Source organism: Myzus persicae, unplaced genomic scaffold (assembly GCF_001856785.1).
Source record: "Myzus persicae strain clone G006 unplaced genomic scaffold, MPER_G0061.0, whole genome shotgun sequence".
Taxonomy (NCBI): Eukaryota; Metazoa; Arthropoda; class Insecta; order Hemiptera; family Aphididae; genus Myzus; species Myzus persicae.
In genome coordinates this window covers 253,934-313,641 of record NW_019103026.1, presented here as the reverse complement: position 1 = coordinate 313,641, position 59,708 = coordinate 253,934, and the positions used below count along the sequence as shown (strand labels likewise).

Sequence of the window (59,708 nt, the reverse complement as noted above, 5' to 3'; positions counted from 1 at the left end):
TCCGCCCATTTATTTTCCGGATTAATACGGCCTCCCCTGATGGACATACATATTAATTATTATTTAAATATAAACCAATATAGGTTATATTTATACACTATAAGAGTTAGGTGCCTATTTAGACTGTCAATATTGTGTACTCTCGGTTAATACTATTTAACTACATTTAATTTCTAACTTCCTATTAATTCATATAACGATATGCTTACTTTTTATATTACTATACTATGAAAACCTATACATACATGCATAAGCATAAGTTATAACCCAGTAATTCCTTGCCATTATCTATGTACAAATTACAATAACTAATAATTTAAATATCAAATATAATATATGCGATATTATAATTTGTAAGACTTTAAATAAAAGGTAGATTCACATAATAAAAAGTCAACTTCTGTAATATTAACCAATATAATGTGCATAACATTACCTTTAAATTTTAATACTTACTGTTACTATTGTTGTTGATAATAGTTTGTACTATAAAAATTTCAATAATAAAACAGCTCCCACTGTGCAATCTGAGTTACAAAATGTAGCTGCTATGTTAAGTTTCGATCACAATAAAATGTTACTAAGTAACAATAATGCAATGTCGTATAATTGTTCCATACAATTAATATCTAATATATTATCAAGTAACATTATTGAAATGTTAAAAGTTGTACATGTATACAATGTTACAAATTAATATTCATTCAATGTTAAATTATTGTTGTATTGAAATAATCTTGTTTACTCGTTAACACGCAGCTGCAGTCGGCCAATTATAATATTATCACTTTATTTATAATCTTACAAATATCCCTAAATAGTTTATCCCATTGTTACAAACACTATCATTGGTTTTTTCCAATTCGGTTTTCGGTGAAGCCGAACCCGCAGAAAGCGTTGCGCACTTGCGCGCTATATAGCTGGGTAGTGGGCACTGTCACTTATTGACTATTGTCATTCGTCAGTCTTTGCGGCAGATTCCAGAGTATATAATATTTAAAATAATACCTAGTTATTACTTATTACAATTACTTAAGTTATCATAACCCATGTGACTATTTCACTTACTATTTTCGAAATTGTTCATATTTTGTTGGTTTTCTCTCATATTTATTCACGTTATTTAATATTTTCGTTACTTACTAAAGACAAGCTCTACGGAAAGAAATGGATTATCAAAGTAGTGGATTCTCGACTCCTGCAGCTGTAAGACAGGTAATTATGTCTATTATTCTTTTTAGTTAATATTTTTGTCATATATTTATGTAATATAACACTTTTTTGTCGTTTAAAAATTAAATAATAAGTCTGAGATTATTTATTTCTAGTTAAAACTGTTGTAACTTTTTTTAGTAGGTAGTAGGTACGAGGTACCTGTTCGCATTGACTTTTATTATTAATTTATTTTTATTCATTTTGCATACATTGTTGTAGAAACTTATCAAAAAACGTTGGGTGATTGCTACATTTCCGGACTCTAATGATTATAGTGTCATACCAACAAACTGGATTTTAAAAACTGTCGATAATGATGGCAATAGAATAGAAAAATGTGTATGGCCTCCTAGGACATTTCATGTTACTAGTGATTACTTAAAAGAGGCTGTGGAACCATCAGATGATTGGAATACGTACAGAGTAAAACTTTATGAAAATGGCAAAGAGTATAGTATGTATCTATTAAATATATCTATAGTATTAATGAAAATGAACCTAGACTAGCTCATAAAGCTACATTTATAATATTTATATAAACAATTTGTAGGTGATTTTAGTAAAGCATGGTATAGACATGTTGAATTGTCTGAAGAATCAGCATCTGAAGTGGAACAGCAACTTTTAAGTATGAAAAATAAAAACAAAAGATTATATGTCCAGTCATCAATGATACATGAAGATTCTGACACTTCAACTGATGAAGGTAATCAATTATTTTTTTTTTTTTTATAATTGCCTAATTATTTTATTTTTAATTATAGGTATCAATATTTTTAAACAGAAAAAGATTATTAAAGGTGCAATAACTGCTATGGCAGAACAAACTACTGAAGATACCATTTCTGAGCATCAGTATACTGAATTAAGTAACGTACATTTAATTCCGTCCACAAGTTCAGAAAATGTACCGTTGAATACTACAAAATCTCGTGGTTTTAACATACCTCAGGTAAATAAAGTACACATAATTTTTAGGATATTAAATAAAGAGCTGATAAAAGATTACAAATTTAAAATTAAAAAAAAAAATAAAACGTTTACATAATACTATTTCCTTACAATTTTGGATACAACTCAACCAGGTCCAATAATATATAACACTTATAAAATTAAAAAAAAAAAAAAATATTGCAAACTTAAAACAATTTATTTTGTATCTTTTATATTTACCATTATAGAAGTCATTCCGATAGATAAACAGAATACAATTGTAGAATTATTAAATTCTATTTATATGGAACAAATCCAAAGTAGGATTAAGTATGATCATTTATTATCAAAACTTGATCATATAGAAAAAGCGGTAAACAAACTAGGAGTAATCAACAATATTTCATCTCCATTACTTAATTTTGATAGTAATTTTATGTCGAATTGGCCCATGACTAACGAGCAAATGTTTCAAAATATTTCAAATTGTTTATTGGATGATTCATTTGTTTCATTAGTGGCAAGTATATTTTTATAATAATATACATCTAATTAATTTACTTCATATCAAAAATAATTCAAACTACATTTAAAAACTTTAGGAGCAGTTTTTTATATCTATTGGTGGAAATGCTGTAAAAGACATTATAAAGAGAGTTCTTGCAAAGACTTTTAGTAATGAGTTTGCCAAACGTTGTTCGTGGACTGGCAGAGGAAAAGATATTTCTACAAAATTATGTGACTCTAAAATTGTGGTTGTATTAAAAAGTAAATACATTTAAATAGGAAGTTATTTCTCACATAAACTTAAAATCTTTTTTAATTGATAATTTATTACAGAGTGTATAAAGAATAGTCAAAAGGATTACAGTGATGCTCTATTCGAAACTATTTTAGCTGATTGGTTTCGTTATGCCACAACAAGACATAAAAGATCATTAGAATAATATTTTTTACTTTCACATTTTTATTTTAATAATAATTTTTTTATAACAATTTATGTACATTGTAAGAAGGTTTTACATGAAAATAAAATGTTTTTATAAAAGTAATGGACTTTATAGTTTATATTAATCATCCAACGTAAAAAGTTTGTGTTAGTATTTATGAATTCCAAAAGTTTGATTGGAATAGTATAATTTTTTTTACTTTTATTTAGAACCCATTTTGTTAAGTAAATTTTTACTATTTCTAGAAAAAGAATAGAAAAGAGCTTTGTCAAATAACAGGTCGTCACTTGAGGAGAATAATACAAGCTGAGCAAGATAGATGCATCGCCAATTTAGGATCTTCTCTGCAACAAGATACAACTTCTATGATGAATACAATGTCTGAAGCTACAACTTCTCCTATACAAAAAGAAATTTCAAGTAACACATTGATAATAACTGATATCCCAAATGTATTAACTTATACTAATACCATAAATGATTGTGAAGAGTCTTTGTACTTGAATGATAGTTTAAGAACTGAAACTGTGAATGATATTGAAAGTACTATTGTAAATGACAATATGGGTATATGTGATAAATTAAGAACTTGGAATGTAGAATTTAATGTATCCCATAATTGTTTAAATAAATTATTAACTATTTTAAAAAGTGAGGGTTTGGATGTCCCTAAAGATGGTAGGACTTTGATGAATACGCCTAAAAAGCATAACATTTTATCTATGAAACCTGGCGCTTATGTACACTTTGATATTAAACAAATTATTAGTTCTCTATTACATAAGTATGAATTTGATTTAATTGATACAACTGACTTGAAATTAGGCGTAAATGTGGATGGTTTACCAATATCAAAGAGTTCTAAAAGCCAATTCTGGCCAATTTTAATTAGTATTTATAATGTACCAGTATTATCGAGATATGTTTTACCAGTAGGTATTTATCACGGTTTAAAAAAACCTGACTCTTCTGCTGATTTTTTAAGTTATTTTTTAAATGATATTTTAAATATCATACAGCTAGGAATTCAAATAAATGGTAGGTTATTTAATATTACAATTGGACATATTGTGTGTGATGCACCAGCTAAATCGTATATACTTAATGTTAAAGGCTTTAATGTATACTTTGGATGTAATACATGCACTGATGAAGGTACATATATTGATGGTAGAATGGCTTTTTTGTCCATGGATTCCTCTCTCAGAACAAATGAAAGTTTTAGGAATAAAACAAACGAATATTACCATAAAGGGCCTAGTGTACTTGAAATATTGCCAATTAATATAACAGATGACGTGCCACTTGATAATATGCACTGTACTTATATTGGGGTGATGAAAAAACTTTTAGAATTTTGGGTGAAAGGAAAAAAAGATGTACGGTTATTAGATGAAGCAAAAAATGATATAAATGAAAATATTATAAATGTAAAACCGTATGTACCATCTGAATTTTCTAGACTTCCTAGAATACTTGACGATTTTTATTTTTGGAAGGCAACAGAATTGAGATGTTTTTTGTTGTACTATGGTCATATTGTTTTAAAGGGAAAGTTGAAAAAAAACTTTTATGTACATTTTTTACATTTGGTAGCTGCAATAAGAATCCTTGTAACACATGAAACATGTATTTCTTTAAATGCAAAAGCCCAAATTTTACTGGACACTTTTGTAAGAGATTATGCTGCTCTGTATGGTCAAAAGTTTATCACCTATAATGTTCATAGTTTAATACATCTACCATTTTTTGTTCTAAAACATGGTCCACTTGATTCTTTTAGTTGTTTTAAGTATGAAAACTACTTACAAGAAATAAAAAAATTTATGAAATGTGCAAGGTTTCCTCTGCAAGAGGTTTCCAACAGAATTTATGAAAAACTAAACCTAATTAAAAATATTCCAGAATTAAAATATCCTAAGTTATTTAAAGAATTACTTAAAACTCAACATTTATCAAATGACAAAGCTTATGAAAAAGTAGTTTTAGAAAAATTTTCAACAATAAACATAAATTCTATTAATAACAAATTCATCATGTTAAAAAATAATGATTTTGTATTTGTTGAAAAAATTATTTTGACTTCAAACGATGAAATCAAATTTCTTGTAAAAAAAATGTAGTAGTTTTTCATCTTTTATTAATTTACCCAATTGTTCTTCCAAAGATATTGGCTCATACAGTATTGATCTTCAATCTATAAGTACACCCTATCTTATTCCAGTATACGATTTTAAATGCAAGTGTTTTTATATACAAATATCAGTGAATAAAGCTGTAGTTATCAAGCTATGTCATGATCTAGATATACCACAGTAGTTTTCTCAAATCATAATATTATATTGTATGTTTGATAAATTCATGATTTATATTTATTAAAATTGTTAACTTATTTTGTGTCGATTTGAATTTAGTTTGTACATATGTAATCTATTTACAGTAAATATATTTTATGTATTGTGTATAAATTGTAATATGTAAACATGTCTTTTATATTTGTATGATTTTAATATTAAATATTAAGTTTACTGTAATTATATAATGTGATATCTAAGTATATAGTAAGTTATTACTATGAATCATATATTTGTAATGTTAAAATATCTTATAAGTTAAATTTTGTGCATATTTATGTTAATTAATTAATATTTTTAAGCATAACACGTATTTATGTAATTATATGTTTTGAAGTATAATAAAACACTTAGTTTATTATTAATTTGTTTTTGAATTAAATAAATGTGTTGATCCTTTTCTATAGTAAAATAAAAAAAATATATGAATACCATTAAGGAATTGGGAAGGTGCATATTATGTTATTTAGTAACATTAATTTAATGTTACTTGTAACGTGCATGGAGTATTTACTTGTCACGTGTATAGAGTATTACTTGTAACGTGCATGGAGTATTACTTGTAAGGTTCATGGAATGTTACTTGTAACATTCATGGAGTGTTGCGGGTAACATGTATAGAATGTTAATACAAAGCATTGTATTAATATTACAATTTAAGTTACTTTCTCAGGACATAAGCAGTTCCATACACATTACAATAACGTAAATACCACTTTAAATGTAACATTACAAGTTACAAATTAATATTGTAAAAACATTGCCGAAATATTCCATTGCACAGTGGGAGCCAACTAATTTCCACATAGACTTTCTATACAGACAAATACTTGCGTTAGTGTTATATTATATATTAATTGCATAGTTAAATTCTTGATCAATTCTTATTTAATAGACATAATTATTGAAATTAATAGGTATATCATATTAATGTTTTGTATTAATTAGGTACAGAATGCAAGCTTTAATTGTGTATAGAATTCACCACTCAGTTACCGCTCGGATAGACCACAAAAAATATATTATATGACATTTATTTATAAAAGTTTTAAAATGAATAAATTATTTTCTTTATTATATGTTATATAGGTAACACAAAGTGACAGTAGATACATGTAATCAAATGTAAGATATAATAATAACACAAAACAATTTTACTAAAAAAAAACACATGTTCATAAAAATGAAATATGGTGTATCATAACACAAAAGTTAAAGTTTAAGTTAAAACAAAATAATAAGGAATTAAAAAGTTCGTGAAGAAAATTGAAAAAAAAACGCAAAAAATTCAAGTAGCCATGTAATCAACGGGCAAAGCCTTGTTAAGCGCGGGCACTTTAGCTGACGCCGGTCTCGAACCCTAGTCTATCAACTACCTACGTTGGGGAACATACGCCTAACCGACCGACCTACGGAGCACATTGAAGGATATTACTAAAACTACAGCACTTAAGCTATTTATCCCCTATGAAGAATATCGCATTACATATTCAATAACATATTAAATTCGTATGAATTGTGTGTAATCAAACATTAAATTGCATATACAATTGTTATGTGTATACCATTTTTCCTATCAATAATTTTATTAATATTGTACCCTATTAGGTATTTATACACTAATTAAATGTAATTTATTCAAAAAAAAAAATGAATAATGATGTCGCAATCTGAAGATTGATATTAAATGTAATAGAGTATGGTAGTGTGACGTCATGATAATGTTATCACACCGTGATAAGATTTATTGGTTCCAAACAAACACATTCCATATTGGTTTTTCAAAGTGAAATACAGTTTTTAATTTACTACTTAGTATTTACACTTAATTGTAAGACAATAATACTAGTGTTACTAACTAAGTGTTAATACTGATCATGGCAGCGTCTAGTTGGATTAAATTACATTGTGTTTATGCATTTTTTATAGAAGAAGTAAAGTTAGTCAAAAGGGGTGAAAATGCATATGAAAGTGGGCATGTGAAGGAATGTATTTTTGTAAACAATAATTTAAAAGGTGTAGTTAAGGCTAGTATGAAGGATCAAACATACTCTGTACAAGTAAACCAATGAATAATCATTTCTCTAATAGTTGTGTTTAGTATTTTAGGTAGCTATAGATATAGGATAATTTCTAGGTATTAACAATAATGTAGTTAGCATTAATGGTAATGACGTATACTATTACTTATTAATACTTATCTAAAAGCCATGATGTTAACAATTCTTTTTATTTTGCTTAGATATATTTCTCTGATAATGGTGACATTACACGTGCTGAATGTGATTGCCCAAGGGGACTTGTGCGATGCCATCATATGGCAACATTATTAATTTTTGCAATTAAAAATATTTCAGTAACTAGTGCAAGTAATAATTATAAAATAATTTATTACTAAGCAACACGAAAGAATGTAATATTGAAATCATTTTAAATATAGGTTGTAGTTGGTCAAAAAAAGTTCCTCCACCTCTTATGACAACAAAACCAATTGATGCACTTTACCCTGTTCCTGAAAATAAAAAAAATGACTGTGCTATAGCTACTTTTGATAGCAATGTAAAGTCTGATGTATTTTCTAAACTTAGTCAACAGAGTCATAGTATTGGTTTAACATGGTTACTTTCTCCTGAACCATTAATAACATCATCTATTGAAATAGAAGATATTATTAGATCTTCAGAATTTGAGAATGCTACAGATAGAGAACAGTATTTACTAAGTAAAGTTAGGATGTCAGAAGAAGAAATAAAAAGTTTAGCTTCACAAACCATTGGGCAGCATTTAAATTCAATTTGGTTAATTAAAAGAAGATACAGAATTACAGCTAGTAATTTTGGACTAATATTAAATGCAATTGAACGTAATAGATATCCACTGTCTCTTTTCAAAAAGCTTGTTGGAACTTATAAGTTAGATGGCATAAAAGCTATACAATGGGGTAGAGAAAACGAAAAACACGGAATAGAAGAATTTGAACAAGTAACTGGAAAAGCAGTAGTTGTTACTGGATTATGGCTTCATTCATCAGGTGTTATAGGTGCTTCGCCTGATGGCTTAGTTGGTCAAGATACTATTATCGAAGTCAAGTGCCCATATTCCTATCGTAATAGTCTTTTAATTGATGTATTAAAAAATAATAAATCATACATAATATATTATGATGAAGGTGGTTTGGTAAGAATTAATAAGAATCATGAATACTATTCCCAAATGCAAGGGCAACTTTGTATTCTAAAAAGACAAATTTGTTATTTAGTTATATGGACAATTAAGGATTTGGTTATAGTTGAAATTCCCAAAGATGAACAATGGGTTGAAAATATTGATAAAATTAAACACTTTTATTTTAAGGAGTTTATCCCTTATTTGTTAAAATAATACTTTTTGGTTTTCATTTATTGTTGAAATGTGTATTTTGTTAACTTCTTTTAATCTAAGAATTGTCTACTGTTATCTAGAGAAACTAATCCAATAAAAAAACTAGGTAGTTGAATTTTTAATTAAATCATAATTTATTATATTAAGTGTTACATACAAGTTTATTACAAATATATAGCAGTTGAAAATTACATTTTAATATTCTATAAAAATATAAGTATAACTTTTAATTTTCTATTGGTTGTAAATAAAACATTTCTACTTCTTTAATGAGAGGATATTGGAAATTTGATAAAGCTCCACATACTTGAAATATTATTGAAGAATATGGTAATAATTTTGGAGGGATAAATTCTAAGATAGAATATCCCTTTATACGATTTATAGCACGTTCAACATGAACTCTAGCTCTAGCTATAGTCAATGTTTTCATCACTTGATTTGGTGTAAATTGAGGTGCACCCAAAAATGGAGGTATATTTAATGATACTCCTTCAGGCAATAAGTCACTTATAAGAAATCCTTTATCAGCTAATATAAGATCACCACTTTTAAACACATCTATAACTCCAGAATGTTTAACTATTTCTTTATCAGATGTCGATCCGGGGTATAGCAAACTACAAAAAGTCAAAACCCCGTTTGGTGCAATTCCTACTAGACCTTTTAATGTATTTCGGTGTTTATAATTACTATAGGTTAGTTTTTGTAGTTCCATTTTACTTGGTATTGCTGTATAAATTTCTGTACAGTCCAAAATCATACGACAGTTCATAAAATTATTGAAAACACTGGGTAAACATGCTTTATTCTTTTGTTGACTCGGAATAGAATTCATGAAAGTCTTAAATATTATAGTATGAAATGCGTGAATCCAAGTCAATACTATATTTGTAACAGTTGTACGACTACACCCAAATCTAACTCCTAAATCTGTGAAATCAAAGTTATGGCGTAATTTCATAAGTGTCATAAAAATTTGATCTGTTCTACTGATTCTTTCCACGTTCCACCCTAAGAAATAATTTATCGAAACATTTTTAAAAATATCAAATAATAAACAAATCACAGTCTTATTAGGCATTCTAGTATAGTAAGTTATCGCTTCATCATTGTCCTCTATAAATTCAAACGAGAATGGTTGTTTTTTTAGACTGTTTATTGTAGAATTTAGCCTCTCAATTTCAATCTTTAAAAGGGCATTTTCTGATTCATTAATAATGGATCCAACCGACTTAACATTTAAATTTAAAACTGAATTCTCTTCATTGTGCTTGGTAGATTCATATAAGTTTATCTGTGACTCAATATCAATATCTGATTGAGATACTACTTCTGAAGAATTTTCTTCAATTTCATCAGGTAATTCTTCTTCATTGGCAACTACTGTTTTCTACAAAAAAAAATAAAAAAAATAAGTAATAAATTATTATTTAAAATATTTTCTCAATAATATAATAAATATAGTTTTATTTAATAATTATATTATTTATATTAATTATATTATTCTATGTTTGTGGGTGTTGTTTGTATGCTGATGTTTATGTAAATCTACATATATATTATGTTCAATAGGTATTTTAAAAAACCAAAGTATAGAAAATGATTATAAAACTAAAGAGAAAAACTAGATAATAATTAAATTAAAAAACGATTGGTTTCTGTTTAAGTATTAATTTAAATTCAAATAAAACTTAAAGGTTTAAACTCAAATTCAAAGAAAACCACACTTTTGAAAATGTTTTTTAATAAAAAATAGTGAATATAATATATGTTGCATATTATTTAACTAGGTACTAAACATCAACACTTAATTTTATTCTAACCCAAAGCTTGCTATGGAAATGTAAATATTAAATGTTAAATACAAATTTAACATACTGAGGTAGGTTTTGGTTTCCTTTTATTTTTTTTCTCTGGGGAAACAAACAAAAATTTTTTTTCTTTGTTCCAACTGAATATTGTTGGATTATTTTCTTTTAATCCATCAATAAAATGACAGCTACATATTCGGGAGTTCACACTTGGACATCTGTCAGACCTCCTTAAAAATATCAACATAACATACATTCAATTAAATTCTAATTATGAAATATAGGTAACACATACAACCTAGGTATACAATTTAGATATAGTATATTTAACAATAAAAATAAATGAATATAACTAATAGCTACCTTATATTTTGTGTCCATTTTAATTTCAACAATTTATTTGCAGGAAATCTATAAAATTTACATACTTTTGTTTCGCTGTAATGGTTGCAATTTGGTACAAAACAATTGACCATAATGAACTACCTATACAATAAATTTAAAAAAGTAATAACATTGTACCTATTAAGCAAAATACCTTTAAAAATATGGATTTGTAATAAAAATATATATTTATATACACAACTATTGTTTAAACCCACCTGCAGTCAAACGTTAAGTAGTTACGTAATTTAACAATGGTCAAAATAAATCAATATTCAAGATTTTTATAAAAAAAAAAAGTTAAATAATAGTAAAGAACACAAATACTGTACACCGTAACTTGTTTAGGGTAACTTAACTTTATTAATGCTATTTATCTGGGAAAACTTTAAAACTATGCATAATTCTCATACAGAAATCGCTTTGTTTGGAACCAGCCATTCTTATCACCAACTGATTATATTATCATGACGTCATTACTATCTTACTCTATTGATAAAGTTAGAGGAGGGGATAAAGATTTGTGATAATGCGTTTTCGAGGTGCCGTTTCGAAGGCGGGAACGTTTGAAAGTCTCGAAATATGTGATTGAACGTTTCCAGTCTTGTGCTTTTACGAAAGTCTAAACCAAAGAGTACAACTTATGAGCAGCGGCGGATTGGCCCACCGGGATACCGGGAAAGTTCCCGGTGGGCCGGTTGTCGTATTATAACTCTGGGCCGATATATATTTTGGATTAAAAATTATTTAATAAAAATAATTATTTTAAATAGTCATATTGGATTAAATTATAAGATAAGATTGTTACAAAAACCTAGAGTAAACGTGATGTAAACAATTCTACAATCATTAATTATTCTATGAAGTATGAATAATAGCTGCTGCATGGTTAGTAAACGAAGGTAAAATGATAAAAATGTTTTTATATTATTTATCTATTCTGTGGTAACATGTTCGTGGTAAATCATACAGCTGTTTTGTTGATTAGTATGAATTGTGATTAGTGATTACAAATTTATTAATAACTTATTTTATTGTTGTTGTTCATTTTTATATTATATTTAATTATCATATTAACTGTGATTTGTGAAGTGAAAACTGCAGAACTCGTGTAGAACGCTTTTCTAAATTTTTAATGCCTTTTTAATTACTTGTCCAAAAATTTATAAACTTTTTGAATAAAATGTTGAATAATAAAAGAAAAGGTGGAGCCCAAAAGTCCAGGGAAAAACAAAAAAAATTACTTCAAGATTCGGCTAAGTCATGCCAAAATATTCGCTCCTTATTGTCTAGTCAAAACTTAAAAAATAAAACAATGGAGGTAAGCAATTTAAAATATTAAGGATTTAACCTATTAGTTATTCTTATCTAGTCATGCTTACTTTTATACTTTATTTAATAATTTATATTTTTAATGTTAATTTTACTTAAATCAATTTTATACAATGATTTATATTTTTTACCTTAAATTCTAGGAAGAATCTGTTATTGAAAAAACTAAAACAGAAATGTTTCAAAAATCCAGTCCTGATTATATTGTAAGTTTTTTTTTAATTATTCTTATCTAATCATGCATACTTTTATACTTAATTTATTAATTTATATTTTTAATGTTAATTTAACTTAAATCAATTTTATAAAATAATATGTATATTTTACCTTAAATTCTAGGAAGAATCTGTTATTGAAAAAACTAAAACAGAAATGTTTCAAAAACCCAGTCCTAATTGTATTGTAAGTTTTTTTAACTATCATCCTAAACAACCTAATATCAACACACCATTTAATTCCAAAAAAGTATTTTATAAAGATAATAAGATTCAACGATTTTGGCTTACCTACAACGGCAAAGCTTTATTTTGTTCTGTGTGTTATTGCTTTTGGGACTGAAATTAATTCATTTATAATTGGTATGTGTACTTGGTCTCATGTACATCAACGTATTAAAGAGCATGAACAGAGTCTTGTTCATAATCATTCTACTGAAGCTTATTTCATGGATTATAAAGAATGCAGTATTGATCATCTTTTGTTTAGAGACCAAAAAAAATCAAGAAATGAAATGGTAAAAAAGAAACGTCAAGTGCTTGAACGTGTCATTGATATTGTGAAACTTATTGGGAAAAGGGGGCTAAGCTATAGAGGAAGCATACACGAAGCTGCATATACCTTAGATGACCCATCATTAGACCATGGAAATTTTTTAGAAATACTTTTATTACTTAAAAAATTTGATATTGTGTTGAGTGATCATTTAGACTATGTTATAAAAAAAGTAAAATGTCTCATCAGTCTGGTAATCTAAGGCGTGGAGGACTATTAACACTTATTTCTAAAAGTACTATAAATTTAGTTATTGATTCCATTAGTAAACTAATAAAAAAGTCTATAAGTGAAGAAGTTATAGAAGCACAAATGTTTGCTATTGAACTTGATACTACACAAGACATATCTGTAAAAGATCAGTGTGCAATTGTTGTACGCTACGTTAATTCAGATGGAATACATGAGAAACTGTTAGCTATGGTTAACTGTACAGATAGCTCTGGATTAGGTATGTTTGAACTTTTAAAAAAAGTTTTGTTAGAAAATGGTCTGAAAGTAGAAAATTGTATTGCCAATGCTACTGATGGAGCTGCATCAATGCAAGGACAGTATAATGGATTTTCTGCGTGNTACCTATGTTAAAAAAAAAATAACAAAAATAAACTTGCTGTTCACTGATTTAACCAACATTATGAATAATGTAAATTTATTTTAAGTTTTATTCAATTTAATCATTGACTACAGAAGATTGTTTAGGTTTCTAAACTGTAGATAAAATACGGTTAAGATGTTTGATTTTTTCGACTTTAATATTAAGACAAACCTCTAAATTGTACATAACTTTATTAGATATATTCAATAAAATAAACTAGTACTAATCATAGCTTATAATTATTTCATTAATGTTATTTTATTATTTTGAAAATAGGCATTAGCTAGTGCATCAAATATAATAATGTCAGCTGTAGATCGATTAAGAAGTAGTCAGAATGAATTCATAAGGAACAGAACAACCCCCGATTTTCATATTGAGTTATTAAGATTACGACAAAATTGGAGGTTAAAAAAAGTTTCTACAGCCATTATTGGCGACCTAAGTTATAAAACAGGTAATTTAATGCAAATTAAGTTATTATAATTGTAATAAAAGTAAATATATAGGTGGTATATATTATTGATCATTAAGGCTAGTGTGGTCCAGGCCAGATAAAAAAGTGTTGGACATAGTTGTTGATTTATACTGTCAAAGAAGAAAACTTATTAAATGTTGTACACAGGCTAATAACTAAAATTTAGGTAATTGTTTGTATAAGTATAACAAAGTTAGTAGATATTAAAATAACGAAATAAAAACAATTTAACCCTGTATAAGATATTTTTTGACATGAAAAATAGGTAATTAGACAAGAAGAAAAATAAGAATTAACGATTGAAGATGAAGTTTTTAAAATCTTCACTGCACTTTTCTTAGCCAATGTGAGTCTAACAAGACCCTAAACAACAAAATTTATTCTCCAGTTTTGGAAATTTACTCCCCTAAATGAAAATCTAGCAAAAAATAACTCTTTTTAAGTGTGAAAAATAATGTAATTTTTTTTAAAAATGTTTAGTCTCACTTTTGTATCTACTTAATAATCCCTTTTTAATGAACCTATCAACCAACTTTCTAGGTATCATAGTTAAGGAGAAAAGTTAAAAAATAGACATTTTGTGACTGTTCACGCCAATGTTTTGTGAATTCAAATCATTATACCACTTGGGTGTGATATTGGATCTCTCATTTATATTTTATATTTTAGCTTAATTACTCATATACTCACTATTACTGAGTTATATTTTTATATTTTTCCTATTTAACACAAATTCAAATTTTCAAAATGTAGACTTTTTTTCATTTCAATTACTATACTTAATTGAAAATCAAGAAAGTAATATTGTGTGCTGTTAAAATTCTAAAAACTTTAAATTAATTAGATATTTGTATCTGCAGCTGGTTCAAAATTTGGACAAAGTGGTATGTTTGAAGTAACAAAAGCAGAAGATGATGTTCAATCAAATACTGGTATTTCTTCTAGTAGCCCATCGTCCTCTCCTAGTCATAATGTTTCAATCACTAAATCACCATCAGCTCTTAGAGTGACTGTACCTACTGAACTACAAGGAGTATCTTACATAATGGTATTATGCCAAAAAGGTAATCAAATCCATCTATGTGTTTTATTTTATTAATAATTAAACATTTGTTAAGCATTAAACTAAGATTTATTGTAGAGTGTTTTCATAACGATTTATTAATTTATAAGAATAAGTCAAAATACCAGCCTGCCCCCCTCCTTACAACCATATAAAATACTTTACCTTGGCAGAAAACTAATAAGATGTTACAATCATGATTATATTTTTTAGCTATTATTTTATTAATTTTGTATTATATACTTATTATTAATTATTTTAACTGAATCCAAAATTGATTTTTAAGTCTCTTTATACGAAACTATCACTAGAGAAAGTTCTGTAAAATATCTAGGTATTCATCCAGATCAAAGACCATGTTAACATGGGCCACTCACATCAAAACCAAAAGAAAATCAATGAAAATAAAACTTCATAAACTTCGTCAACTTCTCCGTTCTAAAATATTACTTAGTGACAAAACTCTTGTATTCAAACAATTAATTCGTCCTGCATTGACTTAGGGTATAGAAATCTGGGGCTCAACCAAAAACTCAAATCTAAATCTTCTTCAATCCTTTTAGTCGATCAGTCTCCGTCTTCTGACAAATGCACCTTGGTATGTTAGTAATCATACAATCCATGAAGACCTGAATATTCCAACTCTTCTCACCCTCGCTTCAACACACTATAAAAAATTGCATTCCAAAACAAATAATTATCCAAACCTGCTAATTTCTAACCTCTCCTCTAAGACTCCCGGATAACCCTCCCCGTCGACTAAAACGAAATTGGCCTCATGATTTACTTCGCTAAATAATTACGAAAAAAAAAAAAAAAAAGTCTCTCTATGTAATGTATTAATATGATAAATGAATATTTTAAAAACTTATTATATTTTTTAATTTGATGCTTTAGATCAAGAAAATATTTTTAACACTTCATTTAATCTACTGGGTTCAGCTCCAGCTACTCCTAATCCGGACATGCATTGGCAACAAAAATTAGAAGCTGCTCAAAATGTATTGTTTTGTAAAGAATTGTTCAATCAGCTTGCCAAAGAAGCTGTTCAATTGCAAGCAACTATACCTCATATGGTTGTTGGAAATCAAATTTCAGCTACAGTATGTGAATGAAAAAAAAGTTATACATTTAAAAAAAAACTATGCTTTAGAACTATAATTTTATATTATATTGTTTAATTCTTATATAGGTATTTCCTGGTATCCAGTTAATAATCGGATTATGTCATAGTTCAACAAATGGTAACCCCAACACTATATTACCATCTAAAACTGATCATGATCATGTACTAGAACACTCTCTGCATCAACTTTTAAGAGAAGTACACCACAGAAATACTCATCAACCATTTCCGCATCCTTCTTCAGGGCCATTAGGTCCAAGTAAACGCCGTGCAGTTGCTGGACCTAATGCTGCCGATCGTTTTGAATTGTTAGAAATGTCTAAAAGGTAAACAAAAAGATTTATACAAATAATTTAAGAGTTAAATCATTATTATTGTTTTTAATTCAAATTTCAGCCAAACATTATTAGAGCAAATTATAGAACAAGCTCAACACTTTTTTATGAGATTACGTACAGAATATGTTATTGATACATTAGCTAAAGAAGTAATTTTATTTTATTATATTTACTAAGAAAATATATAACCTGTATATTACTCATAGGTTAAAGATCCAATTATAATTTCACATTGGAATTCATTGAACTCTCCAACACAAGCTTGTGTTAAAGTCACTATTGTTTCACACGGATTTGACTGTATTTGTCGAACTTCTTTAGTTGTGCACGTAATGAAAAAATCATTAAAATGTATTTGCCGTGATGGTCGAGTAATGTATTTATCATATGAACCACAAGAATTAAGAGATCTCATTTTTTGTCAAGTAAATATAAATCTTAACTAATTTTAAATATTCATAAAAAATGTACATAATATTTGTTGTTTATGTAAAATAAAAACTGTTGTAGATTTATCAACATCAAATAATGGGAGTACAATCTGTAGCTAAAACACAAGGATGGCAATTCTTAGCTAGTTCTTCTCATCTTGGCCTAGGTCCAGTTGAGCCTATGGGAAATGCTAGCTCATGTCTCTTAGCTTCACCAATAGGAGATAGGTAAGATTAAGTGATAGAATTCGTAATAAATATAATTATATTATTTTATGAAATTAATCATTTTAAATTTTACTTTAGGTTAATTTCTGTGAAATGTGAACCACAAGGCAATGTCAGTGTGAGTATTGCGCATTCACCAAAAAAAGACTTCTTTGGAGGCCAATTGGTAAAAGAAAGAAAGTGGGAAAATTTGGGAGGTTCATTTAAAAAGGTTAGGTGGGACAAAATGGAAGGTAAAAACTTTTTAAACAAAATTGAACTTTTAATGGCTAGTTTAACCAATTCTACCTAATTTGTCAACAAAATCCTTGTTGATGTCAAAAAAGTAAAAAGTGTAGTATAATTTATGTTGTATATAATTTTATTAGTTAGTTTAATATAATTAATTCTTTCTATGGGAAAATAAATATAATTTTTACTATAGTAATGTATCAGTATCAAAACTATTTAATTTATATGTAATAAGTATTGATAATAATAAATTTTTGGTACGAGTTTACTTACCACTTAGTCATTTCATAACTTGTATTAGTGTGTTACTTTAAATTATTTGTTAATCAGGTCAGTAATTTATTATATTTGACATCTATAGTAAGTAATTCTCCTTTGTGTGATGTAACTCAGTGGCTATATCATGGGGAGCATTTTTAAAATTTTCAAACTCAAAATATTGATTATCAAATTATTTTTGTTAAAATTTGTTCATGTCAGATGACCAAATTCAAAACTAATAGCTCTATCAATAATTTGTTCAATATTGAATGAGGATAATAACTAATAATTGATTAGATAAATGTTAAAACTGTTAACTGGTGTGTACTGTTTTTTTTTTATCACTTTTGTTGGTCACAATAACTCATAGGTAGATAGTATTAGGGGTTTAAGAATAAATATTAAACTACCAATTACCATGATGAACCAACCTATTTTTGAAATTTTATATTGTTTTTTGTATTAAAATGTACACTGAGAAATGTACTCTAAAAATTTACAAATACCATTAACTTAAACTTTTCTAACTTGATCAATTTTACTTAGAATTATATAAGAGACTTTTGGAACACACTGTATATTCTTTTTATCAGACAAATATAGGGTTTTTGTTTTTACTATTTTTCTTCTATCAATACTTACCCTCTCATATTTAAGGTGTTGGCTGAGCAACACATGGACCCTAGTTACACACCACTGATAAATAGTGTACCCCAATTAAAATCCTGCATACATAACTATACAGTACAGTAGGACACATATGGCCGCAACCTTGTTAATACGTAATAATTCAACATTTTTAAGTAAAAATCTTAAACAATTTTAAAAAACCCGAATTTTAGTGTAAATTTTCATAAAGCCCTAAAATGATGCCAAAAAGGAAAAAATAACCTTATTCTGATTCAATAATACATGATACATTCATAAATTGTTAAACGAGCATAGCGTAGCTATAGCTGTGCATCAAAATCTCAGCTCCAATTATGTGATTTGGTTTAATCAGTATCTAATCGAAGCAATCATAATTTTTCGTAAATATAGGTTTGAGGACTTGATTACAACTAACTGACCCTAATAAATATATCCTTGTAAAAAATCTCTTATCCGACCATGTGCTGACGTCTATATATAATGTAAGTCTACAAAAGTTGTCGATATTAAAATACTGTAAATAGAATGACAATTGTTTATTACCATTGGACACAGATCTAATTTATAATACCTAGTATGTACTATGTAGTCATGTAATATAACTCCAAGGACCAAGAGCGACTGCAGAATAAATTCCACTCAGAGCGAGATTAAAATCCAATAGCCAAATTACCTAGTATATTATATTTTGGTATACTGTAAGTATACAATCTAAATATCATAGAATAGGTAGGTAGGTATTGAAATGTTAACATCAATGTATTGTTATTACTTATTTGTAATACGATTAATGATTATATTAAACCTATATTATGTTGTGTGGGTGGATCCGATATCTATTGTATGGAAAATACACGAATAATCAATCGTTGTTTAAACTTAAGAAAATAATTTCTTCAAACAACGTTTAGGTACTGAATTATGTAGATTAAATAACTAATAAAGGATAATTCAAATACAAATTTTTGAAGGGGTTAATCTTGCATACTCTCTGAAAGTTTTACCCGATATTCATCTTCGCAATTTACTAGTGCACAATCTTGTACTTAAAAGTGCATCAAATTTTAAGTTTTTGTTTTAGAATAAAAAAAGTTGACGATATCCAATATTCTAACGTTTATAATTTATATTATATGTATTTATTAAATTTTATAATTTTATATATAATAACAATCTCTAACGACTTCTGTTACTTTGTTATTATTCACTTATTGTATTAATCATTGAAACTTAAAATATTCCACATTTTATGTACATACTACGGCTACGTAATAAAATGTAAAAAATATTTGGACTAATTTTAATTTATATAGTTTTTTTTTTAATTATTGATAAAACAGTTAAGGCGTCCAAAATTGAATATGAGATCTCACATACTATAATACCCATAAGTTATTATCATAGCAATTTAAAAATATTGAAAAATAATGCAGTCATATTTTTTTATAAGTGAAGAAATACAATACAAAATAATGAACATTTAGAATTTATTTTGTAGTTAAAAGCTTGTAAAATGTTGAATTTTCAATTTAATACATTGTATGAGGTTTCTCAAAATTTGTCATTATACAGAAACCTACACTTCTCAAAAATACGAAAGGGCTTTTTTTGATCAACATATTTCAAGCTATAATATTAAATTTTTATTTCAACGAAAATTATCAATTTTATTTTAGGTTCAAAAAATATTATTTGTTGGGACTTGAAACTTTTTGTTGCTTAATTTTTTATTATATGCGTTTTGTTGTTGGCAGAAATTAGTTCAAAGTATTGTATTAGTAATAGCAATTAGCAATATTAAAAGGACAAAGGTATAGAGTAAAAATATTGTTAGAAATTGTATAGACTGACCTACCGTCTTAGTATTGTAATAAAAACATAGCATTATGCCAATTTATTTTAGATTAAATGCTATCAAACTAAATTTTATAAAAAAAATAACTCGGCCATTAATTGAACGCCCGTGTAATAATTCATTTTTGCAATTGATTAAAAAAAATATGGAGGTACAATTAAATATTATATATTTGTTGTAATGAAGTTCTAGTAAATTATACGAGTATGTAATCGTAGACATCGTACCAATACCTAGTACCTATCACTGTATCAACGTAAGACGCATAATACTATAACATAAATAATATAATAGCAGGTAAAGTAAAGTGAAACTATTTTAACTCATGTAGGATTGTAGGAAAGTGGCAATTCGCAATATGACGTGCTCAGCGGTGTGGGATTTCTACTCGTTTATTATAATATAGGCAAGGTAAGTAAACAGTTAATTATAATGCAATTGCAGAAATATACCTGTTGACTATTGTACATATTTTATACAATATGCTAATCTACATACAACATAATGCATAATAATATAGTCATGTAGGTGATGGACATTGGGCGATATGGTGATGCACTCAGAGACAGTTTTTTCAAGCTCTTATTAATACGTAGTATTTTTTATTATAGTCATTAGTCACTACGTATTTGTGTAACTAATACCTACCAACTACCTGCCACCTGAATCTACCTATTCGGTGGTTTAGGTATTATAGAATGTACCTATAGACAACCGTTTATCAAGGTGATTTTAGTGAAACTACAATAAGTATAATAATTAATTATTGTAGATAATTTGTTTTTAATAATAATAATACAAAACTAAAACAAATGGTTATTTAATTTAAAATTTGATACCCTATCAATATTCTGACTATTTACAGAAATATATGTTCATAACTACATAAGAAATAAGGTAACTCGGTCTGTTGGATGTACTCTTAATCTTGATGCTTAGCAGTTAGCCAGCAACTTCTGTCTGTCTGTCTATGTTATTACTAAGCGGTTTAAATTGCATTTATCTGTAGACTGGTGTAATAAGTAGTATAGATAGCGTAGTAGGTATAATCATATTAAATAGTTTAATATAATACATATAATATATACGTCCAAGCAGTGATAAATTAAAACGATAAACAGAATATAATCATTATAAAATATAATATTTCATTCAATATATATATACTATATTATATTGTGTACCTATATAAATATGAAATATGTAGGTAGGTCCATCATGGTCAATGATATAATTTATTATAATGAGCAGTTCGCACGCGTGTCTTTCGATTTAAAAACCTACGCCGCAGTAGTATAAATTACAATATTTAATACATTATTCGTGTCTTGTTGAGTCTTGGGTACGTAGTACGTACACTGTACACATCAAATGTAGGTACAATATTATTATGATCTATTATAAAAATTCCATCAGCCGAGTATTTTTATCGAAAATCGAAGTCGAACCGCGTTTACATAGGTACATTTCATGTCCTATACCTACCTATATATATATAACAGCATATATATACGGCAGCGGCCGTATATTAGAATAGAATGGTATTATAATTATAATGTATAAGTTAATATTTTTATTCGTTTATCAATTATTATTGCTGAACGTTGTTCACGACTGAGCATTGTCAGTTGTCACAGTCGTAAAATTTTAATCTCGCCGTAAGTCATATTGTTGTACATAATTGTATTATATTGATAGGTTAATCGTCTACGTATAGGGCATCATTTATTACCCTCACACGCTTAAAAATTAAATTTAAATGATTCTCCCCTTTGCACTCTGCATTTGGAAGAATCCATCTGCGATTTGTCTCATATTCTTTTCGACTGCCCCTCACTTGCCATTAAAATTAAACGCCAGGACTTAGTTACTTCTCTTATCTCCTTGAATGTTCCATTTAATCTCTACTGTCTACTCCATTCTAAATTCTAACTCCGAACAGGTCATTATTATTATTATTTCTTTTAGTTATATACTTATACATTATAATTGTTGAGCTCATTTTCAAATAGAAGCTAAAAAAAATTATATTGATGATAAAATAACGCGTTGCTAGCGATCGTGGACTTGGCGGTCCCTAAATTATTGGAAAATATCCAGAGTATAAAATATTTATTTTTACACACATTTTCAATATCTCAATAAATTTAAAAAATATTATTTGGTTAAAAATAAAATAAAAACAATTATAATTTATAAGCAATTATTATCTGATGATTTGTATCAAGTTGTAAATACTATTATAGGGCAGTAGGTATTCACAATCTTGCTATCATCATTACATTACATCGAAAGTGAATAAGTGAAACGATTAAAATTATTTTTCACGGTATAATGTCAAGTACCTATTTATATGTAATTAATACATTTAGGGCCGCGGGGAAAAATCTGGTAATACCCACTCGGCCCCTCCGAATTCTATCAAATATCCGCATATATTATATAAAATGTATATAATATCATCTATATAGAATAATATAGATTATAGGACGTGCGTTCGCAGGCATTGTACGTTTAGCACATAACACACGTACGCAATTTGATATTTTTTTAAGTAAATACCTTAATAAGTTTATTGTTAATAATATATTGTATGAAACTATTAATAATATGTGTTACGCTTTAATCTAATAAGTAATAACATAATAATATTATTACGATCGGAGACGGTACGGCGTCTGCCACGGACTATCTGGAAACACTGTGAAATACTTGTCTATGACTGTGGCACTGCGCTGCCGACTATTTCCGCTACAGGTCTTGGCACCCTGCGCGTGGTCGGCTTGAGCGGCCAGCGCGCTCGTCTTGGCGCTCGCTCATCGCCAGCAGCAGCTGCAGCTTCTCCCTCCTTTATCTATTTGTTTTGTTTTTTTTTTTCGTTTTCATTTTTTCTCGTCTCGTATCTCGTTCACATTGCAGTCATTGCACATCCGAAGTTTTATTTTTACACTTTACTGCTCTGGTTGTGCCTCTGTTGTTGTAAGTCCTGTGAGTCGCAGCGTCGTCGTTGTCTTCGCTACCACCTGGGCAGAGTCGTGGACGGTACGACAAGAGCACAGAAAACCGCATCGTCCATTTCGAGTCTGGCGACAAATAATGCCCCTTACCCGCATTACACTGGTAAATCGAATTTTCAAAATACCAATTGCGTGTGTAATTTACACCGTGCACACTCGACGAACGAAAAATATTTGATTTAATAGCGCCTCTGGTATGCCGTGGTCGCAAATCGTGGCCACCTTCCGGTGTGTGCGGCGTTTCTGCCTTGTATTTCTTTACTGTAGTGTTTAGTTTACGTGTGCACGGGGTTTCTGCCTTGTATTTTTTCGTTTTAGTACCTATTTAATTTTTCGTGTGCATGTCTCTCGTCTGACAATTGTATTCGCATGCAATCATTGTGTTATTACTATTATCATTGTGTTTGTCCGACCAAGATTCCTAGCTCAATTCTTGTTATTGTTGTTCCACACGCTCTTACTGCACATATTATTTGTTGGCATGATTTTGTAACTCACTTTAGTTGATTTCAGATGTGTGCGCTTGTTTGTTATTGTAATTGTTAATAAATTGTGAACCGATTGATAATGGACCTGAATGATAAACAATCTAATATCCCTGATCTCCATCTTAGTGATGTCAGTAAGTAAAAAAATAATTATTCATTATTTAAAAGTTAAACAAATGTATTATATAGGTTGGTAGATAATGTTATTTCGTGGTCGTACTAATATTGTGTTTATAATTGATAACAATATTTTGCTTTTAGTTTTTTGGGGCTTTGGAAAATACTTTGATTACAAAATCTTCAGGATTAGGAAATTAACTTATAACTGAAAAGTATACATTCTATGGTTAGATATTTAATTGTTCCTGAATTTACTTAATGTTGATATTGTGAGTTTCCAAAATGTTTGTATTCACTTGTTTTCTGTTAAATGTCATTGCTTGTGCATGTTTAATGTTTAATGATCCATTTGTTGTCTGTTGCTTGTTGTGTTGATTGCATCATATATATTTTTAATTGTTAAAACCTGTGGAAATTTAGATATTCAATAGGTACATGTAATATTATATTGACTTATTAAGTCAGGCCTGGATTTCAAAAATAATGTCCTTTGGGGGCAAATAAAAATGGGCCCCACATATATAATTTACTATTTATTTACTTTACTTAATATTATATAAATATATCTCCTAAAACATTTTTTAATTTAATATGTTACAGATGTAAAATATTAAAAAAAGCAACTACACCTATAGACTTTGTTTAAAATAAAAAATCTAAATACATTTATTACTTGTAATTTATTATTCATTTAATACTAAGTAAAAGTATAATTTACATATTACTTGTCTTACTTAAAACATTGTTAAAAGAAAAACTTTAAAAAGTCAATATTTTGCTTAGGTAATATTATACTAATATATATCTATGCTACGTTTGTATTGTACTGCAAATTCTACAACTGTTGTTCATTGACGTAACAATTACCAAATAATAAAACATAAGGCATACCTACTTAAGAGGACGCTACCCATGCGTTTGCTGTCTCCGTCTTATTACACACATACAACATAGAACATTTCTGTTCACTAGATTCAATAGTGTGCTGTTAGTTTTGATATTAGACTGAATTGACCTACTATCAAAGTTTTAGGTAAGAACATTATCTATGCTTAAGCGTTGGCTAATTTTTGGATATCTTAATTTTCAAGCGAGATATGCACATTTTTGATTTGTGTTATTTCACATACTTGTATCTTGCTTGAAAATAAAAATATTGTAAATCCGCCGACGTTTAAGAGCATAGATAATGCTCTAAAAGTTTGATAATACTTAAATTCACTCTAATATCAAAACTAACAGCACGCTATTACAACTAGTAAACGAAAATTTGATTTTTCGTAAGTTGGTAAGACGGAGACAACAAACACGTGGGTAGCATCCTTTTAATTAATAATCACAATTTTAAGTAAAAACATTGTATCAGTTTTCACATATGACTTTTAATACCCATCACATAGATACATAAAGTGAGCACTATATTTATTTCTCATCTGAGCTATTGTATGATCATTGATTTTATAGTATAAGAATATATTATATTATAAAACCAATAGTATATGGTTAAATAGTCTATAATTAGATTAGTATATATAAAAACTATACATTTCTTTTCGCTTACCTACCTTAACCATTGACATGCACACGGTGTGACATAAACATACTTCAATATTTAATATTTTCTAGCATAATTTTTTTTTATATTTATTTTATTTAATGAGGCATTGAACTATAGAATTCTTTGGTTTTTTCTGGGGGGCTGATAACCGTGTGTCCCTGGGTACACGCCCCCTCTGCCCCCTACTAAGTCTGGGCTTGTACAAAATAATTTGAAATGTATTTTATTAAGTGTATAAGTAATGTCAGTAATATTAGATAAGTACCTAGGTCTTTTTAGAAGCAATTATTATTATTGTCATTAAACATATTAGTTGAGTCTGAAAAAATATTTTTTGTTGGTTTTATTATTTCTTATTTGGTATATTAGTTAAAAGTAAAAAAATGTTTTTGAAATCTGGACAGATACCTAAAAATCTCACTAGAAATATTTTGCATACAAGTTTTGCTTGAATTGCCTAGGATTTTTATGATAATACAAATGTAATATTAAATAAAATTATTACATTTGAAAAAACAAAATATTCATATTTATCATAGTATAATATATATATATACATAAATATTATTAAGGGACATTGTTTATTACCGTTAGTGTAAATAATGTTTCTCATTTTTTATAACTATTCAGACCAATAGGAATCTTACAGATATAAACCATTGAAACTGTCATTTAAGAGATGTTAGCGCACTATTTGTGTTATTTCTTCGACATACCAAATTTATGTACAGCGGGACCAACCCTATTTTATTATTTTTGGAATTGGAGTGAATATTAGATGTATTCATCTTTAGGTTAAGAACATTACCTGAATAGCTCTACGTTGGCTATTTTATGATATTAAAATTTTTATGTAAATCATGAGCATGTAAATTATTACTATTCAGAAATGCTTTTCTAAAATGTATGAAAATTAAAATATTGTTAAAACGAGTCAACTTCGCAACACAGGTAACGTTAATATGTGGGTAACTTGATAATAAGAAAAATTCAATCTAATATAATAATTAACAACACAGTTGTGGTTCTGCTAAAAGTAAATTCGCCATATTACACTTGGGTCTCAGAGTTGAAAATAAATGGTGCTCTCAACATTAAGTTATCCTCTACAACTTCCAAATATTCTCTTTGTACCATTGTTTGGAATTAGTAATACTTAAAACAATTTCATTAGATATTGTAGGTACTGTATGTATTTCTAATTTATTTAACTCATCTTAAAATAGTTTATGTATTCTTAATAAATATTATTATAACTAACTACATGAACATTTTTAGTTGAGGTCATTGAAGAGCACGTAAGAACTGACACTGTGCAACAAATGGACGGTTCATCATCTAATAATGGGCGAAGACCTCCAACTTCACCATATATAAAAATCGTTGAACAGCCTGCTTCCAAAGCTTTGAGGTTTAGATATGAGTGTGAAGGTAGATCAGCTGGGAGTATACCTGGAGTTAATAGTAGCACTGAAAATAAAACCTACCCAACAATTCAAGTAATGTCACAAATAAATCATTTTTATTAATTTGTTAAATATTTTTTTCTTATTGCAATAATATTTTGTGATTTAATTTTCAGATAGTAGGCTATAAAGGCAGGGCTGTTGTTGTAGTATCATGTGTTACAAAAGATAGACCATATAGGCCTCACCCTCATAATCTTGTGGGACGTGATAACTGCAAAAGAGGAATTTGTACTATAGAAATCAATAATGAATCAATGACGGCAAGTTTTCAGAATTTGGGAATACAATGTGTAAAAAGAAAAGATATTGATGAGGCACTCAAAGTACGAGAAGAAATAAGAGTAGATCCATTTAGAAGTAAGTAAATATAAAATCATTAAATGTATCCAAATACTATTTAGTTATTAGTCTAATATTTTAACAACAAGAATAGAAATTATGTACATGTATTTTTTAAATATTTTACAGCTGGATTTTCACATAAAGAGAACCCAACTTCAATCGACTTAAATGCAGTAAGGTTGTGTTTTCAAGCATTTCTTGGTGGTACACAAAAAGGAAAATATAGTATCCTTGAACCAATTGTATCAGATCCAATTTATGATAAAAGTTAGTTTGTTTTATCTTTATACAATTACAATACTAGTATCCAACAGCGACTATTTTAAGTAATTTATATAAACTTTGATTTATTATTTTTAGAAGCGATGTCGGATTTAGTGATATGTAGATTAAGTGATGCAGCAGCTTCAGTTGTAGGTGGTAGAGAAATCATATTATTATGTGAAAAAGTAACAAAAGGTAAAATTAAATTAAAGATTTAGTTTATGATGCTCTAATTATAATGTGCTAATTATTTAGATGATATCCAAGTAAGATTTTTTGAAGAAAAAGATGGTGTATGCATTTGGGAAGGCTATGCGGATTTTCAAGCTTCAGATGTACATAAACAAGTGGCTATTAGCTTTAGGACTCCGAAGTATAAAATAATGCAGGTAAATTTAAATAATAATTTTTTTTATTTTTAATGTACTATTTTACATATTTATGGTTTAATATTTTGAACACACTAAAAAAAAAAAAAATTATTTTACTCTTTTAATTTAGATTGATGGCCCTGTAAATGTATGGATTCAGTTAAAAAGACCTTCAGATGGCATGTGTAGTGAAGCTCGTCCATTTTTGTTCACTCCGGTTGATTCAGGTATGTCCCCTCAGAAATATGATAGGCTACCAGAAAAAAATTTCAATGACTACTGGGCAGATGATCAACCAGAAGAAAAAGTACCGCTTAGCGTTTTTGATAAAAATAAATATAATGAGGATGAAGATATTAAGGTAGAAATAAAAGATGAACCTATGGAGGTCAACGAGGAACCATGTTATGACATTAACAAAGAGAATAAAGAAGATACAGTTAGTTCGTCTTCAGAAATTATGGGCGAAGATTTGCGTGGAACATACTCTAGTCTTCAAATGGCATTTAAAAATCCATGTTCAATACCTGAAAGATGTCAGAGTTACGAGGATGTTTCAATCTTACCACCCAGACCTCCTAGCAGTTCTAAACCGAAGTTTGACAATAATACTGCTCCACCGTTGCCTCCAAAAAGAGTTAAAAAAAATCCTAGACCAACAAAATATCTTCCTACGGTACAAGAAAAACCATCAAAAATCAAACTGTTGCATAAGTTATTGAGTATGCGGAAAAGAAGTAAATCGATGTGTTCATCTAATAGTAGTATCAATGAACCTATTAATGACACTCCTTTGACAGAAGCAGAAAATTATGCCTTATATACTTCCGTAGCACCTCATGCAGCCATGTCGGAGTTTGACGAATCATCTATGTATTATAGCACTGTGGAAGGGGGCACAGTTACAACTGTAAAATAATGTAATCAAAAGAAAAAGTTAACTATTATCATTTTGCTCAACATTTATTAACAAATTGTTGAAATTAAAAATAATAAACGTATCAGGGTTATAAAATAATTTAATTTAATTATTGACTGGCAGTGAATATTGAAACATTTTGCTTGTACTAACAATTCAATTTTACTAAGATTATTGAGTATAATTTAATTATAGGAGTAGAGTTAATTAAGGTCTAGTCCATAGTTGATAAATTAACATATTAACAACTTATTTTCCTCTTTTTCATTATATAAATAATTGTGTATTTTGTTTTTGATCATCATTTTCATGTTCTTTTTTCTAATATTGTTTATGGGTATATACATTTTTATATTGCAGTTAAATATTGTGAGCCAAGTTAATGTTCAAAAATATATTTTATTATTTTAAGTTTATGCAATGTTTATTGATTTTTTTATTGCGCGTTATAGATCCAGCCATGTTGAAAAGGAAAAGACAGAAATTATCTAGCGAAAGTGAACTTTTGAGGCAATTACAGAGTGACCCTAGTGAGTAAAAATAATATAAATGACATCTAAGCTTTTATAAACAACCCTGGGCGATGTAAGGTGATTTAAAAAAATTGTTACTATTCGGTGCCGGTGTCAATCAGTTTATGTCAGTTTCATTTAATTAGCATGATATTAGTATTTATAAATTTAACGAACACGTGATAATGTGTATATCTCAGTACAAGCCTAATTGTGTTTCTTTCCTTTTCTTTACATGTTCAAGTATTTATACATGTAAAAAAAAAATTGTAGTTTATTTAATATTTAGTATGTGAAAATACAAGGAGAAGAAACGAACAAATAAAATTGAGAAAATAATAAGTAAGTAAAAAGTAGGGTAGAGTATTTCTTGGTTATATGTGGTTTTCTAAAGTAGAGTTCAAAATGCTGGATGGGATATAATGTGTATTTAATTATATTTCCTATTTTATTTAAAAAAAATAAGTATTGCAATGCTTGACATACAATATGTATGTTTTTTTATGTAGCACACATATGCTTAAATGATTTATTTTCAAAATTGTTTCTTTTTTCTCAAATGAAATTTAAACTAGTTAAATCCAAAAATAAATAATACTTGACAGTTTTGCAGTCGCCCCCCCCCTCATCCTTTAAATTGAATTTAACTTAAACTTTTTTCATACATTACATGTTTAATAAAAATATTCAAGCTTGACTACCAACCCCTAGAACATTTTATATGGATACCTAAGTAGTTTATTAACTTTTCATCTAGCTCTGATAAAAAAATTATCACCCTAGTATATACAAATAATCCAGTCCAAGCTCTTTAATAATTTGAAAGTAAGTATAAGACTAATTTAATCTTAATGATATGTTTTTTTTTAATTAGATAATTAGATACACGTGGTATACCATCCTATATTAGTTATCCATTTGTTTTTCAAAATAGATTTTTTTAAGTAATTTTAGATCATTATCATCTTTTTTACACTATTTTCTTGGTGATGTGATTTTTCATGTGTAGATTGTTATTTCTGTTTGTAATTTACCAATTGTAATTGCTTTTTTTGTTAAGTGTTTCCAACAGTTACATTTGCATGCTATTGCTTTTGTCATTTTTAAATAGTAACAAAACACTATTTTTATTACCAATTCTATTATTTTAGGACTTATGGCTCAGTCTTCTAATTTTATTGATGGAATGGTTATTGACCAATTGTCTATTTCTGTACCAATCAAAGAAGAACCAGGTTTGAATTATACATTAGAATTTTCACGTTCAAAAATTAATATTCACTCATTCTTATTGTATAGAAACTAGTCCAAATCCTTATAGTGGTTTATATCCACTTTCAAATTCAAGTGTTCTTGGTCAACATTCACCTTTGTATAACTCAAGAACACCTTCACCACTTGAATATCAGTTCCCAAATGTAAATTCTAACTCATTGTATGGGCAGACTTCATTACTGAAAACCAATATTCGACCACCTTCAGGTAAAATAATTATCATTCTATCTGATGTTGTAGGAATATTAAGAAGATGAAAAAAAACTATATAATATGTACTAGCTAATATCAAACTAGCAATAAAACATATATTGTATGTTAATACAGTACTGCTAGGTGTACAAAACTTAATATGGTTATGTTCAGGGCTCGTAAGTTCATGCACTAAAAAGTTCAAAAATATGCATCATGTAAATTATTTATGAGCAAATTTAAAAATAATAAGAATATATCCATTAATTTTAAAAGTATTTTATTCCTTTTAATTTTTATATATTTAACAATCAAAATTAATAAAATTAATACTTGTGAAGTTCATATAATCATATGGATTTGTCATATTAATTTTAATTAGGTAAACTTTTTTTGTCTAATTTTTGTACACCATTATCCTGCACCTACAATGAAAATATTTGGAATGAAATATTAGTTATTTGACATTTTCACGACTTGTACTGTTAAACAACTCATCGGCGACTGGCATGTGCAAGAAAACTATACTTTACCAGGGTACAAATTTGTAGATGCGGATTGGTAAGAAACATTGTACAGGTATCGTTTCGACGAGGGACTATACATAGCAGAGGATGGTAGTGGTAGCTATAAAATTGTTTCCGCGGTACTAAGTAAAACGTATAAAATCTAAATAGGGAAATACTAGAAAAGTAGGTAGTCACACGAAAATAAAAATAAATCAAAACACTATCATTCAGTAAACGGGAAAGTAAATAAGAAACAAGAAACATTTCAAATATTTTTCAATACAATTTTTTTAAGAAATAATATAATAATAACTCTAAAAAAACGATTATTTGCCAAATATGCCTTTACACCCAAAACATGCAAAAACATGTACTATTAAACTTCATATTATTATTACTATTGTTATGAAATGGATTTGTATCTCAGTTAGCATATTTTTCTGGGTAGCAAAAAAAACATGCAAATGCATGAACTTACGAGCCCTGGTTATGTTGAATAATAAAAAAGAAAAAGCTTAAAAAGATAGTATGATCATTGATTTTTTAAAGTTTATAAACAATGGTTAAGAGGATGTCGCACCCTCTGCAACATACCAAATTTTCAGTTTCAAAAGGTCCTAACTTACTTAAAAATTATAATACCAATAAAGGCCTGAATGAGACCCTGGATAATAATCTTACCTCTACATTTTAAAATGGGTTAATTATAATGTTAAAACTAAAAACACGCTATTGGAACTGGTGAACAGAAATTTGGTACGACGGACGCCTGTAAGACGAAGACCACACAAAGGCTGCGACCCTCATTTTTTAATTTAATATGAATCAGTGTTCTTGATTGCAAAAGCTAGTTAGTATCCAATAGCCTTTTTTCAAAAATATTTGATTAATAATTTAAATGTATATTTACATTTATATTATTAATGTGTTCGATGTTGGTTGTGTATTAAATCAACGATACATAATATTTTACATTTTGTCCAAAATAATTTCTTGTTTGTTAAACAATTTTTAAATCCAGATTTAAAAGTTTAAATATTCTCTTATCACTTTTACCTCAAATTTTTTCTTAAATACATGTAATTTTAATAGTTTTAATGGAATTGTGCAGGAATTCAAACTAATTGCGGCACAATAAGTGGTTGCACTATTACAGAAGTGTGTCCTACACTTAACAGTCATAATCCAACATCTCAAAAAAATTATGCTCCACCAACTACCATAACTATAACACCTTTACCATGCCCAACAGAAGGCAATAATGAGCCTAATCTTATGGAAGCTACATTTTCAAGCTTAGATCGTTTAGATTCTAGTGATTTAAGGGAATTTACCTTGTTGGAAGACAGTGAACATGTGTTGTCTGCCAATTTATCTGCTAGTCTACATTTAGCAGAGAATAGTGCTGCTCATGGAAAGTCCGATCAAGAAATAGTTGTCCAAGACAATATAAATATGTCTGACAGTTTTGATAGAATTGCTGACAACACTCTTAATGAATTCTGTGAGATTTACACTAAACGTAATTAATCATTGATCGTTAAAATATCTAATTTATAATTTTGTTAGGTAAAATATTATATATAATAAACACTGTTTTTCTTTTTACAATAATTCTATACAAATTTTATCCACTTGACATCTTTTTTTGTAAATAAACTGTCAAATGTTTGCAATTGAAGAATGGACATCTGTTGAAAATAATATATAAAATAAAATGTTGACCAACTTAAAGTTACCATAAGAGTTAATATATTTTTTATTTTACCTGTTTCCTAATATATTTCACTACTAATTCAATTTTTTCTGGGTCATTACATTCTTTATTGAATACTCTACGCCATACCATGCTGGCTAAGACCATATCATTAGTGAGCCATCCTTCATCATAACCTACTAACGCCCCTCGTAATTGATCACTTAATTCCTTTATTTGACGATGTCGGACATCTGCATTTACCTAATAATATTAAAATTATTATTTATTAGTATATTTTGTATTATGAAAGTTCCTTTTTGTTAACTAGTAATAATGTTACTTAAAAATTATGATAAATCTTTTATTTTCTCAAACAATATAAGTTAATAAATAGATCTGTATGTTAAAAATGTAATATATTATGAGTCATAAATACGTGTATTTTTTTAGCTATATAAGAGCAACTTGTCTTTGAAAAAACTTACGGTTGCTAATTTCTTAGAACGAAACTCAACATCATTCCATAATGCTTCCATGATAAAATTTCTTATCATTGTTCCTTGGGTACCTTCATGCATAAAACGAACAAATATCATCCATAAGTGTAGTTCTGTTATAATAAACCAAGAATTAAATGTATCCGGCAAATCAAGTTCTGAAAATGAAATACAGTTTTTAGAAAGTAAATAGAATATTTAATTTAAAACTCATTTTATTACTTATCATGATTTGATCAAAAGGAATTTGGTCCACCAATTTTTCATATAAAATCCAACTATTTGCTTCATATTTCTATAAAATACCAATATTAAAACAATAATCATAAGTTATTAATAATATACTAACATGAAACATTTTGATTATATGATATTATGATATGTTTACTTACAGACTTATTTAATGGATTCATTATTTGAAATCTGTTGATAAAATCAGAAATCTTACTTTTAGTATTAACACCAACAAAGTCTGTGACAGCATGACGTTTAGCAATTGTGAAGTTTGTATTGTTTGGATAAATTAAGCCATTCGATTTTATAGCAACACAACAAACTGTTCTAGACTGGAAAGCCAGTATACTTCTAACTGGCACACACAACTGAAAGAAAATACTTAATTATTAACTTGTCATATTTTGGGACAGAGTTAATCTGCAAGTTTGTTGAATTTATACCAATTCATAAATAAACTATGGATCCTTTATGTATTTAAAAACAAAATAAGTTAAGTATACAATTAAACGTATCTGCTTTTTTCTCTACTTAAGATAACTAGTAACATAAATAAATAAATAGATCTATTGAGTCATGCCTAGTAATATGTTAAAGGGTGACTAATACAACTATCTAGTAATAATTGGAAAACATTACAAGTCAAAATATTGTAGTGCAACAATTAATTTATAAGCTAAAAACATGATGTATCATAGTTTTAATTTATTCTATAAAAATATATCTACCTGCAGTAAAAAAGTAATTTTTTTGTTAAGTGAAAATAATTAAAAATGTATTATGATTCTAAAAGAATAAAAAAAAAATTTTAAATACAATTTTTATGTTTTATAACAGCAAGGGTTTGAAGATGAATGTAAATTTATAATAGTGAGAGTGTAAGTGTTAAATATGGTATGAATTAATAATATAAAACTAGTACCTAATAGATACTTTCTATTTCTTTGAACTAAGATAAACTTAATAACATATAATAACATAATAAGTGATCGTTGGTAAATAATTATTTTCATTAATTTATATTAATACCTACTTAGCCGTTAGTAATCATAAGTTACTTTCTAACATGATAATTATGATTTAAACGTTTAATCAAAGTAAGTAAGCAGGTAGCAAGCTTATAAATTTCAATTATAAATCATATGATGAGTGAAGTGCTCAAAATGAATATTATTAGGAACAGAATAGTTTGTGTGAAGACAAGACTTACCATTTGAGTGAACTTAACACGACGATGTACGGCTAATTAATTTATGATGTACCTATAATTTAAGTATTAACTAATTAAATTTGGAAATTCCGAATATTGCGCTCAGTTTTGTAATAATAATTAGGTTTTGTTGATAGGTTGGAGACGGTCTGACAGTAGTTCACGGTCTCGTCGATGAATTGGTACTAACGAGTAACGGGGCCTCCGAAGTTGGAAGTTCGAAGTCGGGGCTAGTGTAGGTACCTTCAGAGTAAGTTTCTATATCATAAAACGGTGCAGTGCATATTCTATGGTGCAGAGTGAACGATAAGCAATGGCTTAACTTGATAACGCTTATCTGTCGAGTTGGAGTAGATTATTATTATTATGGTATATATGTATTATTATGGTTGTATCACAAAATTGATTTCATTCATATTATATTATGATGGTCGTGTAACCGGTTATCAACAACGAACCAGGGTATAGACGAAAACTTGGAGCATACGCGGGTGTTACGAGTGATAAGCGATAAGCGAGAAAACTGGAGAAGAAAATCAGACACCGTACATTAGTACAATATCGCCGCAGACGAAGTCGACTGTCGAGTGACGACGAATGACGGCCGACGTCAATCAAATAACAACATTAATAACAACAACAACAACAGCAACAACAACAATAATACACGTACTAATAACGACGAGCAGCAGTAGTGACAATAACTTTAAGTCCGTCGGGCCGCCGCGAGTCTCCTCGCGCAAGTTACCGTCGCTGCTGCGGCTTCTCAGCCGACTACCGAGTCAAGTCGGCGCGGAAGTTACGTGCGTGCGATCTGAGCCCGTCCCGTTTCTGTGTTGACGGCAATGCGCTCCTCCGGCCAATCGGTGTTTGGTCAACGTACGCTCAGACGTGTTACCCTATGCGTATCCGCCACCGTCGCGGATTGAACGCCGTCCATCTGTCCGGGTAATGGTCTCTAACCATGGGCGCGCAGCAGACCAAGGATCGCGCCCTGACCTCGGGATCGCTGACCGTGCGCAGCATCAGGTCCAAGCCGCGGTTTTCCAATGTCAAAGACGGCAAGAACCAAGGGCTGAACATATTCACCGAGCACAGTGGTGAGCATGCGTTACTCGTGTATTAGGCATTAAATGTGTCATTATAGATGCATTTGATGTGAGTCACAAGCTTTATCAGTGTCCACAAACTATGACTATAAAATTAAAATATTTATATGCTACCCATGAACCTACTATCGAATTAAAATCATTTACAATATTTATTGTTGTGCTGGGTAAACGGCCAAAAGAAAAAAAATAAGATAGGTGGTAGGTTCTCTATTAGATCGAAAACTCAGTCTGATATGTTTTTGTTTTCAAATAGGAACAAAGGTACAATGTACAATAATATTAACAATATTAAAACACACTTTCTAATAGGTTTTGCGAATAAAAGGCAACCAACACTTGTAAGATTGTTAAGTAAAATATTAATAACTTTATTAATGTACATTTTTACATTAGTTTATCAAGAACCGCTGGGGGATCATGTTACATCCAACAATTCAAGTACAAAATATGTACGATTAAGTCATAAATATATAAGTACCTTACTATAAAAATAAGTTTATGGTGTATTATTACAAGCTAAACGTAAATATTGTATTTAATAGGTAGCTTATAATAAATTTAACCAACACTTATCTACTAAATTTATACCTCAAATTTACTAAGTTTTTATTATGTGGCACTAAGTAAACGGGGATAATTCATGACATACGAATTATGTTTGTACAAAAATAATTGAATTAGCAAAAAAGTGAGCACCTACTTATTATATAATGAGATATAACCTATTTAAATTAAATGATAGCATAACTAAGCATAACCTAAACGGCTAAACATTGAATTGAATCTAATTAACTGAAAAATATTACAGTTTAAATTACACAATATAGGTACCTATTATCAAACTTTAAGTTGCCATGTATTTGTAATTGTTTCGGAATATACCTCATATTGATGTTAAGTACTAAATAATTTTAACTCCCTGAAATAATAATTATATGTAGGACTTAAAATTAATAATAGGTATTTTTATTTAACTTAATGTATGGTAAGTGTTGGTGATATTTATATGATATATTTAGAAAAGAGCTTGTACAATGTTATAAACACATAGCATTTAAAAATGTTCCAACTAATAATGTAGGTATAATGTTAGTATCAAGTAATTGTATTTGGTAATAAATGCATTTTATTTGAAAGTAAAGGCCATTTCTGTTCAATATGTTAAAATTATGTTATTCGTTTGACAGACTTTAATTATTTACAAAATGGATGTCTGTAGATTTCTTAAAAATACTTGAGCGCATTTTAAATATTAATTTTATAGTAGGTAATAGATTTAATCATTTAATAAATACAAGAGTCAAAATATTTGAATAACTGTTAGTTAATTTTTAAATCTATCTATTAAAAAAAAAAAGTACCTACTTAGAAGGAAAATATATGTATATTGATAATTGAATAAGACCTGATTATAGATATAACATAAACATTACACCGAATATTATACTGATATAAAATGTATTGTACCTAATTTATAAATATTTAAACATTTTTTTAAATACATTTTAGTAAATTAACACTGAGTAGTTAGTGGGAGATGCTTAGCACTGATGAAAATCTGTCAACCGACTGATTATTCTCTTTTGAGCCAGAGTATAGGTACTGGGATACTATGGGTACCTTAATTGATTTTTTGACATCTTCTATATTTATTTATTATTCAAACAAAATATATCTTGTTAATATTTGGTCGGCAGATTCATCTAATTGATCTTGTTGACAGATATGAGTACATTTATTAATAATTTTTGTAGGCCAATCACATACTTACCTACGTAAATTGTAGAATCAGTTTATAATAATCGGTTAAAGCAAAAAAAAAAAAAAATTTTATAGGTTTTTATTTTTAAATGCATATTATGAAATGTAGTAAATAATAGTTAAAATTATTTTGTAATTTATAGTTTCATTTTAAAAATCCATTTTATAAATTTATTCAAAAAATGTACCTAACTAAATGTTTAGGTATTTCAAGTTTATTTAATAATTTAAACTATAATTTATTTTTGCAGAAGCGTTATTACAAAGTCGACCTTTACCTCACATACCAGATCTTCCTGATGGCGATCCTCCTGGTACCATTCCTTCAGGAGGTGGAAGTTCTGGTGGTTCTATTGGTGGAACCATTTCAAGTAACTTAGAATCTTCAATTCGATGGACATCAAAAGAAAACTTATTGCAATCTCAAGAAGATGATGATCCACAGTTATTTGTTGCTTTATATGATTTTCAAGCAGGCGGTGATAACCAGCTTAGTCTTAAAAAAGGTTTTTGTTAAACAACCACTTATTGATCATTTTTAAGTTGTAAATATTGTTTTTACAGTTTCTCATAATTAATTTTGTCTATAGGAGAACAAGTTCGTATTTTATCTTACAACAAAAGCGGTGAATGGTGTGAAGCGCATGCATCACCAGGACAAGTTGGTTGGGTACCATCAAATTATGTTACACCTGTTAACTCATTGGAGAAACATTCTTGGTATCATGGTCCTATATCAAGAAATGCTGCTGAATATTTACTTAGTTCTGGAATAAATGGTAGTTTTTTAGTCAGGGAGAGCGAAAGTTCTCCAGGTCAAAGATCTATTTCATTAAGATATGAAGGACGTGTTTACCATTATCGCATTAATGAAGATACTTCTGATGGAAAAGTATATAATTTGCTCAACTTTTAAATTGTTAAATCAAAATGGTATTTAATATTTATAACATACTTTATTGCAATCTAGGTGTATGTGACTACAGAGAGTCGTTTTAACACTCTTGCTGAATTAGTTCATCATCATTCAATGCATTCTGATGGTCTCATTACACAACTTTTGTATCCAGCTCCTAAACATAATAAGCCTACAGTGTTTGCACTTAGTCCTGAACCCGACGAGTGGGAAATCAATCGTACAGATATTGTTATGAGACATAAACTTGGCGGTGGACAATATGGTGATGTTTATGAAGCTGTTTGGAAACGATATAATATGACTGTTGCAGTAAAAACCTTGAAGGTAACTTAACTTATTTATTTTATTTATTAGGTATTTTTATAAATCAATTGTCTTAAATGGTGATGTAATTGTACATTTTCTATTTGGTTAATTGTTAATTTATAACATTGTTCATCCTGATGAATTAAATGATTTCACAGGAAGACACAATGGCACTCAAAGATTTTTTAGAGGAAGCGGCCATTATGAAAGAAATGAAACATCCAAATTTAGTTCAATTGCTAGGTATAATAAATAATAATGTAACAGTTTAACATGGCAATTTACTTTTAATATTTGTTATTTAATTACTTTTTTTGTTCTATTCACAATTTATAGGTGTTTGTACTAGAGAACCGCCATTTTATATAATAACAGAATTCATGAGTAAAGGAAATCTATTGGATTATTTACGGCAAGGCAATAGGGAAAATATTAATGCAGTTGTACTCATGTATATGGCCACTCAAATAGCTAGTGCAATGAGTTATTTAGAAAGTCGCATGTTTATTCATAGGTAAATGTTCTTTAAAAATATTAATTTGTTTTAGACGATTGCTCATAACTTCCTATTGTAGGGATTTGGCTGCACGTAACTGTCTTGTTGGAGAAAATCATCTTGTTAAAGTTGCTGATTTTGGTCTGGCACGATTAATGCGGGACGACACATATACAGCACACGCAGGTGCAAAATTTCCTATAAAGTGGACTGCTCCTGAAGGCTTAGCTTATAACAAATTTTCAACCAAAGTATGTCATATTTTAGTGGTATTTTAATTAATTTCAAATTAATATATTTGTCTATTTTAGTCTGATGTGTGGGCGTTTGGTGTTTTACTATGGGAAATTGCAACATATGGTATGTCACCATATCCCGGAGTTGATTTAACTGATGTTTATCATATGTTAGAAAAAGGATACAGGTATTGCCATACATATTCATTGAAATAATGAGAATCTTAAACTAAAATAAAACAAACATATTTTGTTATTAGAATGGATTGCCCACCTGGGTGTCCACCAAATATATATCAGCTAATGAAACAATGCTGGCAGTGGGCTCCAAACGAGAGACCGTCTTTTAAAGAAATTCATCATGCTTTGGAAAATATGTTTCAAGAATCCAATATCATTGAAGGTAAAAATATTAACTCAATGTACATATGAGAGCAAATTTGTACTAAAAAAGTTGTCTGTTGCTTATTGTAGAGGTGGAAAAACAGTTGCAAGGGAGCACAACACCCCAATTATCACATAAAAAATCTCACGGAAATAGTTCTAATATTATGGGTACTTCTTTGGAGTCAAATGGTAAATTATTTTATAATTCAAATTAAAATTGTATAAAATATTTAATAAAAAAAATATAAAATATTTTTCAGAAGCAATCACACAAGTTGAACGTAATTTGTCTACATTTGGTGGGCCAGTGGTTAAAGGAAGCCTTGTGCAATTACGACGCCCTACAAATAAACGTGGTAAAACTGCTCCAGCTCCCCCAAAACGTACCAGGTAATTTGGTTTAATTTTTGGTTATCTTACAGTTATTTTAAAATCTTGCAACATTTAATATTTTCAGTCTGTTGTCGTCGTGCAGTTCATTTAGGGATTCCCATTATGGAGGTCCAGTGATGGCTGATCAAAATGATGCAGCCATGTCTCTACCTCCTCAACATTTTTTCGAAGACAACTTTCCACCAAACGGTTTGTTTAAGACAAAAAAAAAAAAAATAAAAGTTAAAATTCACATTTGATATTGTTATTGACATTTAACATATTATGAATATTGAATATTGTACAAATTTTGTTCCCTTTGTATTCTTACTTAATACATATAAATTTATAAATTTAACAATTTCTTCACCCCTATAAGACTTATAAAAATATAATATGATAAACATGACAATTGATTAGCAACTAACACAAATCATTAGCTTACACAAACTTTTAAAAAGTGTTTTATCTTAACAGATTTATAGGTTTTTGTTTTTTTTTTAGGGGGGGGGGGTTGTCTATAATTGATTAATAAATACAAATTAACAAATTAATGGTTATTTTGCATACATTCTAAATTATTGTGTTGAGTGCTTCTCGCAGATCAATTATTTTTTTATCAGTCATTATTGAAGATATTATACATATGATATTTAATTTTTGTGAGCCGTGTTCTGAAAATTCATCGGAGGGCAAATCATCTATGTTAATTAAAACGTTTTTTTGCCTTTAAATATGGTTGCAGGAATTACCAAAGAGTTGCAGAACGTTGTGAACAGCTTGGCCGATAGCGATGGTGCCAGCGAGGAAAGCGCCGAACCAGCGGAAACCGAAAACGAGTGTACCCACATACCGCAGCTGAACCGAGTGCACCGCGGTTCACTGACCAAAAAGACGTCCAAACACCAAGCGTCGCACCCCCTTTACCAAAGAGACACTGGTAACCTAGACACGCCAAAGGTCGCGGCGCTTGAAGTGCAGAACGTGAAACGCGCCATCAACCGGTACGGCACGTTGCCGAAAGGGGCGCGAATCGGCGCGTACCTAGAGTCGCTGAGGCACGGCAATGGCGAGTCGGCTGAGACGAGCACCGCCAAGCCGCCGGCCAGCCTGCACCGCAGCAGCAACATGCCGTTGCGCCGGCCCTTTCAGCAACCAGGTAATATGACTAGGAGTAACTCGTCGACGAATTTTCAGCCCTCATCGCCGCGGACGGTGCGCGCCCAACCGCCGCCGCCTAACCTCGCAGACCTTGAGTTCCCGCCGCCACCGCCTCCCGAAGACCTCGACCACGAGGAGATGTCCACGTTCCGATTTGGGGTGAGCCTCAGGCACAGGGAGCCGTCTACGGATTCGTGTAACAGCGCCAAATCGGAACCGGCCAGACTGAAGTGCGTGCCGGGGGCACGCAAGGACAGGTTGCTGCAGCATCATCCGGCCGAGCAAAACAGCAAATCTACGTCGGCGGCAGTCGTCGTCGTCGAACCGTCTCCCGTGATGTCGAAAAAGAACATCGCGGTGGCCGAAGTGTCGCCGTCGTCGGACGAAGACGCGGCCGCCAGCAGAGACGTGAAAAGTCTCGTTCCGGACATCATGAAGGAAATGATGGAACTGAAACATCACTCTGCGGCCGGCGACAAGAAGCAGACGACCGCTGCGGGCAAGGACGATCAGCAGCGGCCCATGTCTCCGGTCGATTTCAAAACCAGTCTCAGGAAGGTGCAGGTCGCCAAGGACGATCGCGATCAACATCACCTGCTGCACCACAATCACCAGCAACAGCAGCAGCAGCAGTTGCAGCGCATCGACAACAACATCGCGGAGATAAAATCGCAGTTGAAAAAAGTGAAAATCGACGAGAAAAAAGACGGCGCCAGCGAGTTGGTCGAATCTATCGGTGACGGCGGCTGCGCCGACGGCGACGACAAGCGGCGGAGCACCGGCAGCATAAGCAGCCTGAAGAAACTTTGGGAGGGTGAGAGCCCGCCGTCGGAGGTCGCGGTGCCGGTGACGGCCAAGGAGAGACGCGTCTGGCCGCCCCCGCACGACGACAACCGACCGGCCGTGCCGGTGAAGCCGTCGTCGGCGGCGGCCGCCGCCGCCGCCGCCGCCGCCACCAAGTCGTCAACCACCACCACCACCACCAACACCAACAAGTCGAACGCGATATACGCGACGCCTGGCGCCGCGTCGCCGTCCAACATCTTGGAACAGTGGCAGACGGTGGACAGCAGTCTGCGGGCCTTGCGCGCCGCGCCCGCCGTCACGTCGGCCGGCTGGCTGTCGTTGTCCGACAAGGTGGGCGGCTTCCACACGTCGTGCCTCAACTACGCCGACACGGCCGCGCCGCCGAACCTCAGGTTCCACCTGCGCGAGCTGCTCAACAGATTGGAATCGCAGTCGCGGCAGATGCGGTCCGCGGGCGGCGGCCGCCAGCAGGCCGACCACTCGACCATATTCCAGACGCTGGACGGCACCCTCAAGGACATACTCAACGTCATACAGAGATAGAACTCGCCGGTCCGCCGTCGCCAGTCGCCACTGAGTCGCCGCCACTGAGTGTGTGGTCGTTACGTTCTACACGCGGCAAACACAAACCTTACTCTACCTATATACCTATACTATATTTATATATATATATGTATACATATATTATACATTTTATGTATTTACCTACACGCTTGCTCTGCGAAAGTACCGCCCGGCCGCCGTGGCGTCACATTCCTCTAACGATATATATGATATTCTATTCTATACGAAATTATTTATTATTTTTTGATTATGATTATCATTATGGTTATTATTATTATTATTATTATTATTATTCTGAGTTTTGACTGTACAGACATAATATTATACTTTCTCTTATATGTATAATATTCGTCGAAAACAACAACAAAAAAAGTGTATACCTAAACATTTTGCATTATATACGTATATATTACCTATGTGTAATGTGTGTAACTTCGATGTTTTCAGTTTTTATTTCTTTTCAAAATTTGTTATACTTCCATTTCGACACGGAAGTCCGACGACAGCGTCCCGATGTAAATTTCACTATCACTTTCGCCATCTTTGAATTATTATAATATTCTATATTTCTCTATTATTGATCTGATCGGTTTTAGATTGTAGTTGAAAAGCGAACGTATTAAATACTTTTATTCTATATTCATCAATTATATCGCCTCCGCGTTGTCTCTTAATTTTCCTTCTCTTCGGTTGCAATTTTTCCAATAATAACGAAAATATTTCGATTTTTCGTCGTCGATAAGGACGAGGAGACACTATATATTTCCTTTCGGGATTATTAAGCGTTCAGCTTTTCGGTAAAAAAACAAATAATTTCTATTTGACTTGGCATACAAATTAGAATCGTAGAATAATATTGTCTACCATAAATTATATTATTATTATATAAACATTTTACTCTCATAATCATTCCGTCTATTGTGCTGCAAAAACGAGTTTTTGCCCCCTCCCCCCCACACCGACCGGACTCCTTCAGGACTTTGGTTCTATTACGAAGTTCCAAGTCTACTCTTAGTCGTCCTTCGTTAAACGCATTCCGTCACGTTCTTTGGAATTCTAACTGCACATAATAATATATAAGTATATATACGAACGTAGAGGTGGTCCCGAAGAATAAAAATAATATGTTAATTATATAATAATTAATAATAAAATCATTACACGTATATTTTTTTATTGATTTTGACGGGTTTTTGAAAGTGTTTCCCCGACGTCGTGTCGTGTCGTATCGTTTTGTTTTTGACCTATCGTGATCAATTCTTGTGGGTGTTCATTATAATATTCATGTTATTATTATTATTATTATTATTATTATGAAGACATACTCCACTTACGATGTAATAATAATAATATAGGTACTTGGTATCGACAGAAGTAAAGTATTATTCAAGTCCCGAACCAAGAGTGCCCGTACTCTGCTTATAAATTGGTTTTTACTTAGTCGAGCGCGCGCGTTGACGGAGATTTCTGTAAGCAGTAATGTCAGCACACAAAGATTTTAATAATTTATTATACCTACTTACTTGTATTTTTCTTTTTAAGTGTTTGGTCTCTACTTATTCTATTCTGAACGATCGTTAGCTAGTGTTTGTGTGTGTGTGTTTTTTTCGTCGCTATTTTTTTCTACATTTCTACCTAAACAATTAAACTGCCCATATTTTGTTGCTCAATGATTTGTTAATTTTTACCATACCTGTAAGATGATTATACCATCGATTTATGTATGCCTACCCCTCTTTGTGTTTTTTATGTGTATGATTTTTTTATATTATTCATTATTATTATTATTATTAATTAATTACATATTTATCCCCCCTCCCTATTTCCTTGTTCCCTCGTCATGTTCGACACGTGTATCGTCAATGAATCGTACGCCCACATCTTATTGTAAAAATGCGGTTTTCGAGTCTTTGATCAACGTAATATTTAATATATTCAATTATATATATAAAAAAAAAATTGAAAAGACTGAAATGATTTTGTCCACTGGTAGGCCTTTATAAATTATTAATATTGCGATAGTGTACACACGTCATGTTCGTCGCAATATTTTGTGCGTAAGAGAGAAAAAAAAATATCTTTAAATATATATTATGTATACCTAAGTACCTAATCATATATAATTTATATATATATTATAATTGTATAATATTAAAATTATAAAAATGTTTCATTTTAAAATACTGATCTAGTCTTTATATAGTAGTAGATTATTTTTTTTTCGTATCCAAAATGCACGTTATACCTAAATATTATATTATTTTCTAATTTCTATTAATGAATCTTAAAAAGTTGTACTGTTTTAGCGCTCCGTCTGTCTTGATACAAGTCTTACGTCTATTATATTATATTGTATATTATTATATTAGGTATATATAGAACTTACTACGCGGAAGCGAACGCAAAACATTTATTACAACGATATTATTTTATTTTATAAATCAATAATGTATGTTAATATAATATATATATAAACAAAAAAAATAGTGAGTACTATAAATACTATTGAAAATGTTACGATTAGAAATAAATGTAATTTTTATAATATTTAAATGCTGTTATAGAGTTTTTTTTTACTTTTTTCGTATTTTTATCAATCGATTGACTGCGGTCGGAATTCCGAGTGCAATTGTGTCTATTTATCGATAACCCTACTATTGGTTATTTACAATCGGGTACCTAATTAATAGTTAAGTGGACGTTACACACCCGAATGCGTTGTCCACTTGTCCCCCTCTAATGTATTAACTGTATCCTAATCAGTTAGACATTTCAATATTTAGGTGGGAATGTTTTTTTTTTTACACTTATTCATCCCTTTTAAAAAATGTTTTTCCGATTCAAGCACTGGTCTCCGTCTCACAAACGTACGCAGTTCATAGCAAACTGTACGCGTTCTGAATAATTCACTTAACTCTGTTATGTTTGATACTATATAGTGTGATCTATTATCAGATTTGTCAATTTACTCTAATGTCAAACATAATATAACAAAATTAAATAGATCATTTAATATTGGCTATCTATTATGAAATTTAGAAGTAAAAACATATTCTACTTCGTAGAGCTTTTGTTTTTATATTTAAATTTTGAAGCGAGTTATGATTATGCTATTAAATGTGAAAACGGTAGCGTCTTTGCACTGCTATTCATATTAGGCGTTTACAATAAATCACAATAGCATTCGATAAAGTAATTTAAGGAATCTATAATGCCGTTAACAAATTGTTTATCCAACTAATGGATTGCGAGCTTTTCCGAAAATTCATTACAGCGTTAAGAGTAAGTGAATACTAACTTTCCGATGAAAACCCTCGTCAGGTGGTGTCTATAAATACGTCTTGGATTATCGAGTGAGCAGTACGCCTTTGTATGAATACGAGTATAATTACGATGTTGGCATTTGATAATTCTGTGCGAATCTATGGTAGTCTCGTCCGTAATGATAGGTAGGTATTTAATTACAATAATTTAGGTATTTTGAAGACCGTTCTATATTTCGGTAATATATTTTGTAAAATACAGAGTGATCCTTCTAACGCATGTCATTCGTTTTTTCAAAAACTATAAACATTTTTTTCAATATTATTTTAAGTCGTTGAAAAATAAAAATTTTTCTGAAAAAAATTAATTTTTTTTATTTTTACCTAATGTTTTTAATTTTATAACCTGTAATTTTAATTCCTTGTTCCAAAACAGAAGTAGAACTTTTGTAGTACTTCGATACATACAATTCGAAGTTTGAAGTGTTTGAGTTATAATATTATGTATTTAAATTGACTATGAGCTTGACTATGTAGTACTATCATACACGGAGGGGCATCTCGCATAATGTCGTTCCTCTACTCCTCTCATCAAAACTTTAAGCACTTATGACCAATAAACTACTTGCCTGAAATTTGATTTGCAGAAATACTCCAAATAATATTTTGCTATGGAATATGAAATCGAAAATGTATAAAATGCTGGCATTCTAAAGAACAAAGACTTAACAAATTATAATGATGAAAAATATTAAAACAATATTATTATTTCTTAAAACAGTGTTTCTGAACGACTGAATACTGTTGTAACGAAATCTACTAAAACGTTAGTTTTTTCTGAAGAGTATCTTAAGTTAAATGTATCACCATTAACCCCGTATATCATATTCTGAGCTGAATTTATTGATTTTTCAATGATATGTGTGTGTATATATATGTACATATGTGCTTTTTGTGACTCGTCGCCTTTTTGAGCAGTAACGAACTAGGAACAGTAGGAACTTTTGAATTGTTAACTTTAATATCTTTTCTAAAAGTTCGAAAATTCTCAGTAGGTACTTTTCTAAATAATTGGGAAAAACGAAAGAAATACATTCATCGCTTCGCTTAGAATCTTAAGTTAGGGAAAACGGGAATTTTTTTAGCGAGATCAGTTTTTGACAAAATCGATTTTATTATTTTGAAGTTTATTCGACTAAGCTAAGCTCAATTATTAGAACTATATAGATACTCCGAATTTTCGTCAGATGTTTCTTTAAGCATTTTCTATACATGGTAGATTATTCAAAATATTTTGACTCTTTTGAGGTATTTTCAATCTTCAATTTTCTTAACCATAAATATCGGTAAAATATTTTTTGTTCGATCAAAAAGTTTCAAATTTTAATAGAAAGTTCTTCATAAGCTTATGTGATTATTAGCGATGTACAATTTTAAAACATTAAAGATACATTGTATTTTTGTCATAGACAACATACATAGAATTTTTTTTATAATATGTATTTGAAGTTCAAGTTTTGACAAAATTTGTCAAAATTACGAAATTGTCAAACAAACACTATGCAATGCTACACTAAGATAAGATTTTCCGAAGTTCACGTTTTAAAGAGGTGCTCACATGATGATTTTGGGACTCGAAATTGAATTTTATCGTTTATTTATGGTTGCTATTATTAACTGTAATAGATGAAGTAAAATCATGAATGGAATCTTCGTGTTTATGGTCTCGAATAAAGAAATTAGAACAAATATGATAGTTGAATGTAATGTGTTTGTAGCTTATATACTCAAAAACTATTCCATCGATTTTGATGAAAATTTCAAATTGTTCTTAGAGCTAGAGAGTAGTTAAGATCTAGTTTGATTTATATCCAACCCACCGCAGGAATATTGTCCATCTTCTGACTTATTAAGAGGTAGTGTTAAAAATTAATTATTATAGAAAAAACACAGTATGTATTTTTTCTTTTTTTTTTAGGATTACAATTCCTTTATTTATTGTAATACAGTGTGTTTCTTTTTAAAGGTAACACTAAATAATTCTGTCCAGTGACATCAGATTGATATGCGGTTTTCGAGAGGAGATAGGTAATACATAAACACAAATTTCTTGATGATTCTAGCAGTCATGTATAGGTTATACGCAAAGCTATTTCACTTCCCAGAAATGGCCACCATGTACATTGACAAAAGTTGAGTTAACTTTATTTGTGGACTCGCACCGAGTGTTCAACACTTGTGGCGAATAGGAGCTAGACTTGGTCTATTGAATTGAGCGATTTTGGTTTAGTGAATAAACTTGGCAGCGAGTATAGCGATCAAATTTGCTCAACGGAGTATAATAATATGCTACCTATGTTCAGTAATTATAATGTTATACCACGGCGCGGTATGTAGGCAATTTTGGTACACCCACGTGTAGGGGTCCATATTATATTATATTTATCAACTATAATACCTACATTATTGTATTATCAAATTCAGGCCAAAGTACATGCAACGAGGAGCAAATACTTCCAACCAGTACCAAGAACTCTCAGCTAGTTTCCCGAACTTGCAACTAGCATCAAGTATATTATCTATTTTGAAAATTACATTTTTTAATATAAGCAAAGAAGACGTGGGCAAGTGAATACCTTTGTGCTGTACAAGTGTCGTGTAGCTTACTGTAATAGTTTTATACGATTTGAATTTAATGATACAAAATCATTGTGTGCAAAAAACGATTCTGAATGAAAACGGGCTGTCAGCCTATAGCGCTGAAAGTATATTTTATGATATTATTGCTATTAAAGTAATTTATTTTACTGTTAGTATAACAGTAGGTTGAATTAATTTTTGCCAAAACCATCGTATTTGAAAACTTCATTGTGTGTATAAAATAATATAATAATATACTTTAGACGTGTTTCAAGAACCTACTCATAAATAAACTTTCGTGATTTTGTCGAAATTTGTTCAAATTTGGACTTAAGATACTTATAGAAACTTATTTATTACTAAACACTTGTTACATTTTATTAATACATCATTTTTATTATATACTCAAATATTCATCTTAAATTATTCACTGCACTATTCGATATGCTTACTGCAACCAGAGGAAGCATATATAGATTAAAATACACAATTATATTTTATCTAACAGCATAAATTGTTATGTACACAAATTATTATTCACAGTAAATAAAAATCAAATTATATTTACCGATTCGATCGACTATTTGAAGAAGGCGCACGTCAAGTACAATAATTATAGAGTCTGTAATACTACTGCCTCCGTGGCTATATTGTCCTCGTGGGTGGGGATTTAAATGGTTTTTGGCGACGTCTTTGGCCCAAAAAGTTTTTTAATTTTCAAGAATATTGGCTATAGCTATATGTGCAAAGGATAGCGCATCGGCCAACGTCTGGTAATCGCTCGCCCAGGTTCATTTAATTATTATTATTTGCACCACTATATTATTATTGCTGAATGTAGGTACTTGTCGTCGACGGTAACCATGGTCACCGCTACCATAATTTTGTCGTAATAAAATCGAGTATTTCCTATATTGTACCTTCGTCGCCGTTGCATGATAATAGTATATTATGTTATTATTTATTTATTTATAATTGTAACTGCCACGAGGAGAGAGAGTACACAGTATAAAATATATAACACAATTTAAGTAAACTAATAAGTTATGAGCTTATGTCTGATCATTAAACTGACTGGTGGGACCCTAAAGCCGATCTCGTGTCCAATACGATTGTATGAGATGCACCAATCATCGGATTATCCATCGGATAATGAAAACCATGAATCATGATACATTATTCAAATTACCACAAATCTGAACTGCATAATTAGTTTTCTTGAAGTCATGCGGACAAATTTGAGTAACTACAGACTGAAAAACATTAACTATATTATTAAGATCATCTATATTGTGTTTGAATATTCAATTGATATAATGTTTAATACCGGATGGTAACACTTACTATTGACCGGTACAAATCTATCTAATGAAACTGAAAACATTTAAACGATTCGAAAAAGACTGATCTAATTTTGAGCCAGATTTGTTCAACGACGATATTTTGTTGAAAGATTCCGAAAAAATGAAAAATAGTTGAATAAAATATCAGCTTCGGGCGAGCGGCCGACAGTTTAAACAAGGTCACTGAGGTTGTGTATGGACACTTTGTGCTGTTTATATTGTTTGATTTGCATACCGTGGACACTTTGTGCGGTGAAAATAATCTCGAAAATATATTTTAAAATATGAGATTTCCTTTTTCAAGACCTTAGATCAACCGCTTTAGTTTGGTGAAATTATTAAGAGTACATTATTCATTTTAAAACCATCACGAAGATAAATCCAAAAATTCTTAAAAATGGGCACGAGAGCCTGTAGTCTGTACTCATCACGAAATGAAGCAATAAATAATTGACAATTACAATAGTGCGTCACAAATTGACTTGTAAGTTGTAAATGAATATAAAATTCATAATTTCTAAAAATTAATTATTTTAAGTATTGATATGACTATTTATTTATTTCTGTTGGAAATATACATTCAAACTATACGAAAATATATGTAGGCACCTACATATCTGAATTTGTAATAATAATAATTTTGTATGTAAAATACATAATTTTTTTCCTACTCGGAATAGTATAATACATTCGCCATATACATAGTTTATTTCCATCTGAAATAAGTAGTTCAAACTTTGCAACATTGAATGTCGTCACTATCTATCTAAAATAGGACCCAAACAAACTGCCAGCGATTTTTATTTTTTTCTGTGGCCGTAGTACTGTACTAAATTGTCCTAGAACATATTATGTAACCATAAGTTTGATAAACCGTAATAACCGACCACAATAATGTACCTCACGGATGGACCATAGAGTGACAAAATGACTATAGTATAAATATTTGCCAATCTGGTGGGGTGGAGGGTGGGGGTGTAACCAGTGACAATAACAAAAAAATCATCATTGCCACATTTTACAAGCACAGATGATAAAAAACATGAAAAATACAAACAATATAATATAGCTATGTTACGTGTATAAATAATAAACAAAAATCGTAATACAATTTTAACCATCTAGTGAATTGTTTTGAATCAATTATACGATGTCAGAAGAATCGTTTTACTTCACACGAACTTAGAGCCAACGCTCTCGCGTGATAGAGAAAGAAAGCTAAATATCTTATCACAATATACAATATTTAATATACAGGGTGCAACAGAATGACTGGACAAACGAAAACTTATGAAAACAGTTATGAAAACTAATTAATAAATAATTTAAGGTTTACTTATATCCATAAATTAGAACTACTCCTATATACACGAAAAGCGTAACTTAATCACTTTAATTTTTGAAAATATCGATTATTATCTAAAACTACCAGTTGTATTTTTTTGTAATTAATTAAACAAGAAATAGAAAGTTATACAGTTTTCAGTCGGATAATTTTATAAATTATAATATAAATTATTATAATTATTATTAGTATCTATTTAGTAAACGATTACGTATTTAAATGTTTATTATAAATAACGAGGTAGGGAAGTGACATAATGACGTAATAATATGTGAATTGTGCACACATTGTGGAACATATTACTTATGCCACGTATAACAAAGTAGTAATAAAGAACCGCGCTTGAGTTCATAAATTGAGTATTATTGTTAATTTATTATTATTTTAATCGTAATATTTCATTTTGGCCTAATATTATATGTTCCTATATTAAACATAAATATGTCACATACTGTCATGATTAATTATTACCTATTGTAGTTTGATTTAATCAATAATAAATAATATTAGCTTATTAATAGGTTAAAATTGTGATTAATAGGTAGGTAGGTAGGTAGGTAGGTAGATAGTTGGCCATAATATTATATTAGACATTATTATTATCAATTAATATTATTTATGAAAACTAATAATACACTACATAGTTTGATGGACTAGTTTACTATATGGTTCAGAGAAAATAGAGATAGACCAAACAAACGATCATTGTCACTATAGTTACATACAAGTTCATTATGAGCTTTTATGGTTTTCTCTATTTTTTTCTCTCTCTTCTCTCTTAATCATAGAAGTATTTACAGTTATCATATACATTTATATAGTTGCTGACAGAATCACCAAATCAAATAAATGGCCGAGCGTATATCAATAAATTTGCTCAAAATTCAAATGTATTCTATAATATTGGAACATTATAATATTAAGTGAAAATTTCAATTGATTATTTTTAATGTTCTATCTATTGAAGGTATCGGGCAGAGGGAGAAATACCTACATATTTATTTGTTGAGGAACTTAATAATATATTGAATTCATAAAATTCCACGTATAAACGGCCACGCTTTTTTTTCATAAACTTTTTATCAAGAATTTGGAACAAAACCATATGACTATATAAGTATTGAACTAAATCAAACATTCAATAAAATAATAATAATTTATTAGTTATAAATGTGTATTGTTATAAAAGAAATATAATATAATACAAAATAGTTTTCTGCTTTCTGGGGTAGTATTTAATAATATTATATAGGTAGTATTTAAAGTTTAAATTATAAATAAATATATTTTTGTCAATTTTAAATATAATTCATGAGAACAATACGTATATAATATTAGGTGTAGGTGTATAAACTAAGGTCTTTAATTCTAGATTATAGTAAATAAAAGTCGTATATAAAAATTCAACGGCATAAGATAAAACATAAAAGTCTATTTTTATAATATTGGTTTCAGCTCAGAGATGAATAATTATTAATTTTACAACTATTCTAATTTCTTTGCCGAAATAATGTCTCAGTGATGTTGAAACCACATCGAGTGGTAATATACAGATTAAAAACTATTAAAATATTATACTTATAAGACTGTGTATATTATAATATATTGTTTCAAATATTAGCAGGCTCATAAAACAATATCGTTATTTAAATTAGTTTTACTACTATGTACTTCTATTTGTATTATTATTACATCGATACTAATTTTGTTCTTTTTTGTTGGTTGTCAACAAGGCCATGAGAAGATTTTTAGGATGTTTGAAAAACTAATTTCTATGCAAAGTTGGAAAATTTTAATTTTAGTAGAATATCTATAAGAAAGTCTTAATTTTGGAAATTATAAATTATACTTACTAGCATTATTATATTATGTCACCTGAATTTTGACCGTTTTTTTTTAATTTAAATATTTCGGCGTATTACTAAGTAATGCTTAACCTGTTAGTATGTCTTTTCCGGTAGCGTTTAGTAGATAACTTTTTATTCTTTGCTTTGTTAAAAATGTCTGTCAACATAACACGTACATTTACGATTCGTCTACGAAAGTTAAGCAACTTAAAGCAACTTTAATAAAATTAAATCACGATGAAGGTTAATACTTAGGTGCAGTATCTCTGTGATAAATGATAATAAATTGTATCAACGTAATAAACAAAACAGCATTCTAACGACAAACAATAATTCAAGTTTACGAATTTAATTTACGATAAAAGTCACCACGCGGTGGTAATGTTATTGTTATGTATGGTCAAATAAACATGTCGGATTTGCGCGTAAAAAAGGTGCAAAACTGAAAATGTGTTTGGCCCCCTTTTTCAGCCTCTGTTGTTTTGTTGATTATAATTTGAAGTATATAGTAGATATTATACGCACACTTTAAACTCATACTATTATATAGGGCATATTCGCAGTGATTTATGGAATGAAATAAATTAAGTCTGCATATTTTGATCATGATAAGCCCGCTTGTTTTTTCTTTCAATAATTACATCTTATCGATCGAATTCGGTGCTTAAAGGTAGGTACTGCCATCACAACAATACGATTAAATTTGTATTAAGTATTTCCGGTCATTATACAAGTTGTATTTTATATATTTTATCTACAGATCGTCGTTCCAATATTAAAAACCCCAATAAGCCACAGTATTCGACTCTGTCTATTTCCTATTTTAAATTGTTTGAGGATCGAAATTCCATTATTTATTATTTAAAAACTTTTCATTAAACTATCTCGTTCATACTTTTATCCAACGAAAATAATTGTCTAACATTTCTTAACTTAATAATTCTATTGTGGCAGACCTTAATATCTGTATGTAATATGTATTTTGTATACAAGATGATTCTCTCAGCATGCTCAATTTTTTCCTTTAATAATCTAATTTTTAGAATTTTTAAATATGACTAACCAAAACCTAACCAACATAAAAAGTGAAATCTGTCCAGCCGTTTTCAATTTATGGCGTCAGCAACAAATTTGTATTCATGTAAAATTAGGTGTAGTTATTGTATTATACTCGGACTATTAAAAAAATATTTGTATTAATAGAACAAAAGTAATTATACTAACATTTTAAAATAATCTAAGCTCCCCACATCTGTATAACCCATTACCATGACGATTCTTTAGTACCCACACAAAGTTTTTTGACTTAAAAGTTACTCATAAAAAAGTACCTGCTAAATAATTAAAAGTGATGAAAGGGGTTCCTGTTTGGAAAATAGAAGTTAGCATTGACCATTCTTCAGTGGTACAACAATTATTAATAAATAAATAAATACGTTATTAAGGTTATTATCAAAAGTATTCGAAAATATGGTTTAAAGTATTGGTGTATTTAAAAATTCCAAAAAACCAAAATTTGGATATAGGTATGCATAATTTAAGCGAAAAATAGTGTGAACATAATTAAAAAATTACCTTGTACCTATGTACATTATCTTAATGCAGTAATGGTATAAGAATTAACCCAGTATGTTAGGTGCAGTAGATTCAGTTCACCGATTGGTGGATTATTATTTTTATATTGTACTAAGACTTAGAGAACACTCAATATTATTATTTATTGTCGTTGTGTACAGCTTATCCCTCATAAACGCTGTAGCTTATAATCTTCTAGATGTGTAGAATATTTGACAAAAACTGATGAAAATAAATCAAACTCTACAGATGTGAAATTTCCAATGGTTCTTCTGACTAGAATTGCTTACTGGGAACTATAACAATAACAGTTTAATATACCAGCTACCTTGCAGTTATTATATTAGTGTTATACTACAACTCGGAGAGCTTTTCTTCTATCGGTTTTATCCTTATTAATATTGAACTAAAATCAAACTATATAAGGGGACTTATAACTGTGAATTGTAAGTTACAAGTGCCAAAACATTAACATAAAAAATAAATGATTGGGTTACTTATAGTTGATATTACACGAGCAATACCTATGATTATTTTTGGTTTCATCAACTTATCAGAATAAGTCAATGTACTATTATAGATGGAAAATATTTTACCCAAAGCCTTTCACACGTCCTTCTAGCTTAGGTTAGCCTTTTAAGGTTTTAACAGTATTGATTTCACTTTACAAGATTTTCATGCCGCATTTTATTTATACATAGTCATTATTACTTAGGTCTGTTCTCATAGTGGGTGTAAGAGTGTCACCACACACTCCCGCTTGATACGATTAAATAAATTACAATACCAAATTAATGTAAAACGATAGTACAACAGTGATAGATAGTGGATGATACTACGAATTTAAACAATGTTGCAATAAGTTTCAGCGCACTTCATTTTGTTTTCCCTTTCTAACCACTTTGACCAGTGCGCAACCAATAGATAACCACAATGGTATATTTAGTTTACAGCAGTCGTGGTTGAAGTTTGTTATGTTGTATAAATCTGTACTTAGTGATGATGACAAAAAAAAGTTTATATAAAAACGTACCTAATGTAAGAAATTATATTTTAAAAATAGTTATGAGAACAATATCTACGAAGCCAAAGAATCTGTAAGGCATTTTTGTCATCTAGTATTTTTTTCGTCTCACATAATATTTTATTTTCGAGCACTGTAACGTATCTCGGTAATCATTTTGAATTTACATCTAATGCGATAAGCGATACAAAATCAGAACGATGTCATGTCGATAAGGTTAGTTCAACTTTTTATTTTTCACTGAATTTGAATTATGAAAATAACATAATAATATTGAGGATTTACGATTTCATTTTAAACATTGTGATAAATCATTTTATGTAATGCTGTGCGTATCTATCTTCGTAGAATACGAATTTGAGCTACAATAATGTTCGCATACTTATAACTGTTATAAAATATATAAAATATCATTATATTATATCGTATGTTAAAATTCTCGGGCCAACAGAACACAATTACTGCGAAAAATAATAATAGTTAAAATTGTTTTCGAGTTTTATAACTGCGAGTTCATATATGCGAGTATAAGTGTATAACATAATATTATTATAACCATTAATTACATTCAACGATAGTAGGATACACATCTCAATAAAGGAGTGTCCTGCAAAGATTAATGTTGAATAATATGTTTTATTAAATCAACAGTGGTTTTTATAATCAGCCATTCTATATGTAGTAGGTACAGAAGTATAAAGAAAAATAAGTCATTATCTTCAAGTACGTCTTCAGTTGTTGATTCAGTCGTTACCGTGGTAACATCTTATGTTTACTATTGATGCTGCGAGTTGTGGGTCGACGAAGCTATCAGAAAGCCCTGCCTATTAGATTATTATAAATTCAGCTAGGTACGTAATATACTAATTTATCTGAAGGAATATTGTTTTATCGAACAATAGTAAAGATTTTTTAAAATGGTAATATGATATTATAATAAGTACAGTAAGTATTACGCTATACTCGTGAGTTATGTTGAAATAAATGATGTGACTTTTGCAATTATTGTTATTTTAACAATTAATATGAAATATGTTTAGCGAAATAAGTTTAATCTCACTTTGTACTTATAGTAATATAGTTATTTAGTTATTCATTATAGTGGCGATGTGAAATAAATAGGGAATAGATATTGTAATTGCACGGCGTTTACAAATTACAAGTGATACATGTACAACTGTACAATAAATAATGTATAATATTTCAAATATTGTGTTTTTTCATTACTGTTTAAGAATTATAAGTACGAAACTATATGAAATGTTAAATCAAATTAACTGACACATGTTTGATTAAATCAGTTTTTCTTTATTTTTTAATGTTTTTAATCTTCATGATAACCAGATTGAGGTATATTTAAATTTTGTCAGTTGTTCATTTTTGTTTGTTTCATCACATTGTCGCATCAATCATATTCACACATTTATTACGTACACTTTTGATAAAATACTTTTACCATTTATTTAATTTCATAAAGAAACATAGTTGAGAGTACCTTATACAAGAAAGTATTTTTAAATAAATATAAATATTTTAAAAGTAATTCATAAGAGTTTCTAGATTCTGAGCGAAGCCATGATGTGTGTGTTTTATTTTTTGTATTTCTACATGATTTACAGTAGAAGAAATAGCAAATGCATAGATTTCAACTTTCAACTTTTTCTTATTTTTTCTGGTTGGAAAGTTAACTTAGTTGATACTTTTAGGCGGTAAAAATTAAAACATCTTTGTACTTTTATTAATGATTGGGGAAAATAAAAATAAAAAATACAGAAAATTGGATTTTTGTGCATAACCAATTTTCAGCTATTTATTGAAATTGATTTTTTTTCAGATTTTTCAGTAAAATCCGTAGATAAAAATTTAAAAGAGAGGATTTAAAATCTTGAATATTTAATACAAAGTTCTTCATAAGTTATTTTTAGTGGAATTAAAAAAAAAGGACCTCATAAATCATAAGTAGGTCATGCTGGAACAAACAATTCTGAGAAAATTGTAATACGAGGTATATTCGACACCTATTGTACAGTAGAGTGTTACCTCTATTTTCTCTTATTTTTTTGTTGAACTATATGGTAAAATGTAATTAAATATTTAGATACTTAATAAAAGTCTACCTATTGAAACTAGGATTATTTATAAGCACTCGTTTGATCCGAAAAATGTTTTGTAATACATGTTTTAATTATTAATAACATTAAGATTAACAATTAAATTAATTACCAGAAAAAAAGATTTTTTATTTTAGTAATTATTTAATTAATCTTGTAGGATCTATCAGATATTTCCTAGATGGACTATTAACGAACACAATTTGACATTTGTAAAAAAAAAGTCTTTCAAGTTGCATACACGTAAACTTATTATGCTGGTATGTGTTAATTCCAATGAGATCTTCATAAAAAGTCGTTTGCTGTTCCTATTGTGGTACAAAAGTATTTATTCCACATACAAAATGTAAAAGATTTCTAATTAAATCACTCAGCAATTCATTAATGTATTAAATTTATTATTTATAATGACACATTATTACGCATGATTGTCATTTACCACAATTTTTGTCTTAATAATTAGAGTGAATATCTTTTGAATAGATTCATATTAACATTTAGCATACCAAGTATATAAATTATTAGATTTGCGTTTAGTTATTATAAAAAATACAGACATAATATTGTATCAATATTATAACTTAAACCTATTATTTTAGTAACCAAGTTTAATAATATCTCAGTATTTTCTATTGTAAGAATTTAATTCAAATATTTTAATAATATATTGGTATTGTTGAGAGTAGTTAGAATTCATATATATATTTTCTCGTTATTTAAATCAATAACCCAGTTAAAACAAGTCTATAAATAAATATTGCTTGTGAGAAAATTATTATGTATGTATTTTTTTTGTAATAAAAGAAATTGTAATTAGTTGCGATCGATAAAAAAAAATTACAAGTTCTACTTTTATTTTTGTGCATTAATTCTAACGGAGAAGTTTTCTGTTCCTTTATATATAAATAAATAAGATTAAAATCTATTTTATTTCTTTTAACTTGCTTGGACATTGTGTCTTGTAGACTCTAGTATCTACTGGATAGTGAGTAAATAACATTACGATTTGTGATTGAATTTATGAGGGTTAAATATATCATTAAAGAGTTTGCCTTCTCAGTGTTTCAAATATTTAGGTAAAAAGGATACTATTTCTTTTGTGTTCTAAATGTGTTTTATAGTTTGCGCACACAATGCAGAACCTTTTTTTGTATTCAATTTTTTTAAAAAATTAATTATGACTATAGTTTAACATTTATGTTATGGTGTTTTAACAATTTATAGAATATACATTATATACAATATTTGCATACATAGGTAGTACGTACCTGTAAATTATGTGTATAAAATATAATATCTTTTATAATATGAATAATATATTTTCATAGGAACAAAAAAAAATTCTATACATTTATTAAATGGCTGTGTTATT

General features: G+C 29.3%; 6 protein-coding genes across 10 annotated transcripts; 4 read left to right on the top strand and 2 right to left on the bottom strand.

The window, feature by feature from the left end:
• The first annotated feature begins 822 nt into the window (after positions 1-822).
• LOC111033633 lies at positions 823-3,095 on the top strand. Its single transcript, XM_022314457.1, has 7 exons — positions 823-1,215; positions 1,435-1,669; positions 1,766-1,921; positions 1,980-2,167; positions 2,393-2,668; positions 2,751-2,916; positions 2,989-3,095. The coding sequence occupies exons 1-7, from the start codon at positions 1,168-1,170 to the stop codon at positions 3,093-3,095; spliced, it is 1,176 nt and encodes a 391-aa protein (XP_022170149.1). The 5' UTR covers positions 823-1,167.
• A 5,793-nt stretch (positions 3,096-8,888) lies between these two features.
• On the bottom strand, positions 8,889-11,470 carry LOC111033632. The gene is made up of 5 exons (XM_022314456.1): positions 11,250-11,470; positions 11,011-11,133; positions 10,715-10,877; positions 9,141-10,226; positions 8,889-8,909 (listed from the first exon to the last, which is right to left on the bottom strand). Exons 2-5 carry the CDS (start codon positions 11,121-11,123, stop codon positions 8,889-8,891), a joined length of 1,383 nt encoding a protein of 460 aa, XP_022170148.1. The 5' UTR covers positions 11,124-11,133; positions 11,250-11,470.
• A 2,509-nt stretch (positions 11,471-13,979) lies between these two features.
• On the top strand, positions 13,980-18,505 carry LOC111033634 (mediator of RNA polymerase II transcription subunit 17). Its single transcript, XM_022314459.1, has 8 exons — positions 13,980-14,186; positions 15,068-15,271; positions 16,168-16,373; positions 16,463-16,722; positions 16,793-16,883; positions 16,941-17,159; positions 17,245-17,393; positions 17,472-18,505. Exons 1-8 carry the CDS (start codon positions 14,033-14,035, stop codon positions 17,683-17,685), a joined length of 1,497 nt encoding a protein of 498 aa, XP_022170151.1. The 5' UTR covers positions 13,980-14,032; the 3' UTR covers positions 17,686-18,505.
• Positions 18,506-23,195: 4,690 nt separating this feature from the next.
• On the top strand, positions 23,196-33,165 carry LOC111033636 (embryonic polarity protein dorsal-like). 3 transcript variants are annotated; one of them, XM_022314462.1, is made up of 12 exons: positions 23,196-23,511; positions 23,922-24,030; positions 26,853-27,073; positions 27,157-27,400; positions 27,512-27,652; positions 27,746-27,844; positions 27,905-28,038; positions 28,151-28,247; positions 29,392-29,469; positions 30,603-30,686; positions 30,751-30,933; positions 32,539-33,165. In XM_022314462.1, the coding sequence occupies exons 2-12, from the start codon at positions 23,976-23,978 to the stop codon at positions 32,955-32,957; spliced, it is 1,755 nt and encodes a 584-aa protein (XP_022170154.1). In that variant the 5' UTR covers positions 23,196-23,511; positions 23,922-23,975; the 3' UTR covers positions 32,958-33,165. The 3 variants fall into 3 exon arrangements, with proteins under 3 accessions (XP_022170154.1, XP_022170155.1, XP_022170156.1); XM_022314463.1 differs by having other exon boundaries at positions 23,912-24,030; XM_022314464.1 differs by lacking the exon at positions 23,922-24,030 and having other exon boundaries at positions 23,197-23,511.
• On the bottom strand, positions 32,945-35,379 carry LOC111033637 (ubiquinol-cytochrome-c reductase complex assembly factor 1). Of its 2 annotated transcripts, none has more exons than XM_022314465.1 (6): positions 35,068-35,301; positions 34,016-34,225; positions 33,846-33,918; positions 33,612-33,781; positions 33,196-33,387; positions 32,945-33,118 (listed from the first exon to the last, which is right to left on the bottom strand). In XM_022314465.1, the coding sequence occupies exons 1-6, from the start codon at positions 35,068-35,070 to the stop codon at positions 33,044-33,046; spliced, it is 723 nt and encodes a 240-aa protein (XP_022170157.1). In that variant the 5' UTR covers positions 35,071-35,301; the 3' UTR covers positions 32,945-33,043. The 2 variants fall into 2 exon arrangements, with proteins under 2 accessions (XP_022170157.1, XP_022170158.1); XM_022314466.1 differs by having other exon boundaries at positions 33,044-33,118; positions 34,072-34,225; positions 35,068-35,379.
• A 652-nt stretch (positions 35,380-36,031) lies between these two features.
• Positions 36,032-43,490, top strand: LOC111033635 (tyrosine-protein kinase Abl). 2 transcript variants are annotated; one of them, XM_022314461.1, is made up of 13 exons: positions 36,032-36,167; positions 38,192-38,446; positions 38,531-38,832; positions 38,911-39,183; positions 39,324-39,408; positions 39,502-39,679; positions 39,741-39,912; positions 39,973-40,085; positions 40,158-40,300; positions 40,372-40,473; positions 40,548-40,674; positions 40,742-40,866; positions 41,402-43,490. In XM_022314461.1, the coding sequence occupies exons 1-13, from the start codon at positions 36,032-36,034 to the stop codon at positions 43,165-43,167; spliced, it is 3,777 nt and encodes a 1,258-aa protein (XP_022170153.1). In that variant the 3' UTR covers positions 43,168-43,490. The 2 variants fall into 2 exon arrangements, with proteins under 2 accessions (XP_022170153.1, XP_022170152.1); XM_022314460.1 differs by having other exon boundaries at positions 40,545-40,674.
• The last annotated feature ends 16,218 nt before the right edge of the window (positions 43,491-59,708 follow it).

Bases quoted from the DNA above. Each gene is read 5' to 3' on its own strand.
- LOC111033633 (XM_022314457.1), top strand. From the start codon at position 1,168: ATGGATTATCAAAGTAGTGGATTCTCGACTCCTGCAGCTGTAAGACAG. The intron at 1,670-1,765 runs GTATGTATCTAT...AACAATTTGTAG, and splicing joins TGAAAATGGCAAAGAGTATA to GTGATTTTAGTAAAGCATGG. The intron at 2,917-2,988 runs GTAAATACATTT...AATTTATTACAG, and splicing joins AATTGTGGTTGTATTAAAAA to AGTGTATAAAGAATAGTCAA.
- LOC111033635 (XM_022314460.1), top strand. From the start codon at position 36,032: ATGGGCGCGCAGCAGACCAAGGATCGCGCCCTGACCTCGGGATCGCTG. The intron at 40,301-40,371 runs GTAAAAATATTA...TGCTTATTGTAG, and splicing joins AGAATCCAATATCATTGAAG to AGGTGGAAAAACAGTTGCAA. The intron at 40,867-41,401 runs GTTTGTTTAAGA...ATATGGTTGCAG, and splicing joins AGACAACTTTCCACCAAACG to GAATTACCAAAGAGTTGCAG.
- LOC111033632 (XM_022314456.1), bottom strand. From the start codon at position 11,123: ATGGTCAATTGTTTTGTACCAAATTGCAACCATTACAGCGAAACAAAA. The intron at 10,227-10,714 runs GTATGTTAAATT...TTTTTTTTGTAG, and splicing joins GGAAACCAAAACCTACCTCA to AAAACAGTAGTTGCCAATGA. The intron at 8,910-9,140 runs GTATGTGGAGCT...TAGTTTCTCTAG, and splicing joins ATTCTTCAATAATATTTCAA to ATAACAGTAGACAATTCTTA.
- LOC111033637 (XM_022314465.1), bottom strand. The intron at 33,919-34,015 runs GTAAGTAAACAT...GGTATTTTATAG, and splicing joins TGAATCCATTAAATAAGTCT to AAATATGAAGCAAATAGTTG. The intron at 33,388-33,611 runs GTAAGTTTTTTC...TAATATTATTAG, and splicing joins GTTCTAAGAAATTAGCAACC to GTAAATGCAGATGTCCGACA.
- LOC111033634 (XM_022314459.1), top strand. From the start codon at position 14,033: ATGTCAGCTGTAGATCGATTAAGAAGTAGTCAGAATGAATTCATAAGG. The intron at 14,187-15,067 runs GTAATTTAATGC...TTGTATCTGCAG, and splicing joins CGACCTAAGTTATAAAACAG to CTGGTTCAAAATTTGGACAA. The intron at 15,272-16,167 runs GTAATCAAATCC...TTGATGCTTTAG, and splicing joins AATGGTATTATGCCAAAAAG to ATCAAGAAAATATTTTTAAC.
- LOC111033636 (XM_022314462.1), top strand. From the start codon at position 23,976: ATGGACCTGAATGATAAACAATCTAATATCCCTGATCTCCATCTTAGT. The intron at 27,653-27,745 runs GTTAGTTTGTTT...TATTATTTTTAG, and splicing joins AGATCCAATTTATGATAAAA to AAGCGATGTCGGATTTAGTG. The intron at 28,039-28,150 runs GTAAATTTAAAT...CTTTTAATTTAG, and splicing joins CGAAGTATAAAATAATGCAG to ATTGATGGCCCTGTAAATGT.